General features: G+C 41.0%; 2 protein-coding genes across 2 annotated transcripts in view; both read right to left on the bottom strand.

Moving 5' to 3' along the window:
• The window catches only part of LOC117294639 (THO complex subunit 3-like), a 16,449-nt gene extending 12,628 nt beyond the window's left edge, over window positions 1-3,821 (bottom strand). Inside the window, exons 1-2 of the mRNA XM_033777140.1 lie at window positions 3,586-3,821; window positions 1,378-1,539 (exon numbers count right to left, since the gene is read on the bottom strand). Coding sequence (XP_033633031.1) covers window positions 1,378-1,539; window positions 3,586-3,623 — 200 coding nt within the window. The 5' untranslated portion in view covers window positions 3,624-3,821. The remainder of the gene's footprint in view (window positions 1-1,377; window positions 1,540-3,585) is intronic.
• Window positions 3,822-36,333: 32,512 nt separating this feature from the next.
• Window positions 36,334-69,999, bottom strand: LOC117294638 (THO complex subunit 3-like). Its single transcript, XM_033777138.1, has 3 exons — window positions 69,605-69,999; window positions 58,178-58,334; window positions 36,334-36,579 (listed from the first exon to the last, which is right to left on the bottom strand). Exons 1-3 carry the CDS (start codon window positions 69,782-69,784, stop codon window positions 36,371-36,373), a joined length of 546 nt encoding a protein of 181 aa, XP_033633029.1. The 5' UTR covers window positions 69,785-69,999; the 3' UTR covers window positions 36,334-36,370.
• Between the last annotated feature and the right edge of the window lie 2,090 nt (window positions 70,000-72,089).

Genomic DNA, 72,089 nt, shown 5'->3' with positions numbered 1-72,089 from the left:
TCTACGACACTTGTCAAGATAAATTACGGATTCTCAAGACTTGTGCCGCAATGTGTTGCAAGCGCAACATTATATACAGTGTATGTTGCGAAAAGTAAGAAGCAACATAACTCAGTGTTTCACCAGACAGGTAGTCAGGACAATTTTTGTAGTCAACGTTTGAGCATGATTATAACGTAGTAAAGAAAAATAGTAGTCGCGACTCAAATAATAATTTGTAGTCGCGACTTTAACACTAAAGCACACTAGTCGTCCCGGCCTACTTTTGCACAAGTAAACCACGGGTATTATCCTGCGAATGCAAATCAAATTTTTAAGTCGCTGTTGTTTTCGCAGTGAAAGTTTCACAAGAGTTGAGCACAATTAGTCAACTGTAGCATTTTTTTTTAATGCGAATTGTGACGCTCAAGAACACATTCCCTGCTAAGCTGTTAAATACGCTGAGCGTAAGCACAATTCCATGATAACGTAAGCGCTGCGATTCTTTCCTTTAAAAGCCATTGGCCCAGGACCAAACTACATATAGCTTTTTAAACACAAAAAGCAGCTAAACACAGCAAATACAAGTACAAGTTGTGAATCAATGTATTCTGCTCATCTGCAATTTTTTAAAGCAAAATGTTTTGCCTATTTATTATAAGCAGCTGTATAACACTGAGCCACTCAACCACCAGAGAAACGTCAGCATAATAAAATCTCTGCTTTTGTATTCCTGTCAAAGAGTTTTTGTTTGCCATGGTCTAATTTCAGAAAGTAAAGTAAAAGACTGGAATAAGTTTAGGCAAATGGTCCCCGACGCAAACAAGGTGACTCACCCGTAAAACATTCCAAATCCCAGGCGGTCTATTTTCGTCGTCCACGCTCGTCGCCTGAAACGAACCTGGTCCACGTCGGGTACCGGTCAACTCGGTCCCAAACCAACTCGGTCCCAGTCAAGAGCTTAATACGTTGACAGTTTTTTCACTCATTTCTCAAAAACTACAACACCACAGCAGGTAATATTTTAAGGGAAGCTTTCAACTATCATTATCTTCAAACTGTTCAAGTTTAGTGTACATCTTTGGACACGATGGTGTGTCGTCGTCGTCGAAAACCCCTATTTAATTACACATGTTCATTTGAACGAAGGCCCTAAACCTTCGTACTTTGTACAAAGGTTTATTAAACACTGTCACAGAGTGAAATAAAAGTAGCGAAATTACTCCAGATCTTATGGTAATAGAGTAACATAATATAATTTGTGTATGGCCAGAGTGCATGTACATTACTTTAAATTTGTCGTGTAAGATAACAAGTTTTTATTTTGAGTGGCCAAACCGCGCCTCAAAATTCGTTAAACTTGGTGAGCCATCTTACTAGAGTTAATCTCTACATTACCTTGCAAACGTTCTGAGGCAAACAAGTTCTTCAACATCCCACAGACTGGCAAGAGCATCTGCACTTCCAGTAGCAAAATACTTTCCAGTTGGGTCAAACTCAATACAAATGCAGTTTGCTGGGTGAGCATTCAGAACATGAAGTGATTTCAGATCCGGATAACTACAAACAAAAGAAAAAATGGGTGTTTTAATTACAATTCATAAATACATGTACCTCAGACAGTTTCGCTATTCCTATTGGTGGAGAGCGCATCACTTGGGGGTGTTAAAACGGATGACAATGACCACCTGGAGCTGTTTATAACCGGTTGTTTCGGATACGTTTTTTAGATGCATTCTATGCACAAGAATGCATTTCCAAAAACTACTTCTTTCTACATCACTTCAGAGGGAGCTGTTTCTCACAATGTTTTATATTATCAACCTCTCCCAATTACTTGTTACATTAGCTAATATGCATTTTTATTTTAACCGATAGTGTCCACTGCTTTTAAGGATTTGTGAAAACGCATCAGATATAATAAGAAAAAACTAAACACAACTTCCTTCGTAAGAATATTAATTGTTTTTGATTTTTGGGGTGTTTTCTTTTTTTTTTGGGGGGGGGGGGGGGGTAAAATACCAATTAATATTCTTTATCCCGGATGCAAGTTTAAAATCTCTTATTATCGTTGCGGTACCCGCTGCAAAAACATAGGATTAAAAACTGCCTCTAGCTACCGGGCAACCTCGGTAGTCTAGTTGGTAAGACACTGCTCTAGAATTGCAAGGGTCGTGGGTTCGAATCCCACCCGAGTAATACGCCTGTAGTTTTTTTTCACAGGACTTGGGCAAGTACTGAGTATACAGTGCTAACTGTCACAGAGTGAAATAAAAGTAGCAAAATTATTCCAGATCTTATGGTAATAGAGTAACATAATATAATTTGTGTATGGCCAGAGTGCATGTACAGTACTTTAAATTTGTCGTGTAAGATAACAAGTTTTTATTTTTGAGTGGCCAAACCGCGCCTCAAAATTCCTTAAACTTGGTGAGCCATCTTATTTTTGTGCAAAGAAGTAATGTGACTTCAACATAGGTTTTGATTGGTGAAGTTAAGGGTTATTTTGAACAATGAATATTCATGAGCAGGCTTGAGCGAGCAGGGATAAAAAGTTCAGGGGGAATACAAATAAAATTCCTAAGTTTCTTTTCTGTTTGGGAGGGTGTGTAGACCCTATGGGAATGGAATATATATTTTTGGCATTCGACATCTGAGCTTCTTGAGGAGAGGATGTGAATCCAGCCTCAAAGATTTAAATTGCGAGCCTTAGGACAGAGGGCATAGCCAGCCTTTAACAGTGAGAACTAGTGAGAGTTCATTAAATAATAGTTTTGAGTGGAGTGTTGATTGCTAATAAATATTTTATATGTGGCGATTTTGAGAAGAACTTTGAGAAAGCCAGGATTCGCCAGTATTCCTGTAAGTTAACTTTATATTAATTGTTGTTAAAGTTAAAGTGGAACTTTGCATTTATTGTACAGTTTTAGAGAATTGATTTTATTTATTGTCACTGGAAGAAAGTTGTCCAACCTTTAAACAATGCAAAGAGTGTGTGATTTAATATCCAAGACGAGCGAGTTAGCCAACCGAATTTAAAATTGTGTTCCTCTATTCTTGCGGTATTTAATAATGGGCCCGAGTGGAACAAAGGCTTTGAGAAATAAGTTTATATTCTTTTATGATATTGTGAGATGACTTGTTGTAAATAGACCGAGTAGTTAGAATGGTGTTCATTATGTATTTATGTACAGGGCTTGTGCCTTGGGAGAAGCGTACTTGAGAAGTGGAAGGTGGGCGGAGATCTCACACCGTTTAGACGAGAAGGACGGAACATCCTCCCCCCCCCCCCTACCAAATCAGAGGAAGACAGAACAGAGTAACATTAATGAGAGAGCTTGTAAATATTGTAGAAAGTAAAATGTAAATAAATTTGTAAATATAAATGAGAAGCGTCACCATAGTTTTCTTGTGCGTGTGTATGTGTGTCAAGGGGGTGGGTGTAGAATACTGAAGGTCTGTACTTGGGTGGAGTCCTGGGTATGTGACACTAACACACATCGGTGTATGGGTAAAAAACCAATTAATATTCTTTATCCCGATGCAAATTTACATACTTTCCAAATGTCAAATGTTGTGTGGATTCTTGATGGCAGGTTTCCTCACCTTTGATACTCAACTGATACTATCATGTACATTATCATCGTCTAGGTAAATAGCGCTATTGTAATGACAACAATTACATTTGATATGACATTTAATTTGGCAGGCTTCTTCAGTCAGTTGCTGGTCCCATTATTATGGCACTTCTTACATACCACAAAACAGCTCACTTACTTGACATCATATCATGCAATAAGCCAATACCTTTTGAATAATTTGTTATAAATATAACTCTTTAAAATGGATTTTTTCAAAAATATTAAACTTTGATTAAATGTCACCTGATAACATCGTTAGGCCAGAGCGGCTAGTGAAATTAACTACTCTATTAGTCGCGCACCAATTAGTCGAAAGTTCAACACTAGACGTGACTACTTAAACTGCATTGCAGTATATTTCTTCTTGTGTATCAATGCAGACACAGTATCCTAAAATAAAGATTGAAATCTGTAGGATGCTTTGCGGGAAATCTTTCAACAATATATCATAGCAAAAAGAAATAGCTCCTATCCCTTCATGTCTTGCGGCACAAAATAAACCATGGAGATAAAGAAAGTACAGTGGCAAAACGATGCAACATGGGGTGCGCTTTTTTTGGCTTTTACCAACCACTGTTTTTGGCCTTTGGCTAGTGAATAACCTAAGGCCAATTCAACCCAAACAGTTATTGGTTACAACCGCAAAAACGCACTGATGGCAAGAGCGAGTTAAGCATGGCAAGAGCGAGTTAAGCATGCCAAGCTTCAATCAGAGTTACAGTTACATTGTATTCCAATCCATTATTAGGTAGTTTTGCACATGCTGACAAATTCATCACATTTGTGAAAGTGTCGGGTGGTTAAGAGCACCGAACTCAAACTCTGGTGTTTCTGATCAGCAGAGTGTGGGTTCGAATCCCCAGCTGTGACACTTGTGTCCTTATACATGTAAGTAAGACACTTATCCATTGCTTCGTCCTTCGGATGGGATGTTAAGCCGTTGGTCCCATGTGTTGTGTAACGCATGTAAAAACCAGTGCCTTTATCGAAAAGAGCCTGGCTGTGGCTGCTGTGCGGGCCGTAGCACCTTGTAAACCCATATAAGGGGCTAAATAATTGAGTTTCAGAGTTCATAACTTCAATAACCTATCTTTCTATAAGTTTATATATAATCAGCGCCTTGATTACCATGTTGGTAGATAAGTGCCCTATATAATACTTAGATATTATTATCTATTATTAATGAAGATTAAAAAACCTTGTGTATATTATAGTCTTGTGTATATTATAAGGCACTTACTGTTATATTTCAATGTTTGGGTGACTATGATTGCTGAAAATATCTCCCAGCCAAAAAGTGATCTCTCCTGTTTAACCATCACACACTACTATTACTATGCGTGGCTTTTCTCTTTGGCTTGTGGACTTTCAAGCCTGGTTCATGCTTCCTGCGAATGCGAAGCGTATGTTGACGTCACAAAATTCGCAACGAATTTCGCAGCAGATGTACATTACTAGGCCCCTATTGCATTACTAAAACCCCTATTGCATTACTAGACCCCTATTGCATTACTAGGCCCCTATTGCATTACTAGACCCCTATTGCATTACTAGACCCCTATCGCATTACTAGACCCCTATCGCATTACTAGACCCCTATCGCATTACTAGACCCCTATTGCATTACTACGGTACAGCCCTTTAGTTGCCATCGAGGCACGGAGGGACCGAGACCGGCAACGTGTGCCCCTACTCGCTACACGCGAGGGAAGCTCGCTCGTTTGTCAATCAAATGAGGGCGCCTCTCGAGACGAAGGAAGCAGCTATATGAGACAAATGAGCGAGGACCCGCGAAACTATCAAGTACCCACGAAACGAAACGAGCGCTGCACAATGCAAGGACAATTTCAGGGATCGTCTTCTTGAAAGTTATTACAAATGCAGTAAACACAACCAGTGTCGGTATTGACCAATAATGAGAGCAGAGCGGCATACAAAGCAAAACATTGAAGCGTTGTTATACTTTGTACCAAGTTACAACAAAGTGTAGCAATTTTATAATGTAGTTACAATTGCGGCACATCTAAGGGGAAGTTGTCACTTACTGTGAGGCTAGGAGTGGCCGACTCCAAACTCCTGTCTGTTGTTGCCGTTTGAGACTTCCAAGAATTTCTGACGAACTCCCATGTTTTTAATAATAATCGCCGTTAAGAGACGTTTCCATATACATGTACAACATTTTTGTCTATACTCCTTGCCGTTTTGGGACTTTTTAGTATTTGGGAACATTTTTTTAAGGGGAAGACGTCAGTTCGAACTGAATGTTTTCAATAATATTGCTGTTGTGGGACGAAAGCAGTTGGCTTTAATTTTATTACAACAGTAAGAGTGTCCGTACTCCGTCTTCAATAAGTTTCCCTTTTGAGACATTGGTAACAATTGTTTTAAAGGGGTAAGTAAGTAGGTCCGAACTCCGTCTGTAATTGCCGTATGAGACGTTCGAGTATTGGAGAAAAAAATAATGTTGTTTATTAGTAAGAAGATTGTATCTGTTGTGGGACATTTCCATGTACAAACTTTTTTTAACTGTAAAAAGGTCAATACTCCCCTGCGAATAACAGTGCTGTTTTGGCACTTTTGAGTTTTGGGGAACATTTCTTTTTAAGGGGAAGACGTCAGTTCGAACTGAATGTTTTCAATAATATATTGCGGTTGTGGACATTAATAGTTGGCTTTACTTTTATTCCAACAGTAAAAAATGTCCGTACTCCGTCTTTTAATAAGTTGCCGTTTTGAGATATTGATAACAATTTTCTTTTGAAGGGTAAAGAGGTCCTAACTCTGTCTGTAATTGCCGTATGAGACGTTCGAGTGTTGGAGAAAAAAAATAATGTAGTTATTGATTAGTAGAATATCCGACGAGCTGTGTTGTAATAATAACCGCCGTTGTGGGACATTTCCAAGTACAGTGTTTTAATTGTAAAAAGGTCAATACTCCGCCGTGAATAACAATGCTCTTTTGGGACTTGGAAAACATTTTTTTAAGGGGAGGACGTCAGTTCGAACTGAATGTTTTCAATAGTATTGCAGTTGTGGGACATTTATAGTTGGCTTTACTTTTATTCCAACAGTAAGAATGTCCGTACTCTGTCTTTAATAAGTTGCCGTTCCACAATCAGTATTCCAAACTTGAACCAGGGAGAGTCGTCAGCTCTGATGGTTTAACGCTAAACGCATTAGTAAGTAATATTCTGCTTCTCTCAATGATGGCTCATTGAAAACGGATCCGCATATGACAATAAACATTGATGTTGCTGGGAATGCTGGCAACCAGTAGTGGCTAGTGTATCATTACAACACCAGATAAGACCCACAGCAAGTGCATCACAGACAATGCACACCAGGAGGTGTTTAAATAAAGTGTAGGGGCCCCATTGTTTAAATTGTTAAAGATCACCACATGGCTTAAACCACAAAGAGGTGCGAATGCAGCTTTATTTGTGGGAAGGACTTGTTGTTGGTGGGGTTTACGAGAGGGTAAATTAACATACTGGTAGTCACGGCCCATAGGAGTTTTTCCAATGAGTACCATAATACAGGATGAGGGTCGTTTGAAATAGGGCATACAGGGGAAAGTATTGAGTGCCGGCTAATTTATATTAAAAATAGAGCATAGTGATGAGCGAGCGCAGCGTTTTCACCAACTGAACGTTTGTTAGTGGGTGCAACCAAGTGTTATAAAGTACTATTATTGTATCTGTTCAAAAACACCAGGCCTCTAATTACGAAACACATTTCAAGGCACTACCACTTTGGCCTTGGAGTAAGCAAAATTTCAGGGGCACTAGATAGTAGTACCATACTGCCAAAAATGAATTTAAAAGAAAAGGGCACGAAACGATAAGCCAGCAGATGTCAATGAACTTTCCTTGTTCAGTCATAAAACCACAAAAGACACCGCACATGGCGACTGGTCTTCTGAGTGAAACAAATGTACAACAAACTGCAGAGGATTAAGATAAGAGGTATTTGTATTTGATCTGTTGGTGTGTCAATCATTCTCCCAGCATCTGGGTATATGCCTACATGTTTTTTGTGGAGAGGTAGAATTAGACGAATGATTCATTTCGTGGAAAAAGGTTTTGTTCTCAATTAATGTCAACTTTTGAAAGGGTTTTCTTTTCATTTGTTATTGTTAAGTATTTGTTTGCATTTGTACCATAACTGTCCATTTGGTTCGTATGTTTTTTAGCTGTTCCGATCCAGTCGGAACAGCTATTGTTTTCGTCGAGATTTTTATTATTAGCTGTTCCGATCCAGTCGGAACAGCTATTGTTTTCGTCGAGATTTTTATTATTTTTATTATTAGCTGTTCCGATCCAGTCGGAACAGCTATTGTTTTCGTCGAGATTTTTATTATTTTTATTATTATTATTGTTATTATTAGCTGTTCCGATCCAGTCGGAACAGCTATTGTTTTCGTCGAGATTTTTATTATTTTTATTATTATTATTCTTTGTTTCTCGCCAAAACCCCATTGCATTTGTACATGTGTTTTCTTTAAGCCTAATCTCCTAAACCATAATACGAAAGAGTGAGTTTATTTTACCAAATTGTAGCTTAGAACATAAGCTTTACTCTAAATGTAAAAAAAAATTAAAATTTTAATTAATTAACCACGTAATCTTCATTTGAATATAACTGGATGCAGTCGCTCCATGTTATTGTTAATCATTCTCTTTGGTAAATGCCATACAGTATGTACCTATCATGAGCTGTGACTTCTTGAGATGAGTCTACGCATTTGAATATAACTGGATGCAGTCGCTTCCATGTTATTGGTAAACATTCTCTATGGTAAATGCAATTCAGTATGTACCTATCATTAGTTGTGACTTCTTGAGAGGAGTCTATTCAAGTCTCCTTCTCTTGTTTTTCTACTTACGTTCTGGACCACAGCGAAGTGTCTTTTTATTCGTTTCCTAACCGAGTTCTGGACCGATATACTTTGCACACGAATGTGTAGGGTTTTCGTTTAACGAACGTGCGTATATAAATAGGGGTTTTTGACGACGACGACATACCATGATGTCCACAGAATTACACTAAACTTCAACAGTTTGAAGATAATGATAGTTGAAAGCTTCCCTTAAAATATTACTTGCTGTGGTGTTGTAGTTTTTGAAAAATTAGTGACAAAACTGTCAACGTATGACTGGGACCGAGTTGGTTTGGGACCAAGTTGACCGGGTTTGTTCAGGCGACGAGCATGGACGACGAAAATAGAACGCCTGGGATTTGGAATCATTTACGGGTGAAGTCACCTTGTTTGCGCCGGGGACCATTTGCCTAAACTAATTCAAGTATTTCGCTTTCTTTTCGGAAATTATACCATGACATACAAAAACTCTTTGGCAGGAATACAAAAGCAGCGATTTTATTAAGCTGACGTTTCTCTTGTGGTTGAGTGGGTCATTTGTATAGTGCTGCTTATAATAAATAGGCAAAAATTTTGCTTTATAAAAATGCAGAAATTGAGCAGAATACCTGGATTCACGACTTGTACAAAATGAGGAATGGTATTTGCTGTGTTTAGCTACTTTTTGTGTTTTAAAAGCTATATGTAGTTTGGTCTGGTCCAGTGCCAATGACTTTTTAAAGGAAGAAACGCAGCGTTTACGTAATCAGGGAATTGTGCTTACGCTGAGCGTAATTAACAGCTTAGCAGGGCATGTGTTCCTGAGCGTCACAATTCGCAACAAAAAAATTACTACAGTTGACTAATTGTGCTTAATTCCTGTGAAACTGTCACTACAAAAACATTGACTTAAAAATTTGATTTGCATTCACAGGACAACCGTGCTTTATAATTAGTTGTGCAAAAGTAGGCCGGGGCGACTAGTGCGCTTAAGTGTTAAAGTCGCGACTACAAATTATTAGAGAGGTTTCGCAAGCGTGCGGATACAGATACAGATACGGATATGATAACTGTAACCGTTCACATCAGCCATGTGTTGAATTTGTTTCGCAAACTATAGGTATGTTTCACATGAGTGCGCTCGCATTCATCATGAGTGTTTTTCTGACATACGTATGACCGATTAGAGACCCCGTGTTTTATACACTACATTTTCTCATCTTTTTGCTTGCAAATGACTAAACAAATTCTATCTATATCAAGCACGATGTGAAAGCTATTCCGTGGGAAATATTTTTGATCGAGGACAAAAATACAACTAAAAATCTGCAAAACAGTATCCATTTATCTACGACGTGTATAAGCTCCCGTATCCTGTACGAACGTATATGCAAAATACGATAGTCGCGGATACGCGTCACTTGAGCACACAAAGTGTCGACGTATCGGTATTTGTATGTTTATCCGTACACTTGCGAAACCTCTCTATTATTTGAGTCGCGACTACTGTTTTTCTCTACTCCATTATAATCATGCCCACACGTTGACTACAAAACTAGTCCCGACTACCTGTTTGGTGAAACAGTTGTGTTGCTTACTACTAATCGCAACATAATGTTGCGCTTGCAGCACATTGCGGCACAAATTTTGAGAATCCGTAATTTATCTCGACAAGTGTCGTAGTTGGGTTTGAGGTGCGACTAGTCGAGTAGTAAATTTCACTAGTCACCTAGGCCTATCATGATGGGAACTTGCATACTGAAAAATCCTGTGCTAATGGGCCCAATATGCTCTGCTCTGGAAGCAAATATTCAGTGCTAAGCAGAAGCAGTGTTTTCTGCGCTTACGTCAAGCGAAGTAGACTACTAAGCAGGGATTTATTTTGTTTGTGTGCTTCCAAGCTCGCACTTTGTATTCCGTGCTTGCACAGTAAGCAGAACATGGTGATCGTAAGCGCAGAGTTTGGTGTGCTAAATCAAACATCAAACCACTGACCAAATACAAGGATTTTATCCTTAATGTAGTTTTATGTGACATGACATTGGACTCTTAAATTCCTGCATTAAACTCAAGAAACCAACAAATCAAACAATCCTGAGTCAAATATTAGTTTTATTTACATTTTTTAAAGTTTTTAACCGAACTTTTTGAGATAAACATTTCAACTGAACATTTGACTAGTAATAACATCTCCTCTAGTATACAGACCACTCATATTACATACCGCCCTCTAGTGACAGTACAAAATATTTAATGGAAGACAACAATAGCAAATTTGTAAACGCTTTTTATTTCAGCCTATTCTCCTAAACCATAACTTGAAAAGATTTATATCATATATCAAATTAAAGACTAGGACCTAAGCTTAATTCCTCATGTAATTTTGTTTTTAAATTCTTGATTAATTAACAACGTGACCCTCATTTGCATATTTAATTGGGAAATCTTTGTAACACCATATCTCAAGAAGTACCGGGCCAATTTCTAACCTGTTTTTAAACTGAACATTTGACTAGACAAAAGGAGATGTTGATAGTAAGACCACTCATCTTACATACCGCCCTCTATTGACCAGTAAAAATATTAAATGGAAGAAAACCAAAGCATAATTTGTAAACGTTTTTTGTTTAAGCCTTATCTCCCAAACCATAATACGAAAGAGTGCGTTAATTATACCAAATTGAAGCTTAGAACATAAGCTTTACTTAAAATGTATTTTTTTATATTCTTCATTAGTTAACCACGTGACCCTCATTTGCATATTTAATTGGAAAATCTTTGTAGCACAATATCTCAAGAAGTACAGGGCCGATTCTTACCCTGTTTGTAGTTAAAGACTCTTTGGGGATTGGAGATTAATTTGGAAAAATCGTGACCTCAAGTTGACCTCTACTTCCGGGTCAACCGGAAGTGGGACCATATCTCAAGTACTATACAACCGATTTTCAAACCTTTTTAAGTTTTAGACCCCTTAGGCGTTAAAATAAACTTTGAAACACCGTGACCCCAAGTTGACCCCTACTTCCCGGTCAACCGGAAGTGGGACCATATCTCAAGTACTATACAACAGATTTTCACCTTTTTTCAGTTTAAGACTCCTATGCATTACAAATAAACTATGAAAAACCATGACCCCAAATTGACCTCTACTTCCGGGTCAACCGGAAGTGGGACCATCTCAACAACTACACAACCGATTATCAAACTTTTTTCAGTTATAGACTCCTTGGGCATTCAAGATTAGTTTGAAACAACTTTGACCCCATGTTGACATTTACTTCCGGGTCATTGCAGATTAGTCTTTGGTTGCTGTGAGCCCATGTTGACCTTTACTTACAGGTCAACCGGAAAGTGTGACCTTATATCAAGAGCTACAGAACTTTTTTGAAACTTTTTTTTCAGTTATAGATTCCTTGGGCAATGAAGCACATAATCCAAGCAAAACAACACGGAACAGCTTCGTGTTTGTTCACAAACACTTCGGTTCTAGTTATTATTATTATTCTTTGTTTCCGCCTAAAACCCCATAGCGTTTGTACAACGTTTTTGTTTAGGCCCCGTCTCCTAAAGTATAAGGACAAAAGAGTTAAATCATATATCAAATTGAAGCTTAGAACATAAGCTTTACTGTAACAAAAGAGTGTTAACATTCTTAATTAATTAACCATGTGGTCTTCATTTGAATTTTTAATTTGTAAACTTGATGCAGTCACTTTCATGTTATTGTGAAATATTCTCTTTGGTAATACAACACAGTATGTACCTCTATGAGTTGTTGACTTCTTGAGAGGAGTCTATACTATTTTGTTTCCTACCCGCGTTCTGGACACATTACTCTGTACACGCACAACGTACGGAGGTTTGGGATTCTCGTTAGAACGTGCGTTAAATCTGTCCTTGTTTTTCTAACCGGGTTCTGGGCCCATTACTCTGTGCATGGGTTTTTGTTCAAACGAACGTGCATAATTAGATAGGGGTTTTTGACGACGTCGACGTCATCGTCAAAAACTCATAAAGGCATCTAATACTACATTTCAACCCTACTTAATAGTTATAGGCGTTTTAAGCAGTTCAAATTTAGTGACAATGGTCGCAAAATCATGAAACGAGAATTATTTCGCTGAATCATAATCCCCTCTGTTGATGCACACATGTAAAAACCACCATTTTTGCATCGTGCCCTTCTAGCCTAGTGGTCATCAGTCGCGACTACACATCTGACAGTTGCGAGTTCAAATCTCCGTCCGAATGTTTTTATTTTTTTTATCCCCCAAAACTAAACATAAATTTCTGTTTGTAATATTTAAGTTTGATTCTTATCTTTATATCGATAGTGTTGTCTTTTCTTTTTCTCAATGGTAAGCCCAACATAACCTGTGTGCATGCATGTCATGATATGATGTTTAAAAACACAGTAAGCGAAAAATGGTGATCATAAGCGCAGAGTTTGGTGGTTAAGAGTTCTGTGAAATCAACTTGTACTAGATCAAACATCGAACCACGGACCATTTTTTTTTTAAATTCGTAATTAATTAACCACGTGACCCATATTTGCATATTTAATTGGGAAATCTTTGTAGCACCATATCTCAAGAAGTACACGGCCGTTTAACAGACTGTTTGTAGATATAGACTCCTTGGGGATTGGAGTAACTGATTCTAATAAGAGATGTTTTAGTCCATTAAAATCAATCAAAGTACGTCTATAACTAACAATTAATTAAAAATCTTGGCATCATGGGTACAACGTAGTACCTTATAAACTCGATGCAGTCACTTTCAACGCATTGCAATAGTTTCTCCACGGTTAATGCAATACAAAATTGACATTTTGCAAAAGGCATTGCATTGGGGTAAGTTGCATACCATCGTGTACCTTATGAAATTTATTAGTACGAAAAATACAATTTTAAGACTGTGACGTCATCACATGTTAATTTATGCTAATTAGAAGCTTTAATGAGTTTTTCTTTGCAGCACTATATCTCAAGAAGTTTACGGCCGATTTCAAAGTTTTTTTCAGTATTAGACTCATTAGGCATAGGAGAATTGCCTCGGGTAACCGTGACCCCGATTTGACCTCTACTTCCGGGTCAACCGGAAGTGGGACCAAATCTGAAGAGTTACACAACCGATTTAATTTTTTTCTTTAGTTATAGATTCCTAAGGCATTAAATTTTGTTGGGGAAAATCCGTGACCCCATTTTGACCTCTTCTTTTGGGTCAACCGGAAGTGGGACCACTTCTCAAGAACTACACAACCGATTTTCAAACTTTTTTTAGTTATAGACTACTTAGGCATTAAATATTAACTTTGAAAACTTAGACCCCCATGTTGACCTTTATTTCCGGGTCAACCGAAAGTTGGACCTTATCTCAAAAACAACCTAATCGATTTTCAGACTTTTTTCAGTTATGGGCTCCTTTGGCATTGGACAATCGCATCGGTTAGGTATGACCCCATGTTGACCTTTATTTCCGGGTCAACCGGAAGTGGGACCTATCTCAAGAACTGCACAAACAATGTTCAAGTTCTTTTCAGTTATAGACCCTTTGAGCTCTAAAAATTTAACTTGGATTACCTTGACCCCAAATTGACCTTTACTTCCGGGTCAACCGGAAGTGGGACCATATCTCAAGAACCATGCAACTGATCTTTTAAAACTTTTTTGTTAGAGTAAAGCTTATGTTCTAAGCTTCAATTTGATATATGATTTAACTTTTTTGACCTTATGGTTTAGGAGCTAAGGAATAAACAAAAAACGACGGAAACAAAGAATAATAATAATAATAATAATAATAATAATAATAATAATAATAATAATAATAATAATAATAATAATAATAATAATAATAATAATAAAAACTCTTAACCAGTATGATAAACTCTTGACCAGTATGATTGCAGAAGACCTATATCGCCATATGGATGACCAGCAGTTGTTGCCAGAGGAGCAGAAAGGCTGTAAGAAGCGGTCCAGAGGTACGAAGGATCAACTTATCATCGATAAGGCTGTACTGAAGGACTGCAGGAGCAGAAAGACTAATTTGGCAATGGCGTGGATTGACTACAAGAAGGCGTATGACATGGTATCGCACACATGGATAATGGAATGTCTGGATATGGTTGGAGTGGCTGATGCAGTAAAACGTCTTTTAGGTGAGAGCATGAAGACGTGGCGAACAAATCTGACAGCCAACGATGATAATCTGGGCAAGGTATGCATAAGAAGAGGTATTTTCCAAGGTGACTCTCTGTCTCCGCTGCTGTTTGTTCTTGCGATGATGCCCCTGTCGATGATTCTAAGGAAGGTGAGTGCAGGTTATGTAATGAAGAAGGACGGATGTAAGATCAACCATCTGCTTTTTATGGACGATTTGAAGTTGTTTGCGAAGAATGAGGCCGAGATCGACTCTTTGGTGCAGACCGTCAGGATTTTCAGTGATGACATTGGGATGCAGTTCGGTCTGGAGAAATGTGCTTCAATGACCATGAAGAGGGGGAAGAGGGTACATTCCGATGGCATTGCTCTGCCAGATGGTGCACAGTTGAGGGCTTTGGGTGAGGAGGAGAGTTATCGGTATCTTGGTGTACTTGAATCGGACCATGTCCTTCACAAGGAATCAAAGGTAAGGCTGAAGGCAGAATACATCAGGCGTGTAAAGAAATGTTTGAAGTCTAAACTAAACGGGGGTAACATGATTAAGGCGATTAACACATGGGCCGTGTCTTTGATGAGGTACAGTGCGGGTATTGTCGAGTGGACTAAGGAAGATCTAGATGTCACTGACAGGAGGACAAGAAAACTAATGACCATGCATGGCATGCTACACCCGCGGTCAAATGTTAGTAGACTCTATCTTCCGAGGTCAGAGGGCGGAAGGGGGTTGCTTAGCGTGGCGGACAGTGTTAACATCGAGCGCAGAAGCTTGCATTGTCATGTCAGGAGGACCGAGGAGAGCTTGTTGAAAGTTGCACAAAGGTACACGAGGGCAGACGAAGTTGGGCCGAAAGAGTACAAGAGGGAAAGGAAGGAGGAAAGACATCAAGATTGGAGGAACAAACCACTTCATGGCCGGTTCTTGAGGTGTACTGAGGAAGTGGCCAGCAGCAAGTCATGGAATTGGTTAAAGAGTGGAGAACTAAAGAAGGAAACAGAGGGCTTGATTACTGCGGCGCAAGACCAGTCTCTAAGGACAAATGTAATGAAGGCAAGGATAGAGAAAGCAAACGTCTCTCCTATGTGTAGAATGTGCAATAAAGCAGAGGAGACTGTATTTCATATTGTTAGCGAATGCAGTAAGATGGCCCAGACGGAGTACAAAGGAAGACATGACAAGCTGGCCAAGGTGATTCACTGGGATCTGTGTAAGAAGTATGGTGTCAAAGTACTTGCGAAATGGTATGACCATGTTCCGGAGAAAGTTGTAGAGAACGACCAGGTCAAGATCCTATGGGACTTTAACATTCAGACCGATCATGTTATACAACATAGGCGTCCGGATGTTGTGCTATTAGATAAGACGAAGAAGATGTGTCATCTCATTGACATAGCGGTGCCAGGTGATATAAGGGTAGCTTCGAAGGAGATGGAAAAGATCGAGAAGTACCAGGACCTGGCCAGGGAACTTCGTAAGATTTGGCAGGTAAAGGTAAAAGTAGTCCCCGTGGTGGTTGGAGCACTTGGCACCATTCCCAAAGCACTGGGGAAACATCTAGATGAAATAGGGACAAATGTGAGGGTAGATCTATTACAGAAGGCAGCGCTTTTGGGAACAGCGAGGATCCTGAGAAAGACCCTTGAGATCTAAGGCTACGGGACGTAGCCCGGCTCGAGGAGTTACCGGCACAAAGGAAAATGAGATCTTTCTTTTGCATGCTGTGATAAAATGAAATAATAATAAAAATAATAAAAATCTCGACGAAAACAATAGCTGTTCCGACTGGATCGGAACAGCTAAATAATAAAAATCTCGACGAAAACAATAGCTGTTCCGACTGGATCGGAACAGCTAAACAGGCGGGTCGGACATTCTTAATATTTATTTTTTTAAATCCACCAATACTCAAATGTTACAAAACGGCAATTTATTAAACAGACGGAGTTTGGACAATCTTAACATTTAAACATTTTTGCCCAAAACTTGTCCCCAAAACTTTTTAGCCCCAAACAACGGCAATTTTCCCCCAAAACTCGAACGTTATCACCAGGGCAATTTATTAGACAGACGGGTCGGCGTTCTTACATTAATTAAACAAACAAAAATCCAATTCTCGAATGTTACAAAACGGCAATTTATTATACAGACGGAGTTTGGACAAACTTAACATTTAAACAAAAATGTTTTCCAATACTCGAACGTCAATTTTTATTTATTAAACAGACGGAGTTTGGACAATCTTAACATTTAAATACAAAAAAGTTCCATTACTCGAACGTCTCAAACGGAGCAATTTATTCAGTGTTTTGATTTTTGTTCCCCAAACAGTCGCAACTTTTCCCCAAAACTTGTTTTCCCTAAACAACGGCAATTTTCGAACGTTACACCAGGGCAATTTATTAGACAGACGGGTCGGACATTCTTACATGTATATTTAAACAATTTTTTTTTCCAATACTGGAATGTTACAAAACGGCAATTTATAATACAGACGGAGTTTGGACAACCTTAACGTTTAAAAAATAATGTTTTTCAATACTCGAACGTCAATTTATTAAACAGACGGAGTTTGGACAATCTTAACATTTAAATAAAAATGTTTTCCATTACTCGAACGTCTCAGACGGGGCAATTTATTCAGAGTTCCGATTGTTTTTCCCCCAGACAGTGGCAACTTTTCCCAAAACAACGGAAATTTTCCCCCACAACTCAAACTTTACACAACGGAAATTGATTTAACGGGTCGGACATTCTTATATTTAGACTTTTTTCTCAAAAACTCGAATGTTACAAAACGGCAATTTATTAAACAGACAGAGTTTGGACAATCTTAACATTTAAACATTTTTCTCAAAAACTCGGCAACTTTGCCCCGAAACTTTTTTTCCCACAAACAACGGCAATTTTCCCCCAAAACTCGAATGCAACACCAGGGCAATTTATTAGACAGACGCGTCGGACAATCTGATATTTAATCAATTTGTTGAACGGCAATTTATTACACAGACGGAGTTTGGACAATCCTCGGCTACCATGAAGAAAAGAAATGTTTTCCACTACTACAACGTCTCAACCGGCAATTTTAAAAGAAGATGGAGTTTCATTGGACGACAAAATCTGTCAGCCAGATTGCAGGGACAAACAAAGCAGTACACGTTCACAAACGAAGTAAAGAATTGCCTGCAGATTGTGAACAATGCAAAGCCTTGAAAAAATTCTAATCACATGGACAACTTTTGCCGACAGAGGGCGTTGCAGGGCAAATTTAATTGAATTAATTCTCAATGTGTGTTGCTGAACGATCGTTGATTCACAAAGATTTTGTCAACAGCGCATATGGGCAGGAGAGAGCCTTGGGAGGCCATCAAATCTTTAGAAAAAACTAATACCCTTCTGCTGAAAGGACGCTGCCCCTTGATCCCACCAGGTTCAACCAGGGGCCCTTATAAAGCGGAAGGGGTTGTGAGGCGCTACGCTGCCCCCTATACACCCACCCTCTCATCAACCATGCCCTTGTCAAAATTAGCCGACATCCAATTTGCCCTAGCTACAACACTGCTTGCTGACAACCCAAGATTAGCCCCCAACCCAGAAGTTACTAAATGCTCGCCCTTTGACTGTGATGTAACAAACAACACAAACCCCCAACCTACACGGGTACCCCAAAATTGACCCCAGGATGCATCAATTCAGTAGGGTGCAGTACCACAAGACATGAAAACAACATGGTGGCGCCCATGAGATTTAAGCATCATTCATAAATACCTGGGACAGTTTCTCCATTTTGATTGGTTGACAGGACATCACATGGTGGCGTTTAAACAGATGATATACATGTAACCACAGCCAGAAGTGTTTGAACATGGGCGTGACATGCGAGCTTGCACCTGTGCCTGTGAGACAGTTTATTCATTCCTATTGGTCGAGAGCAACGGCTGGAACATCTGTGCCACATTGCAAGGAGCAATTTCTAATGGGAACATTTTATTTTTCTAAATAGATCCAAAACAGAGAATCCTTAAAAGAGAATTTAGGGGGGGATGTCATCTATACTACAGGGGACAAAAAGGCGGATGGGGATGATGGGTTGAGGGATTTTGTTTTACCAAGGCCCAATTAAATAAAATAACAAAACAAAATTAAAATTAATACTCTGAGTCTGTGTGTTTATTTAGTAACTGATTAACACTCTCATTTTGTAAATACCATCCCTGTAATTATTATATATGCTTTTAATGGATCATTAAAAAATCACTATTTTTCACCCTACAGGTCTGTAAATACAACTTAATAACTTTGTTGGCAGGTTTTTAACCTATTTGGTTTTTTCACAGGCTTGCCTTAACGTTTTCCTTTTCAGGTTTTATGTTATCGTTTTCCTTTTCAGGTTTGTACATAACGTATATGTTTTTGCAGGTTTTATAACCCTTTCTTTTTCAGGACTGTATTTATCCCCATTTTTTTCACAGGTTTATGTTAACGTTTCCCTTCTAGGTTTGAACATAACTTTTCCTTTTCAGATTTGTACATAACATATATTTGTTTGCAGGTTTTACAACCCTTTCTTTTACAAGATTGTATTTACCCCTTTTTTTCACAGGTTTATGTTCATGTCTTCCCTTTCAGGTCTGTACATAACTTGATTTGCAGGTTTTATAACCCGTTCTATTACAGGTTTGTGATAAGTTTTCCTTTACAGGTTTGTAAATAATTTACTATGTTTACAGGTTCCTATTTTTAACCACGTTCTTTTTACAGGATTGCGTAAACCCCCATTTTTTCAACAGGTTTGTGTTAACCCATTTTTTCCCTTTCAGGTTTGTAAATAATTTATTTCTTGCAGGTTTAACCCGCTCTTTTACAGGGTCTTATTAACCCCATTTATTCACAGGTTTGTTTTAACTTTTTCCTTTCAGGTCTGTAAACTAATAATCAGGTCTGTATATAACTTGATTTGCAGGTTTTATAACCCGTTCTATTACAGGTTTGTGATAAGTTTTCCTTTACAGGTTTGTAAATAATTTACTATTTTTTACAGGTTCCTATTTTTAACAACGTTCTTTTTACAGGATTGTGTTAACCCCCATTTTTTTCAACAGGTTTGTGTTAACCCATTTTTTCTTTTCAGGTTTGTACATAATTTGTTTTTTGCAGGTTTAACCCGTTCGTGTATAGGGTCTTATTAACCCCATTTATTCGCAGGTTTGTTTTAACTTTTTCCTTTCAGGTCTGTAAATTAATAATCAATTTTGTACAGGATTTATGAACCCGTTCTCTCCACAGGAATGATTTAACATATTTCCCCTTGACTGTATTCCCCCTTATCAATTATGCCACTTGCTCCTGACACCAAGTGCATTTTCCGCAAGCTTCGTAAGCTTAAAGAAAAGAACACCCGTTACATGTCACATCTTGATAACTACCGTTTTTATCGCTTGTCCCGTATCATTCCCAAAGGCCTACAGATCAAATGTTCCCCTTCCTTTGGGGACCTTGACCCATCCTTTTTGAAGAAATGGAACAAGACACTCACTAACACATCTTTCCGTTTGATCAAGTTGCTAGAAAATAAATGCCAACAATTCATTGATAACCAGTTACTTGAGATAACAGACACTGAGTCTCAACTCCAGGAGTCGTGCTCTATTGCAGAGTATGAACAGTTACAAGATACCATACTGTCCAACTTCAAACACTTAAGGTCCACCCTGATAGACAAACAGAACAAGAAACGTATGAATGTCCAGGCTAACCATAAGAAACACATTCATAGACGTTTCCACAGTAGGAAAACCACCATTGCTCCTCCTACTGTTAGGTCGCCAGAGACTAATACTGTAGTTAACCTGTCTGACATGGTCCTTACTGACCCACAGGTTAAACTCCTCTCAAGGGGTCTTAAGTTTTGCCCCACACCCAGAGAACCTAACCAACTTCTTTTCCAACAGGACATGGCCCAATTCAATCGTAGGTTACGCCTACGTGAATACTTTCATGTAGAGCCCTCCATGGACGACGAGTCATCTGTGGAGACCCAACCTATTCCCCGCAACCGCTTCAGGGAAAAGAGTACTTGGGTACCCCCTAAGAACCGAGATGTGTCTCTAGAGACATACATGTACATCAATTCGGTTAACTCCGAGGTTCTTAAGGTCCCCAGTACCCCCACTTCAAATAACCTCCCCCAAGATGAGCAACACGCCCTTACTCAACTCCGCCAATCACCAGACATAGTGATTAAACGGGCTGACAAGGGGTCCGCAGTTGTAGTCATGAACACACATGATTATATTGCTGAGGGTCTCAGACAGCTCAGCAACACTGATCATTACATTGAATGTGCTTCTGATCCCACTGAATCTTTCTCCCAAGATATCAGTGACACCCTGGTTAGAATTTATAATGCTAATGGTATCGAGAAAGATACACTTAACTATCTTCTCCCACTCGACCCCCGTACAGCAAGGTTCTACCTTCTACCTAAGATACACAAGCCCAATAACCCGGGGAGACCAATTGTATCTGGGAATGGTAGCCCCACAGAGCGCATTTCTGAGTTTGTTGATAGCTTTCTCAAACCCTTAGTCTGCCATATTCCTTTCTTCATCAAGGATACCAAAGACTTTCTCCACAAACTAGATGAGGTCAAGCACCAAATACCTGACTCTGCTATTCTGGTTACTTATGATGTTTCATCACTTTATACTATACATACCCCATCATGAAGGCATGAGTGCATGTGTCTCTGCCCTCAATGCTAGTAATCAATCCTGCCCCTCAGTGAGGCATATTAGGGAACTCATGAGCCACATTCTAATGAAGAATAATTTCACATTTTCTGACAGGCATTTTCTACAGGGTACTGCCATGGGTACCAAAATGGCACCCTCATATGCTAACCTATTCATGTCTAAGTTGGAGGACGACTCCTGTCCTCCGCACCCCAACCGACCACTAGTTTGGTGGAGATTTATTCATGATATTTTCTCCATCTGGTGTGGTGGCCAAGACAGCTTGGATGAATTTATTAACCATATAAACTCATTTCACCCCACCATAAAGTTCACTACCGAATACTCTCTCACCAGTGTGAATTTTGTTGATGTTACAACACTATGAAAACCTCCTCCATTAAAATTACACTTTTACCGTTGATTCACCGTCCGGAAAATTCAGGCCAGATCGCCTCCGTTAATTTAACGACTTGCCTCTCCGTTGAATTTCTCATTGGGTGTTCCCCAGCCCAAGTTTCTTTTGTTATACCCATTGTTCAGACCAACAATTGCAGTTTTAGCAGGTCGTGGATTCAACGGAGCGCTCTAGCTCACGGTCTCCAAAACAGCTAAAGGGATAATGACTTTATAGGTTGCTAAATTGCAAGACATGTACATAATGTACCAGTTATATCATAACGGCATAAATAATGCTGCTCTTTGCCTTAAAACTACTCCTTGAATATCGTCAAAAACTTCTGTCTGTTTACTTTCACTGTAAAAAGTTTTGACAAAAAATGCGATCGTGTACAAATCGTCCGCGTAATTTATGTGTGAATGTGCGCCCCGACGCACTGGGCCCCGTGGCAAACTGCATCTGATTCCCTAAACAAAGATTCCCCTGTGCTTTTTCCAGAATAAGAAGGGCACCGCAGCAATTTCGGAAGTGTAAAAAGGGCACCACATCATTTTTGTAAAATTTATTGGGCATCATGACAAAAACTAAAATTTACAAACTAAATCAAAAATACAAAAAATTACCCCGCAAAAACTTCCCGAAACACAAATACAAAACAAATCAAGGAAGACAAAAATCTTACGTTATATAGTGAAATAATCTTTCTATCGATCCAAGGTATTGTAATTGGCGTCATTTTAGTAAAATAAAGCCTACACGTTGTGATGTTTTCGTAAACAAGCTAACAACATTTCCGAGGAACTACATGTATGCTTCGCAGACCATGCTGTCGGCAGCTAATGCGGCGTGCGTACCAGCAAAGACTATGCTGTTGTACGGTTTAAGCGTGCGCACCAGCGTTGGTGGTTATTGCAATTCGGGGGGGAACCCCATTTGCCCAAGCATGCGCGAACACGTGCAGTCCTTGGTCAAGGCGGTATCGCGTGATGCACTGTGATATTTCGCAAGTAGAGGGCGTTTATTATCATTATATTGCACTGTTCTGAAAAGCCCTCTAGCGTTCAATGTTTCTTGCCTTTAGTGTAAAATGCAAGGTAAAAAGACTACGAAACTATGTGACTGCTGCGTGCATTGTATAAATTGTGATCGCGGAGTGGTAGGTCTGTATTTTAAGGGACTTTCTAGTGAATTTTTCGATGCTTATCTCAACCATTTGTTCACTGAGTCAACTGGAAAGCCATGAAAGTAGTGGCTGGCTTATGGGGGCAATCATGCTTTTATATTCGTGGATTGTCTCGATAGATAGATCGTTTAGGGCCTGGGCCTCACAGGTTGAATGTTTGATGGTGCGATTTGTCACAAGCGGGCCCATGTTTTGTTTTCGGCTTTGATATGATAAATGATTGCAGTACAGGGTTTTTGTTTTGGAACTGAGAATGTGAAATGAGAATGTATGAGTGATTGATAACTTTTAGAGGAGTCAAGTTAAGTTTTTGTTAGTTCAACACTTAACATAATATCATTCATTGCAATTATTTCATGATTTACAGAATCTTACCCTTCAGCGTTTTACATGCATTGACATCAGCTGGCGTGTATAGTTCCGTGCCTATATTATTTATCTGGCCTGGTGCCTCGGCTGAAATATGTTTCGTAATTCAAGAGGCCTAGACTATTATATAACAGATACAATAGTAAACACTTATATTAATTTATTGCACCATTGTATAGACATAACAATAACTTGAAATAGTGTCCGTATCCTGCCACCACTTTTTCATTCGTTATAAAATAATATCCAATTTGGCTAAAATTATATTATTTTCCTTTGGTAAAAATAAGTCACCTAGTGGTACTGCCATGAAGTTGAAGAAATTAGTCGCGCTAAAACCCCCGTTGTTTGTTTGCCCTTCTTGAGAACAACCCTCATCCATAAAACCCCCACCAACACCAACTCCCAAACAAAAACTGCGTTCACGCCTCTGTGTTGTGGTTGAGCTGCCTAATCCCAAAGTTAAGTGTGATCCCTAACATTTTCAATGGTGCCACGCCTCACTTACAGTACCGATTGAAAATAACTAGACGCCGTGCGATAAAACCCACGCGCAAAAGCCCTCATGAATGGCTGCAATGGCCGACCGGTAGTTTTTAACCGTGGCAGTCGCTAGCCCACTCTCGTAAAGGTAAAGAAGAAAATCCCCTATGTCCTTCAGAGAAGCATTGGGGGGACGTATAGATCGCCGTCTACACCATTTAAAGAAATGACGTAGTCGGCAATCGTAGATCTTACGAGTGGAGGCACGCCTCGACTGGGCGGCAAGCTCTGCAGCCCGGCTTGAAAGGCCTGCTGTGCGGAGCGACTGGGTGATAACACCCAGCATATAAGATGGAGTTCCCTCGGGGCCGGATGAATCATCCCGGAACTGGGTTGATAAAGGAGATCCGGACGTTGAGGCAGGACCACCGGGTGGTGGACCAGGAGCCTCACGAGTCGAGGGAACCACGGCTGACGCAGCCAGAACGGGGCTATGAGGAGCACCCGGCAGTGGGCGGTCTCTATCTTGGTCAACACCCGGGGGATGAGCGAGAATGGCGGAAAGGCGTAAGCCTGGAGGCCCTCCCATGGAATCGACAGGGCGTCGATCTGCCATGCGTTGAGGTCTAGAACCCTTGAGCAATACGTTGGCAGCTGATTGTTTGCCCGTGAGGCAAACAAATCTACGTGGGGCCGGTCGATCAGCCGGAAGAGGGTCTGTGCCACCTGAGGGAGCAAGGACCACTCTGTCGGGGCAATCCAGCCCCTGAAAAGGGCATCGGCTGTCACATTCTCTTCCCCCGGGATGTGGACTGCCGACAGAGCAACGCCCTGGCGGATGCACCAGTGAAGGAGCTCCCAAGTCAGGGCGCACAACTGCGCCGAGTCACCGTCAGCGCCCAAGGCCAAATACTCGGAAAGGAGTAACAAGAAAGAAGTGGACCGCATCCCAAAACGGGAGGCTGAGTCCAACTTCTTAGCCACTTCCTCCAATTTCCCACGGGCCTTATCAGCGAAGGGATGTTTGGAGGAAGTAGCCCCCCGGTCGGCAGTGAGTTTGTCCGATGCCGAATCTGGGAGAACGGGTGTCGCAAATTACTTATCGAAATCCCCTTGGAGAAAACGATAGTAAGCTTCAGCGCGTGAAGCATGCGCCCGCCATTTCCCTGCCTGCATAACTGCATCCATGCGATCTGTGCAAACACGATCCAGGGGCAGAGTTGGGAAAGTATTCTGGACCGATGGAGCTGGACCCGAACCTCTTCTTGAACAACTGGCATTCAGAAGAGAGGGGGTCGGCCACGGCCGGCAGGTTCAGTGCTCGGATCATGTCCCGCTGAACGAGCCACAACTCAGTCTCACGAATTGACAACCGCTGCATAGCGGTCAACTCGTCCTCTTCCGGGGATGAGTCATCCCCAGGGGGGGCGACTCGTCCCGGGCGAGTGCCCAGTACTATTATCATGGCCCATAGATGAACCCGAGTCAGAGAATACTGACGACGGGGGCAAACTGATCCCCGACGGGGATGTTACAGTCCTGGCGGTCACAGGTGGCCCCACAGGGGCCAGGGATACCGCTGGGACACGAGTCTGCGTTGGCACCGGTACCGAGCGGTGGCACAGCGGAGACGCTACCCGAGGCCACCCACTGGTGGTCGAACGGGACCGGTGCGTCGACCCGGGCCGGGAAACCCGGCGGGGCTGACACGCCATGAAGGGCCGACAAAACGGGCGGAGCCACTGGGCCATGGCCCTGCTCCCGTCAGGGAGGCGGTCAACGCCTGAAAGGCCTCCATGAAGTCGGCCCGTGAAAGCAAGTCACCGCGGTGAGGCTTGCCCCTGCGGGATCCCCGGGAGGAATCACTGGAGCTCGAAGAGCGCCGTGACCTATTCCCCTTTTTGGCCCTTTTCCCTCGACGGGAAGAAAGGGCTGGGGTAACCTCAGATGTCCCTTCGGACAAGGGTTGTGTCACGGGGACCCCAGAACAACGGGTAAAACCCGAGGATGAGAACGGACCCACCGAGCACGGGATACCGGGGGAACCCCAGTTTGCGGCTCGGCATGGGCAATCTGCCGACCGACCGCCAGCGCGCCCAGCCCGATGGCATGAGCGGCCGGGTTACGGTCGGCAAACTCAACCCCGTCCCCCACCACGGCCACCGAGGGAGATTCGGTGGGGCTGGATGGGGAATGGCGCACTTAGACACGCGGAGGGGGGACCCCCTCCGTCCGCAGTAGGCCAGTGGGTGGCTTAGCGGCAGGCGCGGAAGACCCCGGAACGGGGTTTCCTTTGCCTGCCTTATTCTTCTTTGAAACGGCCCGGGTAGCAGGTGTTTTCTTGCTTGTACCCGGGCGTTTACCCTTAGACAGGCTGGACCCTTGGACGCTGACCGACGAGGGGGAACGAGAAATGTTCCCCCCGAAGTCAACGGGGTCCACGACCGACGCAGCACGCAGGGGCTGCGAAGGTTGGGAGGACTGCGCCGACGACGGACCGTCAACGGCGTAGCCCCCTGAGGAGTCGAGCGGTCCCGGAGAAAGGGAAGTATCCCCGGTAGCGACAGTGCGACCCCTTCCTGCCTTTCTAGAACTCATTTTATCAAACTAAGAAATTAACAAAGACGACACACACACTCTACAAACACGTCTTTATTAAAGTAACAATAATAATAAACACAGTTACAGCCATCCGCTCGATGCTGGGCGGATGGTCCAGTTCATGCCCACAAGGTACGGGGGGTGTCGGCCTCATGGGCTTTCTTTAAAGGGGTCTCCATTAGTGACATAACAAGGGCGGCCTCCTGGAAGAGCCCGTCCACGTTCTCTGACTGCTACCTGAAGGACGTTCTACAGGTGGATGGGAAAGCGGGTAGAGCGGTGTTGCAGGCGGCCAGCCAAGCTGCAAAGCCAGAACAAGCTCCACCCCATCAGTCACGTGTTTAGGCGAGTTTTTCCTCGGTAATACAGTGCTAACAATACTTATAATGTTTTGCTCACCCGTGGGACGACACCTCCTGTACGTTTTGGGCATGGACCACTATCGGGCCTAACGGCCGCAAAGCGTTCTCTGAATTTTGGGCGCGCCGGGGTCCTACGTCCCCCGTAAGACATGCAGTAGCACCGCGTATACCCACCGCCTTTCCTCGGTGCGAATCTATGCAAATTAGTAATTCGCCTCTACCGGTAAGTAGAGTGAAGTAGACTCCCCCCCACAGTAGTGTGGATAGGGTCTACGAACGAATACTTACCGGTAGAGTATCCCTCCCTCCTTCCCCACAGACTCGGTCCTTGGGTGCTTACATTTAGTAGGGCTCATCGAAAAAAGGACGACTCCGTGACGGGCATGTCGCGGGGCGTTATGGGTAGGACGGTGGAGGGCGCTGTTGTGTGTAAAAGTCTTAGCATTTCTGCCTCGCGGCATAGGGAATATGCAAATTAGTAATTCGACTGCTTTTACTCGTGCACTGATAAATCGGTTTAGGGGCTTTAAATTCAGGATCGGTCGCCAAGTGTCCGCCTCCTTCTTAGGAACTAAGAAGAAAGTGGACATGAACCCCGTCCGTGTCCCCTGGTCTGGGACAACGCGTATTGCCCGTTTGAGGAGAAGGGAACTGATCTCCCCTTCGAGGGCACGGCGCTTGAGAGGGTCGGACGGGGTGGGTGTTGGCCGTACCAGCATGTCCGACGGGGGGGTTCTCGTGAACTCGAGTGCGTAGCCGCACTCGATCGTCTCGAGGACCCATCTGTCGGACATGATCTGAGCCCAGGACCCCAAAAATTCCTGAAGGCGGCCTCCCACGGGTCCGTCGGCGGGAGGTCGCCTGGAGACAGGGAAGTCACTTCCGCCACGCCCCGGGATACCGGGGGGCGGGCGCACGAAAACCACGGCCCGACTGGGCCCGTTGTTGGCCTTGGGCCGGCGTGCGCGCGTTCGGCGGTCCTTGGTTCCCACGAAAACCGCCATGGGCGGGTCTCTGTGGGCGCCTACGAGGAGGCTTGTTTGCCTTTCCTTGCCACCGGTACGGAGGTCCGCGGCTTCCTCAAGTTGATCTTCTCTGTGGCCTTGAGGCGCCTGGCTTCGGCCTCCATAGACTCTTTCCTGCAAACAGGTCTCGTCCCGTTAGGGGGAGCGCATCAAGTCGTTTGCGAGCCCCGACGGACGAGAGGAACAGAACGTCTAGGACGTTTGCCCTACGGGCAGATGTTGCTAGGGTGGATACTCTAGTAAACTGATCTAGGACAGTGCGCAGGCCATTATCCAGGCGCGATGCTGAGTCTATCTTTCTGGCTACTTCCTCCATCTTCCCCCGCGCTTTGTCGGTGAAGGGAAGTTTGGAAGAGGTTGACCCCCTGTCTGCGGTCAGTTTGTCTGCCGCGGAGTCCGGCAGGGCCGGGGTCGAAAAATATTTATCGAAATCCCCGGGGGGAAATCGGTAATATAAATCTGCCCGCTTGGGGTAGGCCGTCCAAGAGGATGCCGACATAATGCTCTTGATGCGGTCAGCGTATACTCGGTCGAGAGGCATAGCCGGGAAAATATTCCCAGTCTAGTGCCAGTCCTCCTCTTAAAAGACCGCCGTTCAGAGGGGGCGTCCCCCGCCTCCTCGGCGGGAAGATCCAACACTCGGGCCATGTCCCTTTGGACAAGGCGCAATTCAGTTTCGGCAATTGAAAGCCGTTGAACTGCCGTGGACAACTCATCCTCTTCCGGGGACGAGTCACCGGACACGGGGGGGGGTCAGACACACTTAGTGATTGTTCACCCAAAGGTAGGGCTGTGCCTAACAAATCATGGTGCTCTGCATCCCGATCGGATACAAAGGATCCCGTAGGGGTGTATACTCATCCCCGCCTGGGATTGTGGACATCACCCTGATCCCTTACACCCCATGCAACCTCCTGCGTGGTGACCGCGGGACGGTGGCATACTACTGTATGCTTCGCAGACCATGCGGTCGGCAGAGCTACTGCCTGCGTACCAGCGAAGACTATGCTGTTGTACTGTTTAAGCGTGCGCACCAGCTTTGGTGGCTGGGAGGGGAGGCCGGTGGCCGGCTGACCGTGCACGGTACGCCGCCTCGATCCTGGCGCACCCAGCCATGACCGGCCTGGTCGGGCTGGGTGTACGGTCCCGCAAACTGGGAAAATTCCTGAACCTCGTGTCGGCCGGCTATTGAGGCCGCTAAGGTCTGGAAAGCCGTGAGGAATTCATCTCGGGATAGCGGCTCGCTACCCCGATGATGTTTCCTATGGCTGTCAGGTGAGGAGTCGTCAGATGACCGAGGATGATGGTCGTTTCTGGTCCTCTGCCACTTATTCGGTACCCGCTCACGGGACGAATCCGAGGCTCTCTCTGAGGAAACCTGAGTGACAGGGATGCCCGAGCAACGGATGAAATCCGAAGACGAGGGCGGGCCCTGTGAGTGGGGTATCCTGGGGGCGTCCCAGGTACCCGACTCCGCACCCATAATCCTTCTCCCCATGGCTAGCGCCCCACAGCCTACGGCGTGGGCGGGTGCCTTGTGGGTCTTCAACCCTTGCAAAAGGCCGTCACCAACCGTCGTGGGGGAATCCACGGTGTCGGTGCGGGCCGGGTGTTCTGAGCCATGCGGAGGGGGGATGCCCTCCGGCTTCAGAGATCCCGAGGCGGTGCTGGGAGAGTGGGCGGTGCGCTCCGGACCAGAGCCACCTTTCGCCCTACCTCTCTTGGTCACTGCCCCGGCACCAGCTTTCTTGGCCTTGCCGGGGTGCTTGACCTTCGACTGGGTCGACCCACGCACACTGACCGAGGAGGGGGAGCGGTAAGCAACCTCTCTTTGATCGGTGGGTCTTCCGGCCGACGCAGCCGACAGAGGCTGCGTAGGCCGGCTGGAGGACTGCAGGCCGGGCGACGTAGTGTCGCCGGCGCAGTCCCCCGAGAGCTCCGACTGTCCCGGGGAAACGGACGTAACCCCAGTACTGACAGTCGAAGCCCTCCCCAGTTTCTTTACGCTACTCATTATTTTCTCAACGAAATCAAACTATAGTTTATTTCACAACTCACTACAACAACACCTAAAACTCTACAATCTTTCTAGTCTTTTGAAGCACTCTTAGCGAGGATAAGGTTTAGACAACGTTGAACTGTTGGAACAGATTTAAAAACACAACCTCACCCACTCGCGGCTAAGAGAAAAAGAGGACAACTCCGTGACGGGCATGTCGCGGGGCGTTATGGGTAGGCAATGGAGGGCGCTATTGTGTGTAAAAGTCTTAGCATTTCTGCCTCGCGCCATAAGTAGAGTGAAGTAGACTACGCTATTACACTATGAAAACCTCCTCCGTTGAAATTACACTTTTACCGTTGATTCACCGCCCGGAAAATTCAGGGCAGATCGCCTCCGTTAATTTAACGTCTTGTCCCTCCGTTGAATTTCTCATTGGGTGTTTTAACGGAGCCGATCTGTGTTTCAACGGAGCCATTCCCCGGCCCAAGTTTCTTTTGTTATACCCATTGTTCAGACCAACAATTGCAGTTTTAGCAGGTCGTGGATTCAACGGAGCGCTTAGCTCACGGTCTCCAAAACAGCTAAAGGGATTATGATTTTATAGGTTGCTAAATTGCAAGGCATGTACATAATGAACCCGTTATATCAGAACGGCAAAAATAATGCTGCTCTTTGCCTTTACTTGACGTCTTGGATATAATATGGAGCTCCTTCACAATAATGCAAACAAAACTACACGTCTTTGTAGCTGATTTGACCGATGTTTACCTGATTTATTATGAAGCAGGCGGTCGGTTCATAAATTCTAGGTACATGTACTTTAAACTACTTCAAAGACTTGCGTTTTACTAAACAAAGATTCCCCTGTTATGTGCTTTTTCCAGAATAAGAAGGGCACCGCAGCAATTTCGGAAGTGTAAAAAGGGCACCACGTCATTTTGGTAAAATTTGAGGGGCATCATGGCAAAAACTAAAATTTACAAACTGAGGTTTTAACATTTTGTTTACGCGATCGCGCATGTGATAAAAAAATACAAAAAATGACCCCGCCAAAACTTCCCGAAACAACAAGACAAAACAAAATAAGGAAGAAAAAAATCTTACGTTATACAGTAAAATAATCTTTCTATCGATCCAAGGTATCGTAATTGGAGTCATTTTAGTCAAATAAAGCCTACACGTTGTGTTGTTTTCGTAAACAAGCTAACAACATTTCCGAGGAACTACTGTATGCTTCGCAGACCATGCGGTCGGCAGAGCTACTGCTTGCGTACCAGCGAAGACTATGCTGTTGTACTGTTTAAGCGTGCGCACCAGCTTTGGTAGTTATTGCAATTAGGGGGGAAACCCCATTTTGCCCAAGCATGCGCAAACACGTGCAGTCTTTGGTCAAGGAGGTATAGCGTGATGCACTGTGATATTTCGCAAGTAGAGGGCGTTTATTATCATTCTATTGCATGGTTCTGAAAAGCCCTCTAGCGTTCAATGTTTGTTGCCTTTAGTGTAGAATGCAAAGTAAAAAGACTACGAACCTTCATTGGAAACTAAGTGACTGCTGCTCTGGCGTTTACGGGACTTTCTAGTGAATTTTTCGATGATTATCTCAACCATTTGGTAGCTGAGTCGACTGGAAAGCCATGCCAGGAGTGGCTGGATTATGGGTTCCATGCCAGAAGTGGCTGGATTATGGGGGCAATCATGCTATATTCGTCGATGGGGCTGAATGTTTGATGGTGCGATTTGTCACAAGCGGACACATGTTTTGTTTTCGGGTTTTCGTTTTGGAACTGAGAATGTGAAATGTGAATGTATGAGTGATTGATAACTTTTAGAGGAGTTTAAGTTTTTGTTAGTTCAATTTGTGATCAGTTTAAGAAATCCTACTACAAAATATTAAAAAGAACACATCGTTCAGCATAAAATCAATATTTAACATAATATCATTCATTGCAATTATTTTATGATTTACAGAATCTTACCCTTCAGCGTTTTACATGCATTGACATCAGCTGGCGTGTATAGTTCCGTGCCTATATTATTTATCTGGCCTGGTGCCTCGGCTGAAATATGTTTTGTAATTCAAGAGGCCTAGACTATTATATAACAGATACAATAGTAAACGCTTATATTAATTTATTGCACCATATTGTATAGACATAACAATAACTTGAAATAGTGTCCGTATCCTGCCACCACTTTTTCATTCGTTTTTCCTTTGGTAAAAATAAGTTAATAAGTGATACTGCCATGAAGTTGAAGAAATTAGTCTCTCTAAAACCCCGTTGTACGTTTACCCTTCTTGAGAACAACCGTCATCCATAAAACCCACACCAACACCAACTCTCAAACAAAAACGGCATTCACACCTCTGTGTTGTGGTTAGCTGACTATTCCCAAAATTAAGTGTGATCCCTAACATTTTCAATGGCGCCCACACCTCACTTAACATCTCCCTGGCGTGCATTGTCTGTGATGCACTTGCTGTTGTAAAAGAAGACACGGAAATGTTTTGTGGGACTCTTCCTGCTGCTCTGCTGGTTGCGAGCGTTCACTGCAACAATTGTTGTCATGGCGCTCTAGCTGTTTTCAAAGAGCAATTAACAGCAACAACGTAGGCATATTACTAAAAACAACCATGCAACAACACACAGAAAAGAAGTAGTACATGCATGTAGGTTGTGTCTGTTCCTTGCTCTATGGTTGAATGTGATAAATATCTCCCCGACTGTCGTGCAAAATCGATGTTGGCAGATGTGTACAGCGCGGAATTGAGAATTTAACCAATAAGAAAATATTTCACAACGGCAATAAATATGATTAAAAATATGAAGTTCGAACATTTCCACAATCATATTATGAAGAAGATTAGAGTTGGTCAGGAGTAAAAATTGTTTAACAACATTCTGAAGCAGAAATTGGTGTTCATCGGGAGTACGTTCAACAGATGGAACAGCCAAAACGATGAAGTTGGAAACCCCCACTTATCAGAAAACTGCATACCAACAAACATGCGACACAAAATACGCTGTTGGGGTGTTTGCTCTTACTACCCCAATCTAAAAACGATGTTTCGTCATGAAAATCACAATTTAAAACGGGCTGAAAATCAATTTTAACAATTAATCTTCAAAGAAATACTACCGACCAGAATAAAAACCTGGTAGTTTATAGTTGGCAACGAGCCTCGTTATCTGGCTGCTCGGTGTTTTTACAGTGAAAGCAGGTACTATAATGTCACTTCACACGGCTTAAAAAATAGTCACTGCCGACAACCTCAAAATAAAGGCGGGATCTAGCATGACCCCGCTCTAGTTTGGAGCTGTTACTATACTCGGCAGATATGTAGTATACATAATTGGTTACGGAACGAATTGTGCAAGTGAAATCTAGAAACTGCAAAGAATACAGCCAGATTAAGACCCATCCAACACTAATTGCGTGAATGGCACAGAGAAGGCAGCATTGAATTCCCAATCGTCCGAAACACTTTTTCGACATTATGAATGAAACTGCCAAATATGGGCACAATGGGATGTTCGAATCACCACGGAATATCCCGAAACATTGCCGATCGTCGAGAGAGTGACAGCGCAGCCAAAACATGGCCCCATTGACGCAAAGCATGGAAAAGATGGTTTCTGTTAACTTTTTCTACAAGCTATTTTGGGACAGTTGTTGAACATAAACCACTAACAAACGTTGCAGCTAGTAGGAATAAACCTTTCTCAGCATGAATCCGAAATCAGATAAATAGTAAACCATTTTCTGAATATTATTTTGTTTAAAGCGTGTGTTTGTGCAAGGTTTATGATGGCTTATTTGGGTAGTACAGCCTGTGTGCGTGTGCGTGGTGTGTTCGTTTAAATGCATTACCAGTTGCGTTGCTGTCACGTCTGTATTCACTCGCACATGCACGATGTGTACACGTACACATGTACGTCTTATCATGGTCTTATTATACAAGGAATCCGTCGATCACAACTGGTATTAAAAACACTCAGCAATTCTTTTCATTAGCAACTTATAAAATCATAATCCATTCAGCTGTTTGAAGACCGATAGTTCTAGAGCTCTCCGTTGAATCCACAACCTGCTAAAACTGCTATTGTTGGTTTGAACAATGGTTGTGACAAAAGGAATTATCCTCCGTTGACACTACGGCGAGCACTCCCGGTCATTTTAGCTGAGCTTAAATCAACCCGTGGAGGTAACTCCGTTAAATTGAAACAACGGTAAAAGGGTCATTTTAACGGAGGAGGTTTCATAGTGCAATAACCAAATCCCCTAATGGCATTGTCACTGATGTTTGCAGTAAACTCACCGACACCCACCGGTACCTTCTCTCCAACAGTTGTCACCCTAGTCACTGTAAGAAGGCTATTGCTTACAGTCAGGCCTTACGTATCAGACATATCTGTTCCACAGATACCCTGTACAAGAGGCGCTCATCAGAGCTAAGGAAACACCTTGTATCTAGGAGTCACAGCGATTGCAGGGTCCAACTTGCAATCAACAGAGCTCTCAACGTATCTCGTCATACTCTGTTGACCAACACAGGAGCCAAAAAAGCTCCTACATGTACCAATGGAGTTGCCTTGGTCACCACCTTCCACCCCAAACTACCCAAACTTTCCTCAATCCTCAATAAGATCCTTCACTCCTCCAACAGGCATGACAGGTTACACTCAGCAATCCCCGAGGTTCCCATGGTTGCATTCCGCTGCCCTAAGAACCTTGGTGACATCCTAGTCAGGGCCAAACTTCCCCCAGGTACAGTCCGAACAGAACCCTCGACAGATATACAGGGCTGTCACAAATGTACCCGTTCCTAATGCAAAACGTGTCTGTACATTAAGCCCTCACTTAAGGTGAAGAGTCATACCACTGGCTCTTCATACAACATTAAGACCGACTAATGTAGTAGCACGTCTACTGTAGTCTATGTCATATCATGTAAGAGATGTGGGCTACAATATGTGGGAGAGACTAAGACCAAACTTAGTCTTCGCTTTGCGAATCATGTCTCTTCCATAAAGACCAAGAAACCGTACCCAGTCTCTATCCACTTTAACAGCCCCAATCATAGTGTCAATGATGTTGAACTTCTGGTGACTGAAGCTTGCAATGGTGATGACACACACCACAAGCATAGAGAATCACACTGGATTCACCAACTCAAGACAGTCAAACCCTTTGGACTAAACATAAACACTGGTGTTAAATAACTTCCCATTACCCTCCACTTCACTCCTGCCTGAGAACTTATATGTTGTATCTCTGTAAATAAAGTATAAATTAAACAATTTTAAGTTGTTCTTATAAATTTGTTACTATAATCTCATGTAAGTAACCCCCCCCCCCCTTTTTCCACAGGTCCCTCATACCTTATTTTAATACCATCCTACCTTTGATCTTGCTAGTCTTTATTAATTGACCATTGTTAATTGCATCATGATGCAACTTGCTCTCTAATTCTACCCTTTCATGTTTCCCTGCATTGTTATCGAACAATGCATTTACCACTTTTATGGTCCAGTAATCCTTCCTTTCATACTAAACATCCTTTGTCCTCGCCAATTTACTCCGATTGGTTCATAGCCACCAATTGTTTCTGAAATAGAAACTTTGATTGGCTGTTATTTTCCCGCTTCTTTCTGGATCCTTCCCTTAATCCCTTTCCCCTCTCTTTTTCTATAAATGGATATGTATTTGTTTCTACTTGTTTTATGCCTCTGAAGAAGGTCCGGTTTGGATCGAAAGCTAAGGCCATCTACCCTATTTATTATATGCTTTTAATGGATATATGGTTTCTGGGAAATATGCGAGGTTGCCGTCTTGGCAACATGCTTCGTCCGCTCAAAACCATTTTTGCATGAGTTAAATATTTATGAGAGTCATTGTTTGGCATAACGGGAACACCGTGGAGAAACTGTTCTACGACAACTGTCTGAAAAATTGCATGGTTGACTTACAATCATGTAAGCGAAGATTAAATAACGAAGATGGGTTCGAAATTAACAAGTTGGTTTAAGCCAGTCAAAGATCACACTGAGGACTAGCCTGCTGCTGATGAGGAAGCTGATCAATTTTCATTGGATGAAAATGTAGCAAGTACAAGTTCGAGCAGGCCTGCCGACGACACAGAGAAAGACTCCGTATCGCCATTGATTTATGTTGGTGCTCAAAGCCAAGTTGGAAATAAAAAAAGAAAAACAGGCTTTGACGAAAGATGGTTTGAATTTGTTATCACAAAATATTATGTGGACTAACTTATAAGGCAGTTTCTGTATTGGGTTTAAAGTAATTCAGATGAATTTAAAGGGTTACCAACTTCTCTGAGTGGCCTAGATTGCACCAGAGAGCACCTACGGCTTCAACATTTTTCAAAAATGTGCTTGGCGGGTATTATACACTCTGTTTAAAACCGGTTGCAGTCTTGATGCTGATAAATACCCTCGCCTCTGGCTCAGGTAATTATCCCATCCAGACTGCAACCGGCATTAAACAGAGTATTTAAAACAGGCCAAGCACATATTTATTCCCTTATTATAGAATAGATTCATTGAAATTAACTTTACCTTAAAACATTGATGCATCCATGGCCATTTGTGAGGAAAAATAAGTCATTCTTATTATTCCATGAAATCTCATTGACTTCAAATTTAAACTGCTCCTCTGTCTTTATACGTTGGGACCTAGCATCAACAAAGGTAACAAGATCTTCTTTGTTACCAACAGCAATGGTATGGCCATCAGGACTCCAGCAGATATTAATATTTTCACCTAAAATACAAAATATAATAAATAAATAAATAAATAAAAGAACTATGTGAGAGTTATAATGTGATACATGTTTGTCAATACATACATTGTTATATATCAACATTATACAGTATTGTTCAAGAGAGCTACCCCTAATTTCCCTCCCCACAAAAAAAATTACCAAGGAGCCTATAACTGAAAAAAAAATTGAAAATGTTAAATAGTGTCTTGAGTTATGGTGCCACTTCGGGTTGACCCGAAAGTAGAGGTCGACATGGGGTCACGGTAACCTAAGGCTAATCTCCAATGCCAAAGGAGTCTCTAACTGAAAAAAGTTTGAAAAATCAATATTGTCCCACTTCGGGTTGACCTGGAAGTAGAGGTCAACTTGAGGTCACGGTTTTTTAAAATTATCTCCAATCCCCAAGGAGTCTAAAACTACAAACAGTATAAAAATCGGACGTGTACTTCTTGCGATATGGTCCCACTTCCGGGTGACCCGTAAGTAGAGGTCAACTTGAGGTCATGGCTTTTCAAAGTTTTTTTTTTTACGCCTAAGGGGTATAAAACTGGAAACAGTCTAAAAATGGGCCGTGTACTTCTTGAGATATGGTCCCACTTCCGGTTGACCCGGAAGTAGAGGTCAACTTGAGGTCACGGTTTTTCAAAGTTTATTTTTAACACCTAAGGGGTCTAAAACTGAAAAAAGTTTGGAAATCGGTTGAATAGTACTTGAGATCTGGACACGGAAGAAGAGGTCAAAATGAGGTCACGGTTTTTCCCAACAAATTTTAAGACCCAAGGAGTATATAACTGAAGAATTTTTGTTTAAATCGGTTGTGTAACTCTTGAGATATGGTCCCACTTCCGGTTGACCCGGAAGTAGAGGTCAACTTGAGGTCACAGTTTTTCAAAATTAATTTCCATGCCCCAATGAGTCTTTCACTACAGACAGTGTAAAAATTTTCACTGTCACTCGTCAATAGAGGGCGGTATATAAGATGAGTGGTCCCTAGTTGAATAATGTAAAAACTTGTATTTGACTCAGGATTGTTTGATTTGGTTGGTTTCTTGAGTTCATGCCAGTATTTTTAGAGTCCATTGCCATGTGACAAACTACTTAAGGATAAAATCCTTGTATTTGGTTGGTGGTTTGATGTTTGATCTAGTTCGAGTGGATTTTACTGAACTCGTAACCACCAAACTCTGCACCTGCGATCACCATTTTCCGCTTAATATGCAAGCGCGAAATAAAATGTGCGAGCTTGGAAGCACACAAACACAGAAATCCCTGCTAAGCAGTGTATTTCGCTTGGCGTAAGCGCAGAATTCACTGCTTCTGCTAAGCACTGAATCTTTGCTTTCAGAGCAGAGCAGAGCACGACATTGGGCCCATTCGCACAAGATTTTTCATAAAGGTTTATCGCGAATAATAATTTGTAGTTGCGACTTTAACACTAAAGCACATTAGTCGTCCCGGCCTACATTTGCACGTAAGTAAACCACGGGTATTATCCTGCGAATGCAAATCAAATTTTTAAGTCACTGTTGTTTTCGCAGTGAAAGTTTCGCAGGATTTGAGCACAATTAGTCAACTGTAGCATTTTTTTGTTGCGAATTGTGATGCTCAAGAACACATTCCCTTCTAAGCTGTAACTTAGCGTAAGCACAATTCCATGATTACGTAAGCGCTGCGATTCTTTCCTTTAAAAGCCATTGGCCCAGGACCAAACTACATATAGCTTTTTAAACACAAAAAGTAGCTAAACACAGCAAATACAAGTACAAGTTGTGAATCAAGGTATTCTGCTCATCTGCAATTTTTAAAAGCAAAATGTTTTGCCTATTGATTATAAGCAGCTCTATAACATTGAGCCACTCAACCACCAGAGAAACGCCAGCATAATAAAATCTCTGCTTTTGTATTCCTGTCTTTGTCAATGAGTTTTTGTTTGTCATGGTCTAATTTCAGAAAGTAAAGCAAAAGGCTGGAATAAGTTTAGGCAAATGGTCCCCGGCGCAAACAAGGTGACTCACCCGTAAAACATTCCAAATCCCAGGCGGTCTATTTTCGTCGTCCACGCTCGTCGCCTGAAACGAACCTGGTCCACGTACCGGTCAACTCGGTCCCAAACCAACTCGGTCCCAGTCAAGAGCTTAATACGTTGACAGTTTTTTCACTCATTTCTCAAAAACTACAACACCACAGCAGGTAATATTTTTAGGGAAGCTTTCAACTATCATTATCTTCAAACTGTTTAAGTTTAATGTACATCTTTGGACATGATGGTGTGTCGTCGTCATCGAAAACCCCTATTTAATTATGCACGTTCATTTGAACGAAGACCTCAAACCTTCGTACTTTGTACAAGCGTAAACTAATGGGCCCGGAAGCCGGTTAGAAAGTAATATGTCCTGAACGATGGTAGGAAAACAGAATGAGTAGACTCCTCTCAAGAAGTCACAACTCATGATAGGTACATACTGTATTGCATTTACCATAGAGAATGTTTAACAATAACATGGAAGTGACTGCATCCAGTTATAGTCAAATGCGTAGACTCATCTCAAGAAGTCACAACTCATGATAGGTACATACTGTATGGCATTTACCAAAGAGAATATTTAACAATAACATGGAAGCGACTGCATCCACTTATATTCAAATGAAGATTACGTGGTTAATTAATTAAGATTTTTAATTTTGTTTACATTTAGAGTAAAGCTTATGTTCTAAGCTTCAATTTGGTATATGATTTCACTCTTTTGAAGTTATGGTCTAGGAGAATAGACTTAAATAAAGAGCGTGTACAAATGCTATGGGGTTTTTGCGGAAACAAATAATAATAATAATAATAATAATAATAATAATAATAATAATAATAATAATAATAGCAAACGTCTCTCCTATGTGTAGAATGTGCAATAAAGCAGAGGAGACTGTATTTCATATTGTTAGCGAATGCAGTAAGATGGCCCAGACGGAGTACAAAGGAAGACATGACAAGCTGGCCAAGGTGATTCACTGGGATCTGTGTAAGAAGTATGGTGTCAAAGTACTTGCGAAATGGTACGACCATGTTCCGGAGAAAGTTGTAGAGAACGACCAGGTCAAGATCCTATGGGACTTTAACATTCAGACCGATCATGTTATACAACATAGGCGTCCGGATGTTGTGCTATTAGATAAGACGAAGAAGATGTGTCATCTCATTGACATAGCGGTGCCAGGTGATATAAGGGTAGCTTCGAAGGAGATGGAAAAGATCGAGAAGTACCAGGACCTGGCCAGGGAACTTCGTAAGATTTGGCAGGTAAAGGTAAAAGTAGTCCCCGTGGTGGTTGGAGCACTTGGCACCATTCCCAAAGCACTGGGGAAACATCTAGATGAAATAGGGACAAATGTGAGGGTAGATCTATTACAGAAGGCAGCGCTTTTGGGAACAGCGAGGATCCTGAGAAAGACCCTTGAGATCTAAGGCTACGGGACGTAGCCCGGCTCGAGGAGTTACCTGCACAAAGGAAAATGAGATCTTTCTTTTGCATGCTGTGATAAAATGAAATAATAATAATAATAATAATAATAATAATAATAATAATAACAATAATAATAATAATAATAATAATAATAATAATAATAATAATAATAATAAAAATAATAAAAATCTTGACGAAAACAATACCTGTTCCGACGGTAGGTCAGAACAGCTAAAAATATAGACGAAAACAATACCTGTTCCGACAGTAGGTCGGAACAGCTAAATATTGTCCCCAAACGGCTGAAAACATCATGTTGGAACTGAAATCTTCCCCTTAACAATATCTTCTCCAATACTCCAATGTCTCAAAACGGCAATTTTATTGAGACGGATTACAAACATTTTTACAATTTAAACAAATTGTCTAACATGCAAATGTGCCACAATGGCAATCTATACTATTAAAGCCGTAACCCGCGCCATCTTGGATTGAAATTAGAAGGTCCAGTGGCATGGCATGTTTGTGGAATTCAACACGGTTGTGTCGTTTCAGACGTCGGGTTGCAAGTCTACAATACCCTGACTCGAACTCCCTCTTACGAGTTGTCTGATTGGCTGGAGTCACGATCGATATCTCCTTACATGTGTGGTTGTCTGGTTTTGATATGGACCACCTGTTGGTCGAAGGGGGAAGCCATATGATTGGCTGAAGTCACGGGCGATATCTCCTTACATTGTCTGGTTTTGATATGGGCCACCTGTCATGCCTGTTGGTCGAAGGGGGAAGCCGTAGGCTGCACACACAGCCACCTCTTTAGGTTTGAAGTGGGTGGCGACCTCATACTCCCATTAACATTCCAGAGTGACTCATTGATGTTTCACAGAGCATGCAGAGGGGTAAATGGCATTGTGTATATACCATTTTGTACAGGGGGGGGTTTAATTTTGCATGTTATTAAAATAAAAAATATTAAGGCTTTATGAGAAACAAAAATACATGCATCTGTTACAGGATGTGTTTATAATAATTAAGTCACTCATGTAGGCCTACCCAACTTTCCAGCATTTTTTAAACGCAGCAAACAGCAACCCATTGTTGTTAATAACTTTATTTGTTCCATATAAAAATAACCCTGTACCATTGGTGGTACAGTCCATATGTCATTCCCCCACATACAGAACGTATACACGCAAAAGTTTTCAATAAGATTACTGATTCTTTTCATATAGGTTTTGCCAGTTCTTCAAATGAGTACACGAAATTACCGTTTAAGAATAGTATGCTTTCAGAGTTACGAACTTTGTGAAACATCAACGGCTGTTTTAACGCTGTAAACGAACATTCCATTGGTCAAAGTTCTGAAGCAACAAAATTGTTATAACGCAGTTTGGTCAGGACTCAGGATGTACATTTTGCCAAATCCGTTTTGGCAGGACTCAGGATGTACATTTTGCCAAATTCGTTTTGTGTTAAGCAATCGGTCGTCGGGTTTAATTTCGCATGTAAAATAAAAAATATTTATGAGAAACAAAAATACATGCGCCTGTTACAGATGTGTTTATTATAATTAAGTCAACATGTAGGCGTACCCAACTTTCCAGCAATTTTTAAACGCATCAAACAGCAACCCACTGTTGCTAATAACTTTATTTGTTCCATGTAACCCTGTACCATTGGTGGGATGGGGTACAGTCCATTATGTCATCCCCGACACACAGAACGTATACACGCAGAAATGGCAATAACGCAGAAATTGCAATAATTTATTTGCAAGAAGAAAGTGAATTACATTACTGATTCTTTTAATATAGGTTTTGCCAGTTCTTCAAAAGAGTACATGAAATTACCGTTTAAGAATAGTATGCTTTCATAGTTACGAACTGTGAAACATCAATGGCTGTTTTGAAGCTGTAAACGAACATTCCATTGGTCAAGGTTCTGAAGCAACAAAATTGTTAGAACTTAAAGCAGTTTGGTCAAGACTCAGGATGTGCATTTGCCAAATCCGTTTTACGGTATTAAGCAATAGGCCGTCGGGTTGAGCCCTCATGTGCGGCTGAATCGGGTACTATACATTTTTACGAAATTCTCCATACAAAATTAGCCAAACTGGACGTACAAACCCTCAAAATAACAAGGCAAATGTTTTCTAAAAGTGAAATAAGTGAGAGGACATAGGAGTAGTTATTAAAGACCAATAAAATTACCGTTTCTATTATTTTAGTTTGTATAGGGTTCCAGAGATATGATTACATATAAAATTGAATGTTTTATCAGGGGACTTCGTCACACGGGGCGCGCGCCACGGCGGATGTTGACCAGAAAGTTTACATGAGAATTAATTAATATGAGACAGGCCGGCGCTCTGTTACTCCCAAAAGCGGTGGTAAAAACAGTAGATTACCTGTTGCACAGCATGTTCCGAAAACTCGCTTTATTTGGTGCTCCGGCAACTTTGTATGCGTCGTTTGACGTACGCTCGATAAATCACGATGGGGGCCTAAGATTCTCAAGTCGTGTGAACGTTACTGGAAACAAAGCAGCAAATCATACTATAGCAAGAGGACCACTTTCATACAAGCCTTTTAAGTCGGATATCTCCTCTGCTATTAGCAGCAGTGATTATTGTTGAGGGGGGGGGGACCAGACTCTTGCGAGCCTTTAGTCGAGTAAATCCGTGGCTATCGGTGACTTCGGATTTGTTGCAGAGGGAACCAAATACCACTGCTGATTCCAAATTCATCGGATATTACAATTGTCTGATTGGCTCTTTGACAAAGACCGCATGTTGTCAGCAATATTGAATTATACCCACGCACCCTCAACAATTTATCAAAATACAACAAATGACAATATTCCATACCAATTATAAATACAATTCCTAATCCAATTCTACAAAATGATTATTACCTGTAAGAATACCTCCCTTACCCCACATTACCTTTCACAACATTTGTATATACTAGAATCTTCCTCATCTAGCGGGGTGCCGCGCGAAGCGCGGCATCCCGCTAGTTAGTATTAAAAGGTAATGTCAATAGTGAATATTGTTCATTTAGATTAAGTTAAGGACACAAAACGAGAAAAAAATACAAACGTGGTAAACACAATAAAAAGGAGTGTCAGTCTAAGTCAATAATGTGGGCAGAGCAGCATACAAAGCAAAATATTGAAGCATCGTTACATTTTGTATCAAGTTACAACAAAGAGTAACAATTTCAAATCTTAAGAACCCCAGTAGTTACAATTGCCACACATCTAAGGGGAATTTTGTCACTTACTGGGAGACCGGGAGTGGCTGGCTTGTGGGGGCATCCAGGTTTTACTTTTAGTAGATGGTCTCGATAGATCGTTTTGTGGGCCTGGCAGGCTGACTGTTTTTTTTCATTATCCGAACTGCAAATATTTGTCACCAGTGGGCCCATGTTTTGTTTTGCGTTGTTGACAGCAGGAATTCTAGGATTTTACATTTTGGAACTGTGATCACAAAGTGAAAATTTTGTATGAGTGATCAATAACTTTACAGAAATTCATGCTAATTTAATTTTTGTAATTTTTCTCTGTCAATTTGACTCAAACAACAGAAATCCTACTAGTATATTATTACATCAAAATTACGTCACGTGATGGTCACATAACATGGTCATTATACATACAGTACTAGCTACAAGTAATTCCCAGCCACCGCAAGTACAGAACGGGTACCCGCGAGTAAACTGCATGGCGGGTACGGGGACCCCAGCACCCCCGCGGGGATTTTGCGGGGACAAAACGGGGTCCACGCGAGTGGTGGTACGTGCCGTGGCGAGTTTTGCACCGTAGAGCTCTTCGGGAACCGGACAAGACTCTCACACAAATCATTGACATCGGGCGCACACTTGAGATGGCTGACACACAGGCCTCTGCTATGGAGCGCGAGACCGTCCATGCAATGAAGCCAACATACAACAACAACAACGTAAAACGACCGCAAGCCAGAAACACTAACAATGCCAGTGGCCCTACAACGCTCGGCACAGCACAACCCAAAAGCTACGCAACAACCAAGTAAGCTCTGTATTTATTGTGGTGGTACATGTAGCTACCCCCATAGTGGGACATGCCCAGCACAGGGGCAAACTTGTAACTATTGCGGCAAACCAAATCACTTCCAGCGGGCCTGCATCAAACGCAAAAAAGACAAGAACATGAAGACCTGGCACAAAACACTTGTGCACAACAGTCAGACTCCAGTGGAGACGAATTCAGCTATAGGGTGCATGACAAACATACCTTGTACACACTGTCACTACCCACTGCCCCTGTCAAAGTGAACAACCATGAAGTCCGACTTTTGCTTGACACGGGATCTACTCTGAACATTCTCGACCAGCGCACATACGCAAATGTGGGCAGTCCACCCATCAAACGCCACAGACAGTCTAAGGTACATGCTTATAATGGTGAGGATACCCCATTACACATACTTGGTGAATGCGTCCTTACAGTGGAACAGCATCCTCGATACAGACTCACCGATTCTTGATCATGCAAGGCAATCATGGTTCTCTACTGCTTGGCTACGAGACGGCAACCAAGCTCCAATTTATTCACGTTGTACACACTGCAACATACAGAAATATCCTGGACTTTTCCATGACATAGGCAAGCTGAAAGATACCCAAGTTAAACTTCATGTGGACAAAACAGTGAAACCCAAGGCAATCACCAACCGCCGTACACCCTTCCACCTCAGAACAAAAGTGGAAACGGAGCTTAACGCCTTGAACAGCAAGACAGCATCGAACATGTACAAAATACAACAAATGACAATATTCCATTCCAATTATAAAAACAATTCCTAATCCAATTCTACGAAATGATTATTACCTGTAAGAATACCTCCCTTACCCCACATTACCTTTCACAACATTTGTATATACTAGAATCTTCCTCATCTAGCGGGGTGCCGCGCGAAGTGCGGCATCCCGCTAGTTATTATTAAAAGGTAATGTCAATAGTGAATATTGTTCATTTAGTTGAAGTTAAGGACACAAAACGAGAAAAAAATACAAACGTGGTAAACACAATAAAAAGGAGTGTCAGTCTAAGTCAATAATGTGGGCAGAGCAGCATACAAAGCAAAATATTGAAGCATCGTTACATTTTGTATCAAGTTACAAAGAGTAACAATTTCAAATCTTAAGAACCCCAGTAGTTACAATTGCCACACATCTAAGGGGAATTTTGTCACTTACTGGGAGACCGGGAGTGGCTGGCTTGTGGGGGCATCCAGGTTTTACTTTTTAGTAGATGGTCTCGATAGATCGTTTTGTGGGCCTGGCAGGCTGACTGTTTTTTTTTATTATCCGAACTGCAAATATTTGTCACCAGTGGGCCCATGTTTTGAACAGCAAGACAGCATCGAACATGTACTTGGGGAAGCAACTCCATGGGTATCCCCAATCGTGACGCCCCCCAAGAAAGATGGCTCGATACGCCTATGCATAGACATGCGCAAACCAAACAAAGCTATCATGCGCGAATGCCACAGACCACCAACAGTAAGGGGCCTTGTCGAAATTCCCCAGGCGTTCTTTCTGCAGTTAGTCTGCAGGATGTTGCAGACTTTTTAATCCCCTTCTAACAAAAGAGCCCCCTAGTAACGTCCTGGAGTTTTGCTGGAGAGCTTCATTACCATATGAATCAACATGAGTCCTTTGTTATTCAACTGTGCCTCTGTGGCTGGCCGCACAGAGTCTGCGGTCGGAACGGTGTATTTAAATGAGGGGCTCTCTGACGTAAACAATGGTCTTGGTTGAACTTTCGTGTTGATAAACATACTTGCTATGCAGGCCTACCCTGCAACCATGTGGCTGACATGCAAAAGTGTCAGAACATTTTGTTGAGCCTTGTTAAAACCATGTGTTTATGCTGTTATTCGTGTTGTTGTTTTTGTTGTTGGATATGAACTGTCGTTGATAATGGTGTTATTATTGCGTTAGTTTTTTCGTGGGAACATGACTTTAGGCTACCTGTGCTGTCAATTTTAAATTGGCTTACGGGATTAAAAAGCTGCCGACCCGAAACATTTTTGTTTCGCTTCTTTAAAAGTTAAACAAAGTTGCATTTTAGATTCTGCCTTCTGATCTTGAAACAGCAAGCATTATTAGTGTAGTTGGTGAACAGGACTGCCTGGTGTCTGAAGTTGGTATTTTCTATGTTTGTATTTATTTTAAACACATTAATTAATTAATGTAAAATCATAATTCATACTGTGTGCAACCGATCAAAATATCAAGGGTTATTTACCAATATAATTATTTTTTTACTTAATTTAAACTGACTAATCATGGTAATTTACCTGCTTCTCAGTTTCAGAACTGGGGGTCAAATGGTGTGGAGAGTTTGGACGATTCAGTGTCACCGACTGCGATGTCGTTTTGTCGGGTATTCAAACGAATGTCGGCGTTGCGTTTCTGCTTGGATTTTGCCTGCTCGTGATTTGCGCGAGCTTGGCGATCTAATGAAGATGGATTGTTTAGGTCGATCTGTGGGAGTCGTGTGCGTGGCTCGCGTCCGAACATTAGTTGGTATGGCGTGACCCCAGTGGATGGGTGCTGGTGTGGCTGGATACTGCCGAAGGTACTTGTGAAACTCCTGCCTCCAAGATTTGTGTTCAAGATGAGCAGTACGAACAAGCTTCATCAGTGGTTTGTTGAATGCCTCAGCCTGACTACGCTGGCCTGCGGCCACTGAGGTGTGATGCGACGATGTTTGAAACTGCTGTGTTCTGCGAATTTCACGAAGGCGTGTGAGTTGAATGTAACCCTGGACGATACTCTCCACACCATTTGACCCCCAGCCATACAGTGTCACCGCCAGAAAATGCAGCATGATCACCGCCTCTGCAAATGGCCACAACATCACTCGGAACTCCTTACGTTTGAAGGGCATCCCCTCGGACTCCAACAACAGCTACCAATGCGATTACATTGAGATTGAAGAGGAAAAGGATTATACTCCACCTAACACCCAAACCACAGCAGAAACACCTCCTTCATTGCCACATACCTTGCCGGCACAAACTACTACTCAATAATCGCACACTCGACCGACTCGCATTCGCAAAACCCCCAAATATCTTGAGGACTATGTGGTCTAATAAACTAGTCTACAGTTACTTGTATTAGGGATGTCAGGTGAAATTTGTTTTTTTTTTTGCTTTGCAATGTGGCTAGAATGAAAGAACACAGTGATAGGAGTTGTTAGGTGGTAGTTTGAAGAAAATCGGTCAAGGGATTCCAAAGTTATGATTAATTTATAGGTCAAGTTCAACAAGGTCGTTACTAACGTAAACAATAAACAAACAAATAACAATGTTAACAGGGTCCTAATTAACAAATTAAGGTTTCAAGTCACACAAAACCTAAATATATTACTTCCTTGCAAAAAGTTTTATGAGAATAGAAAAAATAAAACAATTTGATTGCAAGGAATTTAAATTAACAAATTTCAAACAAAGACCTAAAGTCCCGAGGGATTAGTGAAAAGTGTGAATATTGACTTTCACGGCTTTATAAATTTAATAAACAAACAAACAAACAAACGTTGAACAAACCCATGTTTTCAAAGGAACATATCTCAAAAAGTAAATGTCTGACAATGTTCATTTTTAGAGCACTAATAGAAAAGTCAGGTGCCTCAAAAGTAAATAAAGAACAACAATAACAATCCATTATCTTATTTATTGTTTGTTTTTTAAATATGCAAATTATGCCTAATTGCGGGTAATTTGATCCTGGTCTTATAAATAAACAATGAATAAACTTGTGTTTTCAAAAGGGAATATCTCAAAAAGTAAATGTCTGACTACCTTCATTTTTGGAGCAGGAATAGGAAAGTGAGATTCATTTCAGATAATTTAACAAAAAAACAAAAAAAACATTATCTTATTTATTAAATTATGCATAATTGGCGGTAATTTGAATCCCGTTCTATAATAAACTCGCGTTTTCAAAAAGGAATATCTCAAAAAGTAAATATGTCACCACCTTCATTTTTGGACCAGGAATAGGAAAGCAAGATACCTTTAGGATATGTATGCAAAAACAATATCCACCAACTAATTTGTTAATTTATTAAATTTGTTATTTTTTTTAAATATGCAAATTAGGTGTAATTGTTGTTTCAAGAATTTTCATCAAAATAAGGGCAGTTGTAGAAAATATGTGTTAAACTTAAAGTTCTTTATTAATAAAAGTAAATGTTAATTAAAAATCAAAGAAAAACTGAACTGTGTTTGATTTGTTCTAACTTACAGACTGATAATTGTTCTATACAGAAGCTAGGTTGTGCACTGAGTCTACTGGACGTTTCAGTTAAAGTTTAGTAAAATTGAAAAATGAGACCTGAATTCTGAAAACTGAAAACTAATGACACTGAAAGAGTATAAAAATCAACTCAAAAGTTTGTTTTTCGAAGATAATACGAATACACTCTATAAACAACCAAAATTTCTCTAGAAACAATTTAAAATTCCCGCTGTTATTCTTCAATGTTGGTAAACAATACTTGCGACACTTTCCACACGTCCGATCTCAACCTTGGAAACGTCAACAATGCACACTCTCACGGGGGACGCGGCGCTGTAGTCTCCATTTTGCAAAACCACTGCACAGCATACAATAGTCTGGTTTCGGCCCAATGACGTCACCTTGTAAACAGCTTTGCCGTGTGCTGCATGCGTTACTCTTTACAAGAGGTGGAAACCAGACAACTAGCTGTATACACAACCTCTGTACCGGATAGGTGCATCCACTTGAGCAACCCCTCGTGTAGATTGTGCTTTCATCGGAAACTGCCTCGTTCTTGAACTTTGACACTGCTGTCATTCGTTATATCATGAATGGGGCTTTCCAACGGTATGCAACTGTATCGCGGGCTGACAGGCTCTCATTGCGTTTAATCAAACACTACATTTGTTCGGTGTTTTATTAATTCAAGATCATGTTTATCGCCCTGACCCGGGTTATAGATGAAAAGATAAACATTTAAGCTTCATTTTAAGGGGAAGTATGACAATATTGGGACATATTTCGTGAGATTACAACCACAACGAAAACTTCATCACGCTCGGAAACAAAAAATTAATAAATCGACGGGACGCAGAGAAAGCGATGTTTTCAGCGCAAAGTACGGATTTAAATTGCCCTATTCTAGAAAACTAAAATTATAGTAAGTGTCAAATTCAATTAAGTACTACATCAAAGTGGTCTTAATACATTCATGTTGTTTAATTTTTTTTATTCTCCTCCATTTTGTTAAAATAATTTTTGGAAGATAAAACATTGACACTGGACGTGAAAAAGTTCGCCGTTTTTACGCGTGTCACGTGACCCGTATTGACAGCCCTACTTGTATACACCTCAACAATCACCAAAAAAAAACCAGGAAGAACTGAAACTTTTAATTCAACTTTCAACCTTACGTGTTTGCGCAAATCGTTTGTTGTTTATTGTTAAGCGCCTTTTGATTAACATGTGTTTTTTTTAATTCAACTTAAGGAGGGATGTAATGGCCTACGTGCATTATGATTTGTACACCCGCACCCCTCAGGTGTATCATGGGTACAAGCACATGTGAATTGTATACACAGAATATATACAGTGAATGTGAAGCAGAGAGTTTACATTTGTCTCCAGTCCATTCTCTTTATTCCGATACTCTTTTATTAAAAGTTGTCATACCAATTGGGACAATCCAGGACAATAAACTTTTTTTTAATGGTAGAATGTCTGTATTCCATCTTTTAATATTGCTGGAATTCGGGTTGGGGAACATTATTTGTTGTACATGTTAACAATGTCGGACGTTACCTCCTTATGTATTCTGTCTTTTAATATTGTGGGTATTGGGGAACATTATTTTGTTTCCAAGTTAGAAATTTCAGACCTACCCTCGTTACTATTGTGGGATTGCAGTTAAACCTTGGTGGAATGTCTGTATGCCGTCTTTTAATATTGCCGGCAGGCAAGTATTGGGAACATTAATTTTTACAAGTTAAGAATGTCCGACCTCCCTTTGTTGTTATATTTTTGCCGTTGTGGGACAATAAACTTTTTTTTTTTAATGGTAGAATGTCCGTATTCCGTCTCTTAATATTGCTGGCATTTGAGTTGTGGAGCATTTTTTACAAGTTTAGAAAATGTCATATTTTTGCCATTGTGATGAGACAATTCCCCATAGAAAATGAAACCGGGACCCCGGCGGGATAGAGAAATCCCGGCGGGATCCTGGTTTCTTACCAGGATCCCGGTTGTGGTTTCCGGGATCCCGGTTTAAAACCGAGATTCCCAGCGAGATAATATTCACATCCGGGATCCCCGTTATTCACATCCGGGATCCCAGTTGGAAGAACCGGGATTCCCGGGTGGGATAATATTTACATCCGCGATCCTGGTTGGAAGAATCGGGATTCCCGGGTGGGATAATATTTACATCCGCGATCCTGGTTGGAAGAACCGGGATTCCTGGTGGGAAGAACCAATTTCCGGGTGGGCAGAACCGGAGTCCCGGTTGGAAGAATTCATTCTTTGGTCTAAAAATTACATGCCCTCAAGATAGCAAAAAGTGTCAGTCAATTCCTGTACTATAGGCATTGACTAACATAACTTTTGCATTCAATATATACTGCTGACAGTTGTGTTATATATTTATCGATATGTTGGCTTTAACACCATTCGCTCAACTTCGTTTTAGTTAAAGTTTCCCTGTGTAATTAAGCATGCAATGTAAAAATAAAATAAAAAAGTTGTTAGAGCTTGAGTTTTATTGTTGTCAAACTTTCTACTAGGGGCCAAAGAATTCCTTTAGGTCTTTTATATCAATTAATTTATAAATAATGTAATAAATTGTAGTTTTATTTGTATTTAAAACGATGTAAGAAATTTATTTCCCTTTTTAAATTGACTTGTAGCAAGTCTAAAAAATGCTTGACGACCAGTCAGTAACAAAATACTGGAAGGACTGGTATAAAATATAAGTTTAGTTTGGAGCGCCACCCAGACTCCGCGTGTGTATTATGGATACACAGAAGGCTTGAGCTCATACTATTTTTTCTTTGTGGAGCAGTTGCAGTTACTAATTAGCTTGGAGCGCCACCCAGACTCCGCGTGTGTATTATGGATACACAGAAGGCTTGAGCTCATACTATTTTTTCTTTGTGGAGCAGTTGAACCATAGAGTTATATATAAGAACTAAAGGGCGCCCTGGCCTATATGCGCGCTCCGGCATGCGCGTAGGCGGCCATTTTCTTAGTTGAACAAACAGGCATTGCTTAGCGTGTGTTTGTGCGGCCATTTTGTAAGTTGACAAAACAGCATCGCGTCAGCGTTCAATAACCACAAACTCCAACGTATTCTTCATATTCAACGTGCAGAATGGCGCACATGTTTCCTCACAGTCCCGTGGCGTTTGTGCAAGAAGCATCACCAGTGCGCCCTCTAGTTCTATAACTCTATGAGTTGCACACCATTATGTACAATGCTGCAGGCGCGGAGATCAAAGTGGTAGATTCAAATGTTGTGCTCCATGAATTCTTCTCAAAATACATTTTGTTGACGAAACGTGTGAGCTTTCAAGGTAGTAGTAGATTTACAGATTTAGTAAATCTGATGTTGTAAGATTTAGTGAATGAGGAAATAGTTGCCAATAATGATATTTATTTTTCTACTGATGACTAAACAAACTTGAAGTTTTTTAACCTAGTTTTTTCTGTCGTTCACGTCATGCACGGTCGGTCATGTTTGAACGACTTGTTTCAACTGATTATGCTGGTGATAATATTATAGGCTACTATTACTATCTGATGATCCTGCTGATTGCTGTTGTGCACATACAAGTTGGATCCTTGTTTCTAATTCTTTATCGGTATGTTGTAAATGTAATAAATTTTGAATATATGTTAAAATGTTATTTGAAAAGTAGGCCTAGGCCTATTTTTTTTTATTTATATATTTTGTTGTCGAAATTTTGTGGAAGAATGATACACATCCAAAAAGATTATTAATATTACACCAATGCGGTTACATGAATTGTCACAAAAATAAAACGAATGACTAGTGAGGCCAACAAAGAACAACACGTTTTCAGCTATTTAATATATTATTATAATATAATATGGAGTGACTGACTCGGTCTACCAACTAATTTTTTAATATTTAACATCACATCAGTGTCTGTCAAAGAGTTTTTTCCCAAAACTTGTGCTACGTTTTCAAAAGTACAACAAAAGTGTAAATCTACATATGCATCAATCAGTAGACTACTATTCACATTTCTGATTGAGCGTAGATTAATAATAAACAACTTGGAATGCAGTTGCACATTTGAAAACTAAAACCACTTGCTTTTGGAATTGATCTGAATGATTACATATTTGTTTTCTTTTTCTCTTTCTTTAACAGTTCAAACAACTTCTGTGATTCTTCTCAAGAGTTGCTGTCAGATCTTCATCACCATCTTTAACGGAAGGCCAGAAGCATAGCACAGTGACAAGACCCTCATATTTATAGGCATAAATACTCACAAAAAAAGAGATTGAACCTGTTCTGTTCTGTATTAAATTGTGATTAGTTTGATTCAGCAGAATCACGGGTGGAGTTACTGGGATCCCGGTTGGATATACTGGGATCTCGCTTGGTTTTTCTCGGATCCCGGTTGCATTTATCGGGATCCCGGTTGGACATACCAGGATCCCGGTTGGACATACCAGGATCCCGATTGGATATACCAGGATCCCGGTTGGATATACCGCGATCCGGTTGGATATACAGGGATCCCGGTTGTATTACCAGGATCCCGTTGGGAATCACGGCAATATTAACCGGGATCGCGGTAAATCCCGCCAAATTATCCCGTTTTTCACGCTGGTATCCCGCCGGGATCCTGCCAGGATCCCATCGGGAATCCCGGCTATATTAACTGGGATCCCGGTAAATCCCGCCCAATTATCCCGCAAGTTTTTCCCGCCGGGATCCTGCCAGGAATCCATAATGCAGTTAAACAAATTGTTTTAATGGTGGAATGCCTGTAATCCGTCTTTTAATATTGCCGGCATTCGAGTATTGGTGAACTCAAACTTTTACAAGTTAAAAACATCAGACCCCCCCCCTCGACCCCATCCTGTTATATTTTTGCTGTTGTGGGACAATAAACTTTTTTTAAATGGTAGAATTTCCGTATGCCGTCTTTTAATATTGCCGGCATGCGAGTTGGGGAACATTATTGTATACACAAATTATGTCGAACCTCCCCATGTCGTTATATTTTTGCCGTTGTGATGGGACATGAATTTTTTTTTTAATGGTATAGTGTCTGTATTCCGTCTTTTAATATTGCCGGCGTTCGAGTATTGGGGAACATTTCTTACAAGTTAACAGTGTCCGACCTCCCCTCGTTATTATACTTTTGCCGTTGTGGGGAAAATGTAGTTAAACAAAATAACAAATTTAAATGGTACACTGTCCGTATTTCCCCTTTTAATATTGCCGGCATTTGAGTTCGGGAACATTGTTTTTACAAGTTAACATTGTCGGACCTCTACAAGTATTAAAAACAGAGAGGTATGACAACAAACATTATTGTTTCTACCTCCATGCTGTCACACTGTTGCTAGGAATGCCTGCAACCAGTAGCAGGAAGTGTCCCATAAAACCTTTCTGTGCCGTCTTTTACAACAAGTGCATTAGAGACAATGCAAACCAGGAGGTGTTAAGTGAGGTGTTGGTCCGTCATTGTTTGGCAACTTTGAAAATGCTAGGGAATCACACTTATCATTGGGATGAGTCAGCTAAACCGCAACAGAGGTTCGAATGCAGCTTTATTGTAAAGTGGTGGGGGTTGTTCTATTTTTGAACAAAATCCCCCCCCCCCCCCCCACAGAAGTGTGGATGGGGTAGAGAACGAATACTTACCGGTAGAGTCAAATTACTAATTTGCATATTCCCTATGCCGCTGGGCAATAGTGCTAAGACTTTCACACACAATAGCGCCCTCCACTGTCCTACCCACAATGCCCCGCGACATGCTTGCCAAGAAGTCGTCCTCTTTTCGATGAGAGCCCTACCAAATGTAAGCACCCAAGGACCGAGTATGTGGGGAAGGACCGAGTATGTGGGGAAGGACCGAGTATGTGGGGAAGGACCGAGTATGTGGGGAAGGACGAGTATATGGGGAAGGACTGAGTATGTGGGGAAGGACCGAGTATGTGAGGAAGGACCGAGTATGTGGGGAAGGACCGAGTATGTGGGGAAGGACCGAGTATGTGGGGAAGGACCGAGTATGTGGGGAAGGACTGAGTATGTGGGGAAGGACCGAGTATGTGGGGAAGGATCCGTCCTTAACTACATTCTGTCAGATGAAATTCAGCCTCGTGAACAATTCAATAGAAGTGCAATGAGTAAACGTCTTTTACAGCTAAGGATTTTAACACTAAGCTGTATGCCAACTACAGTCGACTCCCGTTATTACGAGCTCCCATGTTACGAGGTTCCGGTTATTACGAGGTTTTTTGCCGGTCCCGAATTGCCCCGTGCGTGTTTCAATGCATTAAAATATGGATTATACGAGCACGGAAGTAGCGAGAACACGGTTATAACTAGGTAATTTTACGGTCCCTTGGAGAAAAAATGTATTGTTTTCAGACGTTTGTAGCGAGGGCCTGGAATAAGTGTGTAAAAAAAGCTTACCTTCGTCAAGGTTGAGAAATGATATGAAGCCCTTAAACCCCATGATCAATACAATAGAGGTGATAATTGCATGGTGCTCGTAGAGCGCCACCAGTCTATTCAACGGACTGGTTTACCCAAGCAGACAATAGAGGGCTTAAATCACGCGCGAGGCTCAAAACCACCAACGGTTTAGTCACTGACAATGCTTCTCAATTTCAAAAACATGCTTACTTAATAAATTCATTTCGGCGAACGCACTCGGCAGTATTTGGGGGTTCTAATGATTAATCCTTGCTCGTATCATCCATGCAAAACTTCAAAAACGTCACCGCTGTTCGAGTTTTTAGTAGAGCCCCTTTTTCAATTAAAAATACTATTATTAATTCAATAATAACAATTAAATGAATGAAGATTCCCCCGTTTCCAAAAATGTTTTTTTTTTTAAGAAAAGAAAGAAAGAAAGAAAAAAACAAAGGTTGCCCATCCGGAATATTTAATTCAATCACATCAAAAGATAGAGATGATTTAAAAGACACAGATACGCAAAGATTTTATTAAATCAATAATATCAATCAAAAGGAAAATTATTTTAAAAGACGCAGAGATTTAATGAATTAAATACTGTAATAAGAATTAAAAGGAGAAATTGAAAAATGAAACAATACAATATTATTAAAAAAGGAAGCAGCAAAGTAACTGAAACAAGCTCCTTTATACAATCATCACTTCCTTCAGTCCATGTGCAATGGAACTCCAGAAACATCTCGCTGGTGTCCCACGCTTGACATGCTGTTATCATGATACTCCATGTCGATCACCAACGAAAATAAACGTTCAGTGCATGCATCATGTTCATACCATGCGCTACGCGGCAGAATCCACTCGCTCTGAACGGCAAGTTGACATCTCTTTGCTATATTGTTATCAAAATATTACATTTCCCTGATTAATCACTCAATAAAAGACATTTAGCAATGATATTCTTGTGTAAAAGATGCTCGTAATAGCTGTTCTGATAAGCAAACAGCTCCGTGCAGGCTAACACAAGTGTATATGCACGTACACGTGTTGTGTACAAGTGTATATGCACGTACACGTGTTGTGTGCATGAACAATGATGACGTGTGTATCTATATTTAGCGCGCTGCGTTTAAGACGAGGTTCCGATAATACGAGGAAATCGGGACAGTCCGCCGGACCTCGTATTAACGGGAGTCGACTGTAATTTGTAACCTACCAACTGTACAAACATAGTCATAAAGTGATAGAGAATGACATGCTCAATCAAGTGATTCTTATTTCGTTGATATTTGGAATGATGCACTACTTCAAAAACTGGGTCCAAGGTCACAATAACTAACTAAAGATTACAGTAAACTACATTTCAGAAAATTTATTTTTTGACAACATAATGGACCCTTCCCATGAAATATGCTAATTACATTCATGCATGTGTACAGACCCTGTTGGTTGGCAAACGCCATAGAGTTGTGCACTAAGCAGACGCGCAATCGCGTCTGCGTCACGCACCCATTAGCCGTGTACAAAACAGCGCGATTTTCCCTCATTTTGCCAACCAAAACGTTAGTGCGCACGCGTTACGTGCAATATACATATTTCATGGGAACGGTCTATTGATTTGAGCATGCAATTTTCACCATTTTTATACAAAATTTGCATTTAATGTGATAACAATTGACATGGTTATGACATATTTTTATCAAAAAGGTGGTCTTTTACCCTACAAAATGTCAGATTTTAGTGGTTTCTGCCCTGACCACATGGTTAGTTGGATCAGGCTAAAAATTAGTGTGCATTCATTGCTCATAAGGACCTACTATCAATTTGATTAAAATCAGAGACATAAGGCTATTTAATGCATATATGTTGAGATACACTAAGTGAGAAGACTGGTCTTCAAAAAAACACCTCAATTTCAACTGTTCTAAGATGAACATGGATCTCCCCCCATTGCTCTCGGCAGTCCAGACTGGAAGGGTAACGTACAAACAACAATCGTTGCTTAGCTATGCTATTTTACAGATAAAAGAGGTGATTAAATATGAGACTATTCTCCAACTTTCGAGCGGAAAAAAACATTGATTTATAAATTGCAGATGCAAACATTGAATTCCGAAAAAAGTAAGACACATCGATCGTGCACACTTGCAAACGACGTGCATACTTGCATTGCTTGCAGAAAAAAGTCATCACAATGAATGTACCGCAATCCACACCCATAAAGCGTTAGACAGACTGCTGAACCAATTTCTACAAAGCAACTGTAGAATGTATGTGGTATAAGGTGCATTGCTGTGTATGTCACTCAGTTGCTGACACTGACATTATAGTAGGCAAATCCTGATGAGTGTGGTGGTTCATGTGATCGTAGAGATGAGATTGTTACATAATGAACGAAAGGAGACAGTTGCTATGTCACATGATTAGGGCCAAGCTTTTGTATAGAAACCTCCAGATGAGCAGACCCTGGTGCCAACCTTCATTAAAAAAAATTGTGTTCACTGTCTCTACCTACGCAAAAGCTTGCCCCAAATCAAGTGACTTAGCAACCGTGCTAGTGAATTCCAATTTAAGTGGCAACTTGTGATCTAGCACGTAATTGTCAATACCAGACAATATTCAAACCTAACACACAATATGGCTTATTCCATGGGCCAGCTCATTAAATTATGTTCTTTGTTGTGTCTGCTATTGATGTTAATCGGTGACAACAAAAGGTAGCATTGCGGCGCTCATGCGGGCGGCCGCTTAGGCGCCTCAAAGACAAACCAATCTATTGGGGTCTCATTGTGGCCAGCATTCTAACCAGGCATAAAATAGAGTGTTGGGCCGACCTGCTATTCCGACACTCTTTTATTACACCGATATGCTAGCTATAAACTATACTATCGCTACGCTATAAAAAATAACAGTGAAAGTTATCTTTGTTTAATTTGGGAGAATTAAATCTGAGACGCAAATGGCTTATTGGGACGCATGAGGGCCGTGTCACAAACACAATCGGGGCGCTTAGCGGGAGCGCTGCATCGGGATGCAGGACGCCGCTTAACTTATTTTTGATGGCTTCCCTTATCAATCAAGTCTGCTTACACTTTGGGCGGTACTGTACAAGATGATTTAGTAGTTTGCCATTTGCGGTCATCTTGCAGACCTGCATGTTTAGCTCCAACCAGAGAGGTGGAGTTCCATTTGGGCTTTGAGCGTTTGGGATTTGTTGTGCTCTTTCTAGAGGACATTTTGATCATTTGAAATGCTTTCCAATATTGACTGAAATTCATGGTGTTAATAATTGAATTGCTTCATGTTAAATAAAATAAAAAGGAGTTGAAGTAAATTAGTGTTTCCTTTGAAACTTGCACTTTAACTTTTAAAAATCAACCAGAATTTACTGAATCAAGGAACTCACCTTTTGTATTAATTGTTGTAATTGTCTTATTGGCTCTTGCATCCCAAATACGGATAGTCTTATCACCTGATGCTGTGACAAAAAGCTCTGGATGAAATGGATGCCAACACAATTGGTCAACACTGTCTGTGTGACCACGATATGTTGCTTCTCTTGTCTGTATAATTTAAACAAAGCAAAAAATCACTAAAAGTAACTGCCCAATATTCATAACTTTTAAAGAAAAAGAACCAATAATTAGAAATAAAGTTTTTGTCAACTACAAAAACAAGGTGTTCGTAAGTGATGTCATCAAATTATGATCAAATGAAATTAAGGAGAAATTGTTTACCTTATTAACCCAATATGGGGCTCAGGAGTTAAATACCATGTTTTTTGTTTTCAATATAACTTAAACTTTTGGTTTGACCTCGAAATCAAGGTCAAATGGGGTCACACTGTGTAAAGTCACATAGAAGATAAAAATCCAAGTTGTGGTTCCCGAGGTGAAATTTTTTCAATTATTAAATTTCATCTTCCAGTTGGAACAGAAAGTCAAGGACAAAATGGGGTCACATTCTGTCATTTTTCTTTAAAAGTTGTTACACACACAGTGTACAATGTACCTTTTAAATTATGTCTGGCATTCAAATTAATTTGGTGGTTACAGAAAAAGAACCCACACAGATCATTACCTCCAGTTCACATCGACTCACCCCCTTCAACGAAAGCTTGGGGTCATCAGAACATTCTTGGACAGAAATGACTTGTTGGTTACAGAGGAAAATGACAAAATCAAAGAAGGAAAACACATCCGTGATTCTCTCCACTTACGTAAATATCCCCCATGGACTACATAAAGTCAAAGTCAAAATTCAGGAAAAAAGAGCCAAAGGAACAACAAAGACAACCAAAGATGACACCACTCGCACCAAAGGGATGGATGTCCTACCATGGACTCTCAGAACATGTTTCTAGGGTGTTTAAAAAACATGGTTTCACATCTGCTTTTAGACCACACCACACTCTGCATTACAACATCGCCCATGAGCAGAGGTCATTTAAGAAATTCGTTGCTCTGCTTGCCCCAAAACCTACATGTATGTTGGTGATTAGAGTCACGCCTTTAGCACCCGTCTTCATAAACATAAAAAAGAATTGGACAGGTTTGAAGATTGACCCTACACTCAGTCTACTAGCTGTTCCTCCATTACCAAGCAACACAAGTCGGCCATTACCAACCATGTTGCAGCCACCAACCACACCACAAAATGGGACAATGCCTCGGTCATTGATACAGAACCTGACAAAACCACAAGATGCTATTTGGATCAGATGCAGGGGGAGAACACTCTCAACAAAGACGTGGGGCTTACAAGCTTCAGGCCAATATGACCACTTAGTCCAAACCACGCACACAACACCCTCTATATGTCCAAGAATGGGTAGGGTAAACTGGTGTGAAAAGTTAAAATATGAACACCCATACATTGTAGCTCCAGCTTAGGGTCTACTGGTCCAGGGACATTACCCCCAGAAGCTCCATGGTCACTGAACTGCCTTATAATCAAGGTAGACTAATTTCATTCTAAAGCTAGACCTGTTTTGTTGTTGTTCTGCAATATTTACCACCAACTCACCTTGGAATTGACTTTGAACGTGTCTGACTCGGTTTGTGTTCTTCTGACTGGAAAACGTCAGACAGGTTGAAAGTACAGTAGGCCCCTACAGCCCCATAATTGCCATCGAGGCACGCAGGGGAAACGAGGGCTGTAACGAGGGTGTTATTACCCCTATCGAGTACACACGCCTCGTAGAGATCGAGTGAAAAGGGGCACGTTAGGACCATCTTTTCGAGACGAGGTCTTCGTGTTCGCTGAAGCAGATCAATAGCCCTCGTTACACACAGAACAAAGATTAAGCCACAAGAGGCAAACAGGCTGCTTCTGTAAGGGATGATCTCAGATAGGGATATAACAACAAAAAACATGGACGGACGACATGATAATAAAGAATGCAACCAGAAATTCAAGCCGCTCGCTTCCATTGGTGTTGGTGTCGTCATGAATTTCATTCATAATGGAGGAGTTAAACTCTTGGGGGAATGACGTTGCAAAGTTGAAAACCATGGGAAGGGATAAGAAATAGAAGACTAAAACTCTTCATCTACATGTAGAAACTTGTAAAGTCAGAGTTTGACAATATTTAGTTGATTTGTTTTTCCTTTTTTTTTCTTGTGTGTATCAAAAAAATGCCACGTCTGACTCTTGCAAAATTAAATAAACCAATGGATGTGGTTTCGTGTGGTGTTGAAGTTGTTCTGTCGTCCAAAAATACCCACAGATTTCTAGAGTTTGTCCCTGCAGTCTGGCTGACAGATTTTGTTGTCCAATGAAACTCCCATCTTCTTTTAAAATTGCCGTATGAGACGTTGTAGTAGTGGAACACATTTTTCATGGTAGCCGAAGATTGTCCAAACTCCGTCTGTTTAATAAATTGCCGCTCAACATTTGTGTTCAATTAATGATAAGGATGTCCGACCCACCTGTTGAACTTAAATTCCCATTTTGACATTGAAGTATTGGAAATCAATCAAGAGTGTCCGCCCCGTCTGTTAAATAAATTGCCGTTTTGAGACGTTGGGAGTATTGGAGAAAACAAAAACTTTTCTGAAATGTAAAAAATGTCCAAGCCGTCTGTATCAAATTGCCGTTGTGTAACGTTCGAGTAGGCCTATTGGGGGTAAAAAAATTTAAACGGTAAGATTGTCCAAACTCCGGCTGTAACTTCGAGTATAGGAAAAGAATGCCCGGACGTTCGAGTATTGAAAAAGTTTTTTTTTTTAAATGGTAAGATTGTCCAAACACTCTCTCTCTGTTTAATAAATTGCCGTTTTGTAATATTCGAGTATTGGAAAACAAATTATTTAAATGTAAGAATGTCCGACCGGTCTGTTTAATAAATTGCCATTTTGAGACGTTTTATTTCTGGGGAAAAAATCGTTTTAAACGGCCAGATTGCCAAAACTCCGTCTGTTTAGTAAATTGCCGGTTTGTAACGTTCCAGTACTGTAAAACATTATTGTTTAAATATAAAGAATGTCCAACCCGTCTGTTAAATAAATTGCCGTTGGTGTAACGTTAAAGTTTTGGGGGAAAATGTTTAAATGGCATTGATTAGCAAACCGTCTGTTTAATAAAATGCCGTTCGAGACGTTCAAATACTGGAAAAACTTTTTATTTAAATGTTAAGATTGTCCAAACTCCGTCTGTTTAATAAATTGACGTTCCAGTATTGGAAAACATTTTTGATTAAATGTTAAGGTTGTCCAACCTCCGTCTGTATAATAAATTGCCGTTTTGTAACATTCGAGTATTGGAATTTCTTTTGTTTAAATATAAGAATGTCCGACCCGTCTGTCTAATAAATTGCCTTGGTGTAACGTTCGAGTTTTGGGGGAAAATTGCCATTGTTTGTGGGGAAAAAAGTTTCGGGGAAAAGTTGCCGAGTTTTGGAGAAAAATGTTTAAATGTTAAGATTGTCCAAACTCCGTCTGGTTAATAAATTGCCGTTGTGTAGTATTCGAGTTTTGGGGAAAATTTGCAGTTGTCTGGGGAAAAAGGGTTGAGGAAAAGTTGTCGTTGTTTGGGGAAAAAAGTGGTCCAAACTCTTTCTGCTTAATAAATTGTTGTTTTGTAACGAGTATTGAAAAACAAATTGTTTAAACATTAAGAATATCCGAGCCGTCTGTTTAATAAATTGCCGTTTTGTAACATTCGAGTATTGGAGAAAAAAAAAGTCTTAATATAAAAATGTCCGAGTATTGGAATTTCTTTTGTTTAAATATAAGACTGTCCGACCCGTCTGTTTAATCAATTTCCGTTGTGTAACGTTCAAGTTTTTGGGGAAAATTTCCGTTGTTTGGGGAAAAGTTGCCACTGTTTGGGGGAAAAACAACAAGAACTCTAAATAAATTGCCCCGTTTGAGACGTTCGAGTATTGGAAAACATTTTTATTTAAATGTTAAGGTTGTCCAAACTCCGTCAATCTAATAAATTGCCCTGGTGTAACGTTCGAGTTTTGGGGGAAAGGTTGCCGAGTTTTGGAGAAAAATATTTAAATGTTAAGATTGTCCAAACTCCGTCTGGTTAAAAAGACATATTGTGACAAATATCTGTCCATGTTACAAACCTAATATCTTCAAGATAATTCTCTGTAGTTTCTTGAGTACCCACGCAGATGTCTTGGTTTTGCCTGGAAACATTCTTTGCATTGTAGGGGACAACATTTTTGGCAATCTGTTTATATTATTATGCCTTTCTCACCATTTATGTACGAAATGTCTGTCCAACATTCCCCTGTTACAAACATAATCATCTTGAAGATGATCCCCAGTTATTGCTAAAATACAGATAAATATGTCTTGCTCTTTGCAAACAAAAACCTTGAAGTGATTTGGAATGTGCATGGGAAACAAGCTTGACAAAACTCTTCTTGTTTATTTTTGTCACCCATTTATAAAAAAAAGTCACATCAAATGGTCCCATTAGTGTGGACAGACCCATCTACTAACTAAAAAACAACATCATTTTTGTTCCAATACTCGAACGTCTCATACGGCAATTACAGACGGAGTTCGGACCAAAATTAAAACCAACTACAAATGTCCCGCGACAACAATATTACTGAAAACATTCAGTTCGAACTGACGTCTTCCCCTTAAAAAATTGTTCCCAAATACTCAAAAGTCCCAAATTGGCAATTTGTTATTCACGACGACGGAGTACCGACATTTTTACAAAAAAAAAATTGGGGTACATGAAAATGTCCCACAACGGCGATTATTATTATTAAAAACATGGGAGTTCGTTGGACATGCTTATTGTTTAATAAACAATATTATTTTTTCTCCAATACTGGATCGTCTCATAACGGCAATTACAGACGGCGTTTGGACCTTCTTACCCTTTAACAAAATTGTAATCAATGTCTCAAAACGGCAACTTATTGAAGACGGAGTACGGACATTATTACTGTTGAAATAAAATTAAAGCCAACTGCTTATCGTCCCACAACAACATTATTACTGAAAACATTCAGTTCAAACTGACGTCTTCTCCTTAAAAAATGTTCCCAAATACTCAAAAGTCCCAAAACGGCAAGGAGTACAGACAAAAATGTTGTACATGTATATGGAAACGTCCCTTAACGGCGATTATTATTAAAAACATGGGAGTTCGTCGGAAATTCTTGGAAGTCTCAAACGGCAACAACAGACAGCAGTTTAGAGCCGGCCACTCCTAGCCTCACAGTAAGTGACAACTTCCCCTTAGATGTGCCGCAATTGTAGCTACATTATAAAATTGCTACACTTTGTTACAAAGTATAACAACGCTTCAATGTTTTGCTTTGTATGCCGCTCTGCTCTCTGGTTGTGTTTACTGCATTTGTAATAACTTTCAAGAAGACGATCCCTGAAATTGTCCTTGCATTGTGCAGCGCTCGTTTCGTTTCGTGGGTACTTGATAGTTTCGCGGGTCATCGCTCGTTTGTCTCGTATAGCTGCTTCCCAACTGAACGTGGGATCCCTCGTCTCGAGAGGCACCCTCGTTTGATTGACAAACGAGCGAGCTTCCCTCGCGTGTAGCGAGCAGGGGCACACGTTGCCGGTCTCGCTCGTCTCGGTCCCTCCGGGCAACTAAAGGGCTGTACCGTATGAATGTGATCAGAAATACGTGATGAATCTACTCGTTCGATGACTTTATCAAGATATTTTAAGTTTGCAACCGGTCTGTAGTTTTTAACTATCTCCTTGTCCAGGTTTGGTTTCTTGATGAGCGGCCTGATGTAGGAAACATTGAGGCTATCGGAGAAACAACCGGAACTGAGAGATTCGTTTACAAGCTTAGTGATGTAGGGTACAAATATATCAATGTTTTGCTTCATCATGGATGATGACAGTGGATCCAGCTCACAGGATTTTGAAGGAGATTTCATAATAACCCTTATTTCATAATAACCTTCATAGCAACGGTTGCAGGCTCAAACACAGATAATCTACACTCTGGTTGAAGATGTGGCAATGTCTGCGGCACGTTGTAAGGGACTGATGAAAACGACGAGCGGATGTCTGCAATCTTGGTGACAAAGAATTTCTGGAACTCATTTGCTATGTCCTGGTCATTGTTAGTGGTGCGTATTTATCTAAGATGTCACTGACAGTACTATCATATTGGCTGACATAGGAATCCAAGCAGTCGTGATCAACTTCTAGCTTTGCTCAATGAGTGCCTATGTCGCGGAACACATCAGGAGAATTCACATGTTTCCAGTGCCGGCTCTTTATAGTAATGGTTGGGACTTTGGGCTTGCACAGACTCAAGTTACACATGACTGCATAATGGTCTGATAATCCAGGTAGAATAACAAAGTTTGAGACAATAGGTGGGGTGATGTCACGAGTTATGACAAGGTCCAGGCAATGACCGAGACGATGAGTCGGCTCCTTGATATGCTGGGTAAGACCAAAAGCCTGAAGTAGATGCTTAAACTGGTTTGCATTGGTGTTGTGGATGTCATCAACATGAATGTTAAAGTCACCGGTGATGATGATTTCCGATGGATGAAGGAGATATTCCAAAATCAAATTCTCAAACTCCCTAAGAAAGTCACATGTTGGCCGTTCGAATCTCCTCAGGTCTGTATACAATGACAAGGCGAACAGATTTAGCGTCTCCGGAAACTTCAGCATGAAGAGATTCAAAAGTTGTGTACTGGATGTCATTACTTTTCACAGAGACAGATAAAGTAGATCTGTACAGTATTGCAACTCCTCCACCAGTCTTGTGAGATCTTGGGATGTGATGTATGTAATAGCCAGCAGGGGTACACTGACTACATGTTAAGTTGTCGTCTGGTCTCGCCACGTTTTTGAAACGGCAACAAGGTCCAGATCTTTTTGCAGAACAAAATCAGCAAAATCGTCATATTTGTTGCAGATGGACTGTGTGTTCAGAACACAAAGGCCGAGTTGAAATTTGACTGGAGTCACTGGTACTGGAACAGATGGGAGTGTAACTTCGGGTAGGGGGTTTATGAACAGTTCTACGGCGACCAGCTTTTTACCACAATGTGTAGGTCGATAAGCAGTGCTGGGATTTACAAAAAGGCCAAGGTTCTGCAATGTTAATACACAGAAAGACAGCAGAGTTGTAGCACGTGTGGATGTAGCATAACGGAGACTGAGAAGCTTGTTCCGCGAGTAGGAATTTGCAGAGTTTGGACTAGCTTCTGCTGAGTTTGAGGCATTTTCAGCTTCAGGGCCGGGATTTACAGCAATGTCACCAAAAATCACAGTTTCCAAATGAAAAGTGGCTGGGGAGTTGTCAAAGTAAGAAACAGGGCATTTAAGATATCTACGGTGCTGGATGAGTCTTAGATGTGTCTTATGGAGAATACAAGCACCATCCACAACTGATGCTGATGGAACAAAGCTGACCACAGATGAGTCAGTACAGTACAATACAGTACAGTGAACATTTCAATGTCCATTAAGTTTTAATATATGTTTGCATACTTCATATTAAAGGAACACGTTGCCTTCGATCGGACGAGTCGGTCTTTGAAAAGCGTTTGTTACCGTTTTTATAAAATGCATATGGTTGGAAAGATGTTGTAAAAGTAGAATACAATGATCCAAACAAACATGCCTCGAAATTGCACGGTTTTCCTTTTACTGTTACTAACACGATCGGCCATTTATGGAGTAAAAAATTTGACTCCCATAAATGGCCAACCGTGTTAGTCGACGATGTAAAAGGAAAACCGTGCAATTTCGAGGCATGTTTGTGTGGATCATTGTATTTTACTTTTACAACATCTTTCTACCCATATGTATTTTATAAAAAAACGGTAACAAATGCTTTTCAAAGACCAACTCGACCGATCCAAGGCAACGTGTTTCTTTAACAAATGAAGATAATTAGGGCATCGGTTGATATGGTTACACACCTATATTCCGACACCCCTATGTTCCGACAACTCAGCCTACATTGTATATTCCGACACCCCTATGTTCCGACACCCCTATATTCCGACACCCCTATGTTCCGACAACTGAACCTATATTCCGACACCCCTTTTGTTCCAACACCCCTATATTCCGACACCCCTGTTCCGACAAGTTGTTTACGCACATTATTACTCTGTTGATCAATAATAAAAACACAACTTATATTACGCCAGGTTTCCCAGTAAATTTCGGCAGGGATTAGGTTTGAACATTCATAAGATGAATTTGTACCGTTTTAAAAAGTGATGGAATCACGCATGCATTTCATTTTTTGTGGTTATACACATGGCTCCCCAAGGTAGCTGGCAATAAAATACTCGGTACTTTGCTATTGTTAGATGCGTGTCCGTGTTAATAACATTTCATGAGCCTTAAATTAATCAAAATTCCAACCCTCTCCTGCGTTTATTGCGCCAATGTGTAGTTCTTCTTTCCTTTGCCCCCCCCCACAAAAAAATAATTATAATAATTTGTTAACAATTAATAATAACAAATAATTAAGTCCTACCACCCCCCCCCCCTCATTTACTCAGTCCTCTTCTAAAGAAACCAAAGTTGTTAATTTTTAGTAGTAGCAGAATAACACTTGAAATACAAATTAAACTCCTTTGTGTTCATGGACTAAATTGCGGTCATATGTGTAGTTTCTTCAAGTCACACCGTTTTTCTTTTTAAAAAAATTGCTAACACAAAATATTGGTGCAGGTTGTCGGAACATAGGGGTGTCGGAATATAGGGGTGTCGGAACATAGGGGTGTTTGGGTCGTTGGAACATAAGGGTGTCGGAATTATAGGGGTGTTGGAATATAGAGCAGTCACCGTTGATATATGGCATCATTATTTTTTTCCCAATTCAAAGAAAAAGGCATAAAATACTGTGAAAACTGGTAAGAGGAGGATAATATATGGATAACTTTCCGTATGGCGCCACCACCTTTTCACTCATTTTTACAAAAAGGGATACCTCATTGAGGTAATACCGTAATTATCGTAGCGTCATACGTTATCGACCCTCATATGTTTTCGGTCCCCAATTTTGATTCCCGTTTACCGCGAGATTGTGCAAGCTGCACTGGTGACAGAAGCTATGCAGTTTACTCACAGTCTGTATTTTCATCAGGCTTAATCGTGCTGAGAAAAAATTTTCATGTCATTGTTATGCTCAAACATTTATAAAATGATTGATTTTGGTACTAATCACTAGTGCATTATTATGCCAACATTCAAATGAGTCAGAGAAACATCATCCAACCTCGAAAGTTCAAAACAAAATTACTATCTGCTAGATTGAGTTTCATTCTGCTTTAGTCACTAGATGGATCACGTGAGGTGGTTACTATTTGGGATTCTATGGTGTGCCAATATGGGGAAAATACTAAAATATTTTAAGTGAAAATTACAACAACAGAAATTTGATTTACTGCATACTGTAATAAATTCCGATAAGCGTAATAAATATTAAGTCTACATTAAAGAGAAAATATACATAGATTGGTTTCTTATCTCCTGAAACCAAACATTACTAGTCTGAAATGGGGGAAAACGGATTGCTATGAAGTGTGTGTGCTTCAAGGGGGGGGTGGGGTGTTTTACTTTCATGCCTTATGATATCTCTGGATTCTAATATAGTAGCCAAAATGCCTTAGGACAAAAATGAAATTAAATTAAATTTGTTAAGTAGTAATTGAATAATATTTTTGATTTATTTTGCACGCCATACTAGCTTCTGAATAAAATACCAACCAATGAAAGGTGTGAAAACATATGACGTTGCTCCAATGTCGTGCATGCATAAGCACTGTTAATGGTGGACTGTTTCTAGCAACGTAAAACCAAAACTTTAAAAATTTCAACACACCATGAAGTGTAATAGCCCAGGTTGGACTCCTCCGTTGCAGGCAATGCGACGGAGTCCAGGGTATAAAGGTCCCGTACCATTGCGAAAAATTTTCAAAAATCTGTTAAAAATATTTCTACCTAACTCGGGAGTCTGAACTTTTACTCACATGTTCCTTGTAGTTGGAACTCAAAGATCGCATTATTTAACATTGTTGAATTTTCTCCTTTGGTGTTAACATTTTGTGAAAAGAAAATTGAAATTAGCGTGTTCCGATCCCACGTCGTGCACTAACTTCCGTGTAAACACTTTCTTGCACTGATCACTGGTGGCCTACTATTTGCAGCCAAATCGCTGTCAACCTGCGTTAACCAAACACTAAGCAGATGGATAATAGTCGGTGAGCAATTTACACAAAGCGCAGAACTATGCGATACCGAGCTATGACGTCTTGTGCTAAGACTTCATGAGCCGGAAGCTTTTTTTTCCTAGGACAAATGAGGCCACTTTTTACCATAAATTAGCCATGCTAACAGTCCCAAGAAAGAAAATATACGCGCGCAGGAAAGCGCCCTCTGTTGTCCGCACACATACAAGAAGCACTGTGAAAAAGCAAGACGATTTTGCTGCACGCTTAGAATTTTTTGTTTTTTTTACAATAAAAAAAACTTGATATTATTTTGTAACCGAAATTCAACCGGAAATTTATGAAAATTCTATTTGAGCTGGAATATTTTATGCCTCCTGGATTTTGAAATGTATATTGGATGAGTTGAAGGCGAGTTAACGCATGGAGCAATAACGGCACCTACCCTGTTTTGACGGCGAATAGCGGCAAGATAATGCACTGTACTCAAAGCCATGCGCACTTGGGCTCACACTATCAAGTGGTACACGATGATCAACATCGCCAGTGCAGAACTTCGACATATTTTCGGATATAATTTCTTCCATGGATATATTTGTTAGCTTTGAACTCGTTGAGAATATAGTGAGGGACACTATGAATATATGAACGGAATTTCAGCTTCTCAAATCAGGTAAAAAATAAAGAAAATTGTAGTCAAACTTGTGTTCGCATTGTAAAGAACCTTTATACCCAGGACGTCAGTGCAGTGGCACTGACTGACGTCCTACCAGGGCTAGAAGTGTAAGTGTTATTGTTTAAAAATTGGATAGATGATATGAAAAAAAAGTATTTAGTTTTTGATTGTGAACAATTTTCCTGTTATCCTACTGAAAACATATGACACTAGGATACTGTATTATTTCATATCAAATTAAAAAGTGGTGGCGCCATACAGAAACTTTTCCGATAATATTTAGTAGGGCCTCTAGCTAGATTGGTAATGGTAGGCAGGCTTGAGCAAGTTCGATCAGTGACCATTTGTCAACCACGCACTAGTGAATGTTCCATGCTAACCTATGCATGAAATACATCCTGAGTAACATGCAAAACCACCCAATGGTCGACAATGGTCAACATTAGTTTCTTGAATTGATCGAACTGGCTCCTTGATTTACAACGTGTGATACGCACCAGTCTGTCCCTTTCCATAAGAAATACGCTGACAGTCTTGTCAAAAGACCCAGATGCAAGTAGCCTGCCGTCGCAGCTCCATCCTACTGAATGCACTTTGGCTGTATGATTTCCACTTAACTCTTTCGTTCTGCTGTGGCTTTGGAAATGTTTCTGCATATCTTCTGTGTTAATTATCATGTCTACCACGTTAATTACGTTGTACTGCTTTATAACTTACTGCTCTATTCACGTGTTTTATTCTAACCTAGCATACACATTATGTAGTGTGTCTGTGTAGGGTGTACATGCGTGTGCTGTGTACAAACAACATGCACAGCTTTTACCAACTTGTACACATGTCCGTCCAACTTTAGAATTGGCCCAACTGTAGGTCCCAACTTGGATCTCTACTTTTGGACTTGGTCGGTCATGACCATAGAGCTGTTTGGCTTGATGGCCATGGCCGTTTCCGAATTGGCGACTTTGGCTACAGAGCTACGGCTAGATCAGCGCGTCTGTCAGTGTTGAAGAATATCAGACGCGCGCGCCCTAGCCGTAGCTGTAGCCGAATTCGGACACGGAGTAAGGGTTAAAACCAGTAAGTAGTTTGGCCATCCCAACTGTAAGGCCGTGTCCGAAACGGCGACTTCGGCTACAGCTACGGCTAGATCGCGCACGTCTGCCTATTCTTCAACACTGGTAGACGCGCTGATCTAGACGTAGCTGCAGCCGAAGTCGTCGTTTCGGACACGGCCTAACACTCAATCGGGACACCGATTTCAATTGGGACGCGACGGAACAGCTCGACCTCCGTACGCCCTCAACGCCAAAACACAGTCGAGGTGCATGATTTCGCTCAGTCCTTTTCGAAACACGGCTTCGGAATCGCCTTCAGGCTCAAAGCACGAGCGAATTGTCAAAGCAACCGCGGGACCAAGCTAGCCTGAGCTAAATCCAAATCCAAAGCCAAAGCCGTGGTTTCGAAAGGGCCTCATTCCCACAGACATAAATATCGCATTATCCAATGCAGGCGCAAAAAATTGAAGCAGAAAAAAAGGCGAGAGGAAAAATGCCTCAATTCATTTAAATGTTCTGTTACCAGAGGAGTATCACAAGGCCCCAACAATATTTTGTGGACAAACTTTTACTGCATTCATTTGTACTATGAATTGTTAAAGGGTCCAAGAAATGTCTCTGAAAAGGCCTCCCTTATAAAAATTCATTGTAGTTTTACCATAGTTATTCTATAGTTTCACTATAGTTTGTAAAGTTTTACTAATAATACCTATAGTAAAAATAAAGTTTCCCTCAGAGTAAAGTTACTGTAGTTTTATTACAACACGTACTTCAGTAAAACTACAATATAACTGTAGTATATTAGAAGTAAAACTACAGTTTTATATTTTGAATATACTTCAGTTTTACTTCATCTACAAACTGAGGTTAAACTTTAAAAAAAAATGTAGTAAAACTGCAGTAGTACTAAGTTTTACTAAAGAATTCTATTTTTCTATGGATCTAAATCGATGCATTCGGCCACACAAGCATGAGATTAGAGAAGCATGACAAGTGGGGCTAGGCATGCTATTGCTAGGCAAAGCACTGCATTGAGGTTAACTAATTTTTATTTAATTTTGTTTAAAAAAAACCTCCATGGTATGTTTGTGTTTATTTTATCCTACTTTACTGATTTTCTTGGCTAGAAAAAAACGACAATGGGTTTGACACGCTTGGAATTGGGTCCGACATTTAATTTTTAAACCCAAATTAATATAGTGTGGTTTTTTTTTCAACATTTTTAGTTGTCACGTTCATAATCATGACAGTAAGTACTTAGACTTGAGTAGTCGATAACCTCTTTCCTCATCTGACTTTACAGACTGGAGAATTGTGCAAACCTAATAGTTTTGACAAATGTTTTATTATTTCTGACACATATTTTCCAATTTCTTCTTTTGCAGATCTTGTGCTTCTCTGATAAAGACAACTCAATCAACATCACCATCAACAGAAGGCTGGCAATGAAGCATGGCGCGGTGTTTGGGCTACGTCTTCCTCAAGATAATTATTCCCAAAAGAGATTAATCCTGTCCTGTGGTATTGCAAAAAAAAGTGCTGCATGTATTTTATTTACACTGCTTTCTCACTCATTATATTTTGTATTAATTATAACCGTACAACCGTCAACCAAAGGTACTGCATGAATGAGTTATGTAATTGCATTGGTTTTACCAGATCAGCAACTCGTCAAGTCAGTATCGATAATACCTTCACAAATACTTCAGCAATCTTGGGGAGCAGATGCTTATAATCTGCAGGTAGCCAAGGGTGTGTTCCCAATGGGCCTTTGGAAACATGCATGATCACAAAGATATGCATTTAAGAACGGCACATTTTTTTACCCTTATGGATCATTCCATCAACCATTTGTAGCGTTTTGGAGGCTACAGTAAATCTATAATACAATTATAATTATTAGTACTAACTTAAAAACAACAAAGTA

Source organism: Asterias rubens, chromosome 9 (genome assembly GCF_902459465.1).
Source record: "Asterias rubens chromosome 9, eAstRub1.3, whole genome shotgun sequence".
Lineage (NCBI taxonomy): Eukaryota > Metazoa > Echinodermata > Asteroidea > Forcipulatida > Asteriidae > Asterias > Asterias rubens.
Note: the sequence above shows the minus strand (reverse complement) of the source record. Positions and strands in the feature narration are given on the sequence as shown.

Excerpts from the sequence above, each read along its gene's own strand:
- LOC117294638 (XM_033777138.1), bottom strand. The coding sequence starts at position 69,784 with ATGATAATTAACACAGAAGATATGCAGAAACATTTCCAAAGCCACAGC. Across the intron at positions 58,335-69,604 it reads TTATGGAAAGGGACAGACTG|ACAAGAGAAGCAACATATCG; the intron begins GTGCGTATCACA and ends TAAATTATACAG. Across the intron at positions 36,580-58,177 it reads TACAACAATTAATACAAAAG|GTGAAAATATTAATATCTGC; the intron begins GTGAGTTCCTTG and ends TTTGTATTTTAG.